Here is a 68,057-nt window from a genome sequence, read left to right on the forward strand (position 1 = left end):
TAGGACACCATTAGAAAAAAGGCAAGCAACTGAATAGAAAAATGGGCGAGAGGGGGTGACAAGCAGCTGGCAGAGAAGAGAACCTGAATGGTCAGCGCACTCAAGAAAGGGGAAACCAAATTAGAACTGCAAAGTGGATGAACAAAATATAAACATCAGTCTGGAGAAGGAAAAGTTCATTTTTGCAGAACACCAGCTAAGTGGAGGTGAAATGATAGCATTAAGAATGCACCATTTTGCAACCATTGATGGATCGTTGATTGAGACAAGGATTATCACTGGACGCCCAAGTCGCAGGTGAAAGTTAACATGGGCCAGAATGTTCAGTTTAGAAGAACCACTTGATTGATTACTTATAAAGTTAAAAAAGGGTGTCTTGAAAATAGAGAACCCCAGCCAGGCATGGTGGCTCACGCCTGTAATCCCAACACTTTGGAAGGCCGAGGTGGCTGGATCACTTGTTCAGGAGTTCGAGACCAGCCTGGCCAACATGGTGAAACTCTGTCTCTACTAAAACTACAAAACTTAGCTGGACGTGGTGGCGGGTGCCTATAATCCCAGCTACTCGGGAGGCTGTGGGAGGAGAACCCCTTGAACCCAGGAGGCAGAGGTTGCAGTGAGCCAAAATCACACCACTGCACTCCAGCCTGGGTAACAGAACGAGACTCCGTCTCAAAACAAAAAAACACCACAATGGCGCCCAATGACATCTTGGCCAGCATGCAGGGTGCGTCTCTCAGTCCGGCATTTGCATTGCTGGGTACAGATTGCTGTTGGTCACTGCAAAGAATCAGAAAACCTCCACACATTCACCAAGAGGAGAATGGGCAGGTACACCATGGTGTATTCATAGATGGGTTCCACAGGATTAAAACTGACCTGCGGCTGTGAGCCACCAATGGTGAAGTCCTGGACACAGCAACCACATTGGGGTGGGGGTGAAAGTGTTGCAAAAGGAAAAATCATGCTACTTACATGAAATTTAAACAACAGTTTTATATTTTAAAATATCACATGCACCTGGATATACAGAACACACACTTATGATGCAACGTCCCTGCCAGCAGAGCAGAGGATTCCACCGCAAAGGAGCTGCACAGAGCACTCAACTCAGATGAAGCCATCATGTTGTATTTCTTCTTCATCTTCTTTTTTTTTTTTTAGATAGAGTCTCGCTGTGTTGCCCAGGCTGGAGTGCAGTGACACCACCACGGCTGACTGCAGCCTCAACCTCCCAGGCTCAGGTGATCCTCCCATCTTAGCCTCCTGAGTAGCTGGAAATACAGGTGCACACCGCCATGCTGGCTAACTTTTGTTTTTGTTTTTGTTTTTGAGATGGAGTCTCGTTCTGTCGCCAAGCTGGAGTGCAGTGGTGATCTTGGCTCACTGCAACCTCCGACTCCCAGGTTCAAACGATTCTTCTGCCTCAGTCTCCCAAGTAGCTGGGATTACAGGCGCATGCCACCACGCCCAGCTAATTTTTGTATTTTTAGTAGAGATGGGGTTTCACCGTGTTGGCCACGATGGTCTCGATCTCCTGACCTCGTGATCCGCCCACCTTGGCCTTCCAAAGTGCCGGGATTACAGGTGTAAGCCACCGCGCCCGGCCCCAACTTTTGTATTTTTTGCAGAGACTCATTATGTTGCCTAGGCTAGTCTCAAACTCCTGGACTCAAGCCTCCCAAAGTGCTGGGATTACAGGCGTGAGCCACCGTACCCAGGCCCAACTTTTTTATTTTTTGTAGAGACTCACTGTGTTGCCCAGGCTAGTCTCAAACTCCTGGACTCAAGCCTCCTAAAGTGCTGGGATTACAGGCTTGAGCTACCATGCCCAGCCATGTTGTTTTTCTTAAGCTAAGTGGGGGCTGGGTAGATGGGGGTTCTTCCTAACTTTATTTATGCCTACTGGCATAGTTTAAACAGTTCCTAATTGTTAACTATAGGGGGAAGGGCATTTGCTAAAAGTCAATTCTTGTTTCTGAAAGCAAAACAACACGAAAGCTCAAGAAACTATAGAAAACTATAAATAAGCACTTCCTTTATCTCCCCTTGCTGGGGGAACACTAAGGCGTTCCAATCCAAGACAGGAACCAAAGAAGGATGCCTGCTTTTACCATTACTGTTCGACCCTGGTCTGGAAATGAAGGACAATGCCAACGATGTGAGGCGGAAATGAGACGTATAACTTCTGGAAAGGAGGAGCCAAAACAGCACATTCCTAGGAGCCCCCAGAGAGTCGGCGGAAGAGTTTTCAGAAAGAATGAGAGAATTCAGGAACGTGGCCAGATGCAAAATACATATTTTAAATCAGTTTTTAAAATTATCTTCCAACAACCACCAGCTAGAAGATAAAGTAGAATTTGAACATTTTTTACTATAAAAAAACCCAAACAAGAGTATAAAGTACTTAGCGATGGTCCTCTTGAAAAGTGTTTGGAGTCTGTAGCAAGAAAATGACAAACTTGAATGACAAATGTAAGAAAAAAACTTTTGAAAAAAAAAAGAAAAAAAACAGGTAGGGAGTTTGACTCTTACAAAAAATCATTTCTTTCCAAATCAATGTGTAGGCTTATCAGATTTTCAACCAACATTCTAGTGAGTTTATTTGGGGATGGGGGTGGGCGGGGGTGGGGAGATACTTGGCAAAAAGAAGCTGAAATTCATACAGGAGAAACACGGAGGAACGGCCAAGAACATTTGGAACATCAGAGCCGAATTCAAAAGTGAAGGTGATGTAGCAGATTCATATTCAGAGCTCCCCGCAGACCAGCAGTCGGACAAAGCGTCTTTGGCCCTGGCCCCGTAACTCTCACAGCAGGATGAGGACGTAGATGCTCTTATCCTTGGAGTCTTCCCAGAGAGCAAACCGAAGCTCAGAGGGGGTTGAACAAAATCTTGAAGGTCACACAGCTACGAGGCAGTGCAGTCAACTCTGAGACCGTGACTCCTGACTTCACAGCCACATCTTCTGTAGGTTGTAACACTGATCCTCATTCCACAATACCTATCCCGCAATGTTATGTATGCACAGGAACCTGGGGGTGGCAGGGTTGAGGAAGTCTGGCGGGGATATTTCATAAAAGAGGTCGAGAAAATCAGGTCTGCACTGGGGAGGAAAAAAAGGCAGTGAGATTTGCTCTCCACATCAAATGTCAAAATCCATTCCAGGTGAATTACAGAGGCCATGACATGTGAAAAAAAATGGTTAAAAATAAAGCTAGAGGCCGGGCGCGGTGGCTCACGCTTGTTATCCCAGCACTTTGGGAGGCCGGGGCGGTTGGATCACCTGAGGTTAGGAGTTCGAGACATGCCTGGCCAACATGGCAAAACCCTATCTCTACTAAAAATATAAAAAAATAAGCCGGGCATGGTGGCGGGCGTCTGTAATCCCAACTACTGGGGAGGCTGAGGCAGGAGAATCGCTTGAACCCTGGAGGCCGAGGTTGCAGTGAGCCAAGATCGCGCCACTGCACTCCAGCCTGGACAACAGAGCGAGACTCCATCTCGAATAAATAGATAAATAAGCTAGAGAGATGTGTTGTGCACACTCATCTGCTTTCACGCTGGGGAACAATGTTTCCAGCTTTAGAACAGTGGAAACATGATGGAAGAAAAGGGCAGCTCAGTCCATTTCACCACTTCACCATTTCAAGTTTCTGTCTATCCAAACATGTCCACCAAAATTAAAAGGCAGATTTCCACTCCTGGCTGAGATGGGGTAGCAGGGACTGGATTTATCTTCCTGCCTAAAACAACCAAACAGCAACACAGAACAGACAAAATACACAAGACAGTGAAACAACCAAACAGCAACACAGAACAGACAAAATACACAACACAATGAAACAACCAAACAGCAAAACAGAACAGACAAAATACACAACACAATGAAACAACCAAACGGCAAAACAGAACAGACAAAATACACAACACAATGGCTCTCAAGACCCCACACGTGGGCCGTGCACAACAGTGCTTCCCGGGCTGGGAATTGGCCTCAGGGGCCTCTCGCTGCCCGTGCGCTTTCTGGTGGGTTTCCAGGCCTCAGTGCAGGAAGCAGGAGTTGAGGTGGAGCCCACAGAGTCCCTGAGCTGATGAGACAGAGCTGGGGGTCTCCAGGCAGCTGAAGTTCGTGAAGCTCAGAGAGCTGCCCAGAGAGAGAAGCTGAGACCCGAGAGTCCCCCTGGAGTATTAGGGACTGAGCCATCAGCACATCCCGGGGGAAACGTCCCAAGGCAGGAAAGCACTATCCGAAAGGACTAGAGAGACCAGGGCCGGGCGCTCACATGGACCTAGGAATTGTGTCTGCTCCCACCAGCCACCGCAGAAAACCCTATCACGCACAGCAGTGGTGGGCTTAGAAACAGCTTGCCTCCATAGTGGGGAATAGTTAGCCCACACTATTCCAGACCTCCCTTACAAATGGTAACAGTAATACTTAAAAGGATCAAACTGCTTGCAGATAAACAGCTGCATTCCAGAACAAAGCTCAGGAATATTTGTGGAAATATAAAAGTACCTAGCTCCCACCCGAGTTAAAGTTTACAATGTCTGCATTCCAATAAAAAATTATCAAAAAGACAAAGAAGCAGGAAAGGGTGACCCATAAAAAAGAGGAAATATCAGTCACTCAGAGCCAACTGTGGGACGTTAAAGCTAACAACTAGAAACCCTAAGTCAACCCCTAAAATAACAAAACAAAGAGTTACAGCGAAAAAGCCAGCAAACAAGATGATGTAACGAATAAAACTTCTCATGAACGCAAAAGGAGGCAGAAAAAGAGTAAAGGGGAGAAAAGAACAGATGTGACAAATAGAAAGCAAATAACAAGGTGACAGACCCTAACCTAACCATACCAGTAAGCACATTAAATATCAATGGGCTAAACTCCCCACTTAAGAAGCAGAGGGGCCATGCACGGTGGCTCACTCCTGTAATCCCAGCACTTTTAGAGGCTGGTAGAGGAGGATCCCTTGACTCCAGGAATTCAAGACCAGCCTGGGCAACAGAGGGAGAACTCATCTCTCCAAAAAAAAATTTAGCTGGGCGTGGTGGCATGTGCCTGTAGTCACAGCTACTTGGGAGACTGAGGCAGGAGGATCCCTTGAGCCCTGGAGGTCAAGGCTGCCATGAGCTGTGATCGCACCAATACACTCAAGCCTGGGCGACAGTGAGACTCTGTCCCCGCCACCAAAAAAAAGCAGAGGTTGTCTGATTGATAAAAAAGCAAAGCCCAACTATGTGCTGCCCGTAAGAAATACAGTTTAACTGGCCAGGTGTGGTGGCTCACGCCTGTAATCCCAGCACTTTGGGAGCCTGAGGCAGACGGATCACCTGAGGTCAGGAGTTCGAGAGTACCCTGGCCAACATGGCGAAAACCTGGTTCTACTAAAAATTCAAAAATTAGCTAGGTGTGGTGGCGTGTGCCTGTAATCCCAGCTACTCGGGAGACTGAGTCAGGGAGAATTACTTGAACCTGGGAGACAGACGTTGCAGTGAGCCGAGATCGCGCCACTGCACTCCAGCCTGGGCGACAGAGCAAGACTCGGTCCCCCCCCCCAAAAAAAAAGAAGTCTCAAGCAATGACCTTGCTCTCAGCTGAAGGAAAATAGAAAAAGAAAAGCAAATTAAACCCAAAGTGGGCAGAAGAAAGGAAACAGTAAACATCAAGTGGAAGCTGATAAAACAGAAAACAATAAATAATAGAACAAAATTGAGAAACCCAAAACTTGGTTCTTTAAGAATATCAATAATCCTGATAAACCTTTAGCCAACTTGATGGGGAAGGGCCCAGGGAAAGGAGGAGAAGGATAGAAATTACCAATATCAGGAACAAGAGAGGCAGCGTGAATACAGATTCTGCAGAGATTAAAAGAATAAAGAGGCCGGGAGTGGTGGCTCACGCCTGTAATCCCAGCACTTTGGGAGGCCGAGGTGGGTGGATCACCTGAGGTCAGGAGTTCGAGACTAGCCTGCCCAACATAGTGAGACCTCCGTCTGTACTAAAAATACAAAAATTAGCTGGGCGTGGTGGCACGCTGGTCTCTAATTCCTGGCCTCAAGTGATCCACCCGCCTCAGCCTCCCAAAGTGCTGAGATTACAGGTGTACAGGTGTAAGCCATTGCGCCTGGCCTTAAATTTTCTTCTTCTTTTTTTTTTTTTTTTTTTTGAGATAGAGTCTTGCTCTGTCGCCCAGGCTGGAGTGCAGTGGTGCCACCTCTGCTCACTGCAACCTCTGCCTCCCAGGTTCAAGCAATTCTCCTGCTTCAGTCTCTGGAGTAGCTGGGATTACAGGCATGCACCACCATGCCCGGCTAATTTTTTGTATTTTAGTAGAGACGGGGTTTCACCGTGTTGCCCAGGCTGGTTTTGAACTCCTGAGCTCAGGCAATCCACCCGCCTCGGCCTCCCAAAGTGCTGGGATTACAGGCATGAGCCACTGCGCCCGGCCGTTTTCTCTTTAAACGGATGGCATCAGAAGTGGATCTGGCGTAGAGCTTCCAGCGGCCCCCAGGAGCTCTGACTGACCAATGGAGGACCCACAGGGCCCACTGTGCCCTCTGCTCTCTCAGAGCAGCTGGAGATCGTGGGAAGTTCTCTCTTGGATTCCAAAGCTCCATGGATGTGTGTTTTGAGCCATCTGAGTTTCCTTGAGCAAATTTTTTATCTAAACTGGGTTCAGAAGTCGTGACAGAAACTGGACTGGGTCCAGGATGGAATCTGATTTGATCATTCACTGGCTTGGATCCAGTTAGAGGCCTTGTGTGTCTTGACTGGGTCAGGCGGAAACTGGCTGTAAATGGCAGGACTGCAGGAGGTGCACACTCCAGCTTTTGGACATTCACAAGGATGTTCGTGTTCTACTCTCTTGGTTTCTTTTTCTTGCACACTAAGGTAGGGAAAAATCATTGCTAAGTTGATCACGAGGATCTAAGAGCCAAAGCCAAGATTTAATGTAAAATGGGATCCTTCATCTCTGAAAAACCAAGCACCTTCTGGCTCGTATGTCCATATGTGTTAGGTCCTGGACCCGGCAAATGTTTACAGAAATGGTGGCATCTTATTAAAGGTGAATGAAAATTACCACGGTGGGATGTTCCAGGTGAACACCACTGCACTTTAAGAAGTGCACCTAAAAACAAGGGCTCCTAATTAGTCTCATCAGGGATGCCAATTGATGTGAAAAGCTTCTAAAATGATTTCAGTATTTTTACTCCCTCTTTTAAAAGTGTCTGCACAAAAGGCAAATGAGGCCTGGCGAGGTGGTCCATGCCTGTAATTCCAGCACTTTGAGAGGCCAAGGTGGGAAGATCACTTGAGCCCAGGAGTTTGAGACCAGCCTGGGCAATACAGTGAGTCACCCGCCACCCACCCCCCGCCCCACCGCTCCCCGCCATCTCTACAGAAGAAAAAAAAAAAAAATTAGCCGGGCACAGTAGCACTCACCTGTAGTCCCAGCTGCTTAGGAGGCTGAGGCAGGAGGCAGAGGCTGTGTCTGAGGCGTGTGAACCAGGGTGACTCCATCTTGAACAGGAGCTGGGTAAAATGAGGCTGAGACCTACTGGGCTGCATTCCCACATGGTCAGGCATTCTAAGTCACTGGATGAGACAGGAGGTCGGCACAAGATACAGGTGATAAAAACCTTGCTGATAAAACAGGTTGCAGTAAAGAAGCCAGCTAAAATCCACCAAAACCAAGATGGTGACGAGAGTGACCTCTGGTCGTCCTCACTGCTACACTCCCACCAGTGCCATGACAGTTTACAGATGCCATGGCAACGTCAGGAAGTTACCCCATATGGCCTAAAAAGGGGTGGGGGGGACACGAATAATCCACCCCTAGTTTAGCATATCATCAAGAAATAACCAAAAAATGAGCAACCAGCAGCTCTCGGGGCTGCTTGGTCTATGGAGTAGCCATTCTTTATTCCTTTACTTTCTTAATAAACTTGTTTTTGCTTTGCGCTGTGGACTCGCCCTGAATTCTTTCCTGCACAGGATCCAAATCCAAGAACCCTCTCTTGGGGTCTGGATCAGGACCCCTCTCCTGTAACAATTGCAGTGAGCTATGATGGCACCACTGCACTCCAGCCTGGGTGACAGAGCAACACCCTGTCAAATAAGATAAAGACAAAATAAGATCATAAATATAAATTAATTAAGACAAATAAAAAGCTTAAGTGACCAACTGATAAGAAGAAATGAATCTGCTGAGCTTTTGGCCTGGTTACTATCCCGGACAGAAAGCTATCCTAGATGAAGTGTTTCCAAAAGGCCTCTCAGATCCAGCAGGCTTTACTTCAGATCCACCCACGCTGAGCCCAGGCAGAGCGAAGGCTTTCATTGCCTTATTCCTTAATGGGCCCCACCCTGTACTCAGTAATTTTAGCTAAGAAACAGTAGCTACGTTAGAAGGACCACCTATCCATAAGTTGGTGTGAAAGTAATTGTGGTTTTTCCAGTTACTTTTCAACCAGCCTAATAACTAAAATGCACCTTCCTGACATTCAACTGCTATCTTGAAACCATTCTGTGAAAGAAATTTACATCTCCACAAGACATTTCCATTTGCAATGTCTGCGGGGGACATCCCTTTGTTTTAAATTTACATAACAAGACTTACCTTTGTTTAACGTGTTTTTCCTGGCCATCTTGTCTTCATTGGGCCTTGCTTTTTTCTTGGTTGAGCAAATGATGATGGTACAGTATTTAAGCTGAAAGTCTCAGCTCTGTACTTTTCAGATATACATTTTCTGCCTTGTTTCACCTAAGAGTTATCTTTTTTGAAGGCAAATTGTTCCCTAGCTAACGATTGCTTAGGATGATAAAACAAGTAATTAGAAGATTGATAGTCTAAAGGGGGAAAAGAAAACTATTTGAAAGCTGGCAAATGAAAATTCTTACTGAAATCTGTAAGATCTGTTTCTATCTGTGTCTGTTATGACTATATGTCTCTATATTACACGTATCTGATAATATTTAGGAAAAAGCTGAAACCACCTTTGCATTGTCTCTTTGACTGAGACGGTGAAAGACATCTAACTTAATTGACTCCATCTTGCCCTCTTTTTTTTTTTTAGAGATGGTGTTTTGCTCTTGTCGCCTAGGCTAGAGTGCAATGGCGTAAACTTGGCTCACCACAACCTCTGCCTCCTGGGTTCAAGCGATTCTCCTGCCTCAGCCTCCCAAGTAACTGGGATTCAGGCATCTGCCACCATGCCCGACTAATTTTGTATTTTTTTTTTAGTAGAGACGAGGTTTCACCATATTAGCCAGGCTGGTCTTGAACTCCTGACCTTGTGATCCGCCCACCTTGGCCTCCCAAAGTGCTGGGATTACAGGTATGAGCCACCGCGCCTGGCCCCTCCATCTTGCTTCTAACCTCCAAGCTGTCCTTGCTCATTCCTGGGAGTAGGCTGAACTGACTTTGGGAGAAACTTAGTTTATAGTTTAAAACAAAGACGATAACAGCCTTTCCCAGTGGAGAGAGCTACTAAGGGCCCCTATAGTATCCAAAAAAGAGAGAGACAGAAGTATTTGATAAATTAAATTACATGGGAAGCACTGCCAAATAAGAAATGATGTTTAACCTTATTTGAGATATTGTTTGTGAATACGTCATTAATATATGCTCCAAAACTGTATGGGGTTCCTAAAATTCTGACACATCTGGGTATATACTGTCACTCATACTTACAGTTAAGTTATTGTAGGCCACAGAAATAACCAAAATTCCTTGTCAGTTCTTCTTTAACCATGACCATTTTACGTCATTTCCAGAGTTAATTGCTTTTTTCTGACGTTTCTGAAAACTCCTCACAAGCACGCACAATCCTACAATATTGAGTCTTCCAGGAGGTTCGTGAAAGGAGAGAAAGGACCCTGATAAGCACTCTTGAATAGGCTTCTGATAACTTTAGTGTAATGTCATTTGGACTGGGTAAAAATTCCCGGATCTCTAATGAAAAGATTGACTGGTTTATAAAATTGCTAACTTGGGCAGGACAAAAATTAATCGAATACCAAGAAAACACTTTGCCAGCTTTTCATGCTAAATCAGCCAGTACCGACATTGTTTAGATACCTAATTTGAATAAAATCCATAGTCCGAGTCAAATTACCTATGATAGCCCTCCTAATAAACAGTGCTATGCACCTGAACTGGAGAAACCAAATTGGTATTTAAGAAGATATAACTCCAGTGTCAAGCATGGACACATGGACAGCCTAGATGGTCACCTGGTCCTTCCTGTGTCCTTAAAGCTTCCACTATTAAATGCTCTGCATTCCATGATTCATCATGCAAGAGACAAAATAATCCAAATTATGTATATATATTATATACATATATATATTTGACATGGTGACTGTTGTAAGTTGTTAAAATGGTTTACGACCAATGTTTGGTCTGCCAAACCCATAATCCTGGGAGGACAATCAAAACTTCCATTACACTTCTGCTACTTGATGGGCCATTTAAACATTGCTGGAGGTATTTCCTTCAATTGTCATTTTCAATGCGTGTTTTCTGGTTATATAGAAGCTTTCCCAGGCAAGAGCACTGATGTTATAGCAGTAGCTAAAAGATTATTAGAAAATTGTTTTTCTCATGGGACGTTCCTTGAGAAATCTCCAGTGATAGACGTACTTGTTTCACTGCTCAAGTGGTAAAACTGTTAATAAGTTGTTACAGATACAATAATATTAAGCAAGGGAACTGAATGAACTGGGCTGCCTTGGTCAAGGGTGTTGCAGATGGATGGCCATCGGGTCCATTTCCAGTGGAAAACATAAGTTGGCGCCTTATGAAATAGTCCCTGGAAGGCCTAAATAGAACCTCATGTATCTTTCACTCCTCGACTCCGATATGACTAAAGGCTCCTAGGCCTTAATGCATTATGCCTAAGTATATTTTCACCAGGTACAGAAAGCTTTTCATGGTCCCCTGAGGACCCTATCAAACGCTTCACAATCTAGAACCCAGACATTTGGTTTTATGAGAATATCACAGAAAGACTGCCCTTGCCACCCACACTGCAGTGAAATTTTAGGACTTTGAACCCTGGGTTCATTATCTCACCGCTCAAGAGGGCACCACCAGACTGTAGGAACTGCAGCCCCATTGGAGATTTTAAGGTAAAGCTAATCAGGGAAGTTTCTCCCTAGAAGCAGATAGCATCCCAGATATGGACAGCTTTTTCCCAAGAACTTATCTTGAGACTCTCATGCCTCTGAACAACAGAACTAAAAAGGGATCTCTTATGTGCACTCGTGTGGTATACTTTTATTTGTGGAGGATTTTGCAGCCAGTCCTATAGGTGGACAGCCTTTTGCCTTGACAGTTGGAAGACGAAGGGCCAATGTAGGTGAAAAAAAAAATTAGCTCACTCCAAGTCTCACTCTGTTGCCCAAGCTGGAATGCAGTGGTGTGATCTCAGCTCACAGCAACCTTTGCCTCCCGGGTTCAAGCGATTCTCCTGCCTCAGCCTCCCAAGTAGCTGGGATTACAGGAACCTACCACCACGCCCAGCTAATTTTTGTATTTTTAGTAGAGACAGGGTTTCACCATGTTGACCAGGCTGGTCTCGAACTCCTGACCTCAAGTGTCCACCTCGGCCTCCCAAAGTGTTGGGATTACAGGCGTGAGCCCCTGTGCCCGGTCTGGGTGAAAAATGTTGAGGGTGCCTTTGTTGCTTCCTAATCAATCACAAACAACATCACAGCTTAAAGAGAACTTTGGCAGGAGCTTCACTCTTCTAGATGGGCATTGTTTGTGAGGCCTCTTTTTCCATGGTTTGGAGTAAATGAGGCAAAGATTTAAAATGTATCCCTCTGCTGGGCGTGGTGGCTCATGCCTGTAATCCCAGCACTTTGGGAGGCCGAGGTGGGTGGATCACAACGTCAAGAGATCAAGACCATCCTGGTCAACATGGCAAAACCCTATCTCTACCAAAAATATTAAAAATAAGTTGGGTATGATGGCGGGTGCCTGTAATCTCAACTAATCGGGAGGCTGAGGCAGGAGAATCACTTGAACCCAGGAGGTGGAGGATGCAGTGAGCTGAGATGGCTGGCACCACCGCACTCCAGCCAACGGAGCGAGACTCCGTCTCAAAAAAAAAAAAAAAAAAATAGTATCCCTCATAATTGGCTCTGGAACAGATTCTACTCCAAAGGCTATGGTTACACAACAGTCTTTAAATTCTCTTGCTAAAGGTGTGTGAGATGATAGACTGGCTCTGGATTCCTTACTAGCTAAACAGAGGAGTGTCTGTGCCATTGCCGACACGTCTTGTGGCACATGGAGGAATGTATCAGGTATTAGAAAGGTTCGGTTGTAGGGGATTAACAAACAGCCTGCTTGTTTGAAATGAGTAGACTCTTTATCTAGCTCACTCTCTGATCTATTCGATTTTCGTTGGTTTGGTTCATGGGACCCCCCTAAGGAGCATGCTTCACGTTCTTGGTATTAAATATGATTTTCCTGATGGTCATAATACTCGTCTCCCTGGTGCTCTCAGAAGTTTTAAATGTTTGCATGCAGCCATCTGTAGGATGTTAAATGGTGTCTCTTTGACTGGAGCAACAAGAACGCAAAGAAACACAAGGCCATGAGGACGTCGTAACCTAGGTACGAGTGACATTCTGTGATCGGAAACCTGAAGTGGCGGTGACTGAGGGTGGTGCCAAGGCCCTAAGGCTTGGCTACACTTTCCACTAAATGAGAACCTGACCAAAGGCAGGGAATTTTTAAATAAAATTATAAGAGGCCACTGTTTTGGACTGAGCTCCTGCAAGAGGCCCCAACAGACCAGACCAAACCCAGATGGAGTCACGCAAGCTAAACGCAACACCATCAAACCGAAGCTTTACGGAAGCAGATAGGTCCTAAGGCAGACCAGGGTTTGTTTTTCTGAGCACATGAAATTCCAGCACAAGGAGGTTCCTCTCTATCCCTTACAAAAAAATATAACCCGAGGTCCTCGTTCCCACTTACGAAACCCATTGTTCTGCTATTTCCCAGTGGGGCTTGGGACCAAACAAGTACATTTACAATGGCGACAGGGACATCAACATCTAAAGGGGGAAATCGTTAAATTAAGCTTGGCGTAAAGCTGCCTCCTGACATATTTTATGTTCCGCCTTCTCCATCCACTGTGAACTGAAACCTAACTGGAGACGTAAACAGACTGAAACCTTCCCTTGTGCCACTCACCAGGTTTCCGCTCATCAAGGGTGCCGGCCATTCAAACCGTGTTCAGATAAGGCAAGCGTGGAGCTGCAGCCCCTCTGGCGGTTTCTGTGCTTTGCTTCCGTTTTCTGTACCTCCTTTCCTTTTTCTGTCCACCAATCTTCAGCCACACAGCAGCACCAGAGCCTCTCTGAACCTATTTTGGTTTGGGGGCTGCCCCGTTAGCGGGTGGTTCTTTGCTTAATTAAACGCTATTAAATTTAATTTGTCTAAGGTTTTTCTTTTAACAGTACAGAAAAAGCATTTGAAAAATCCAACATCGGTTCCTGATTTGTTTAAAAAACATCACTCAGTAAATTAGGAATAGAGGGAACTTCCCTAACCGAATACAGGATATCTATGAAAACCCCACAACCGATGGTGGAAGACTGAACATTTTCTCACTAAGAACAGAAACGAGGCTGCGATGTCTGCCCTCATCACCTCCGTCCAACATTGACCTAGAGGTTCCTGCTCGTGCAATTAGGCCCCCAAAAAGAAATAAAAACCATACAGGCGAGAAAGGAAAAAGAAAACAATCTTATCTACAGATAACGTGACCATCTAACCCGATGGAATCAACAACAAAAGAAAAAGCTGCAAGAACTACTCAGTGAGATTAACAAGGTTGTGGAATAACAAGACTGATATACAAAGTCCATTGTGTTCTATAAAATGGTAATCAACTATCAGATATTGACATTAAAAATACCACTTCCTAACTGTATAAAAATAGACAATACTTACAGGTCAATCTGACAAAAGATGTGAAAGACCTCCAAATTGAAAGAGTAAAAAAATCCTTGAAAGAAGTGGAAGAAGACCTGAATAAATAGGGACATCCAAGGTTCGTGGATTAGTAAGTTCAATACTGTTAAGATGTCAACTCTCCCTACATTTATAGAAATTAACAGGTCCATTCGAAAATGCGTATGGAAAAGCAGAGGAGGTAGAAGAGCTAAAACAATCCTGAAAAAGAACACAATTGAAGAGCTAACATTCTAAGAATTCATATAAGACCAGCGTAAGCAAAACTTGAGTGATGCTGGTATAAAAATATGCAAGTAGATCCAAAAGAAAATGGTCCAGAAATCAGCTTACACACACAGACTGATGACTTTTTTTCAGGCAGGGTCTCACTCTGTTGCCCAGGCTGGAGTGCAGTGGTGCAATCTCTGCTCGCTGCAGCCTCAAATTCCCAGGCTCTAGGGATCCTCCCACCTCAGCCTCCCAAGTAGCTGGGACTCCAGGCACCCACCACCATGCGCGGTTCAGACTTTTGACAAAGGTGCAAAGGCGACTCGGTGCACAATTGTAGCTTCTTCAAGAAACCATGCTGCAGCAATTTCATATTCTGGAACAACTGGATCTCCATATGCAAAAAGAAAAAGAAGAATAATTTGCATTCATACCTCACACTATACACAAACATGAACACAAACATTAACTCAAAAAGGATCATGGGTCTAAATGTAAAGCTGGAGCCATAAAAACACAGGAGAAAATCTTTATGACTCTGGATAAGGCAAAGATTTCTCAGACATGATACCAAAAGCACAATTCCTAAAAGAACAAATTGACAAACTGAAATTCATCAAAAATGTTTAAAATTTGCTCTTCAGATGGTTAACGGTGACAGGACAAGCCACCAACCAGGAGAAAAATCTTTGCAAATCTATTTCAACAAGGACCAATTCAGAATATATACAAAGAACTCTCACGGTGGTTCACGCCTGTAATCCCAGCACTTTGGGAGGCTGAGGCAGGCGGATCACTTGAGGTCAGGAATTCGAGACCAGCCTGACCGACATGGTGAAACCCCGTCTCTACTAAAAATACAAAAATTAGCCCGCCGTGGTGGCAAATGCCTGTAGTCCCAGCTACTCGGGAGGCTGAGGCAGGAGAATCGCTTGAACCCAGGAGACAGAGGTTGCAGTGGGCCAAGATGGCGCCACTGCACTCCAGCCTGGGCAACAAGAGCAAAACTCCATCTCAAAAAAAAAAAAAGAAAGAACTCTCAGACTCAACAGTAGGAAAACAAATAACCCAATTTTACAGCAACGGGCAAAATATCTGAACAGATGCTTCCCCCAACAAGACGTATCGGTGGCGAAGTAGCACGTGCAAAGCTGCACTGCACGGTTGGTCCTGGGAGACACGCGAGCCAAAATCACAGACCGCACCCTACACGTCTAGGAAGGGCCAAAGTCAGCAAGACGAACCATTCCAACTGCAACATGAAATGAGAGCTAGGCCGTTTCTGAACAAGTTTCACACACACCTCCCACAGCATCTAGTTGTTTTATTTCTAGGTCTCTCCCCAAGAGCAAAGGAAATGTATGTCCTTCTGAAAACCTGCGTGTGAATGTAAATGGCCACATTACTTTCCATCATTCCAAACTGGAAACCACCCTGATGTCCACCAAGAGATGAACAGATGAGCGGGTCGGGGTGTACCCATGCTGTGGCAATAAAAACGAGTGTTTACAACAGACACAGCAGCAAGCGTGGATCTCAGAATAGTTACGCTACGTGACAGAAGTCAGACAAGGAGTGCGTGTGTGCTGCAGGATGTCATTTATGTAACACTGTAAAAAAGCACAAACCCTTGGGTGCAGGGCTCATGTCTGTAATCCCAGCACTCTGGGAGGTGGAGGTAGGAGGGTCCCGTGAGCCCAGGAGTTCAAAGCCAGCCTGGGCAACATAGCAGGACCTCGTCTCTACAAAAAAAATCAAAAACTTAGCCAGGTGTGGTGGTGGGCACCTGCGGTCCCAGCTACTCGGGAGGCTGAAGCAGGAGGATCCATTGAGCCCAGCAGGTTGAGGCTGCAAGGAGCTCTCATTGTGCCACTGCACTCCCAGCCTGGGAAACAGATTGAGGCTCTGACACACACACACACACACACACACACACACACACACACACTCTCCCACACTCCCAGCCTGGGAAACAGAGTGAGACCCTGTCTCTCACACACACACACACTCCCACACTCCCAGCCTGGGAAACAGAGTGAGGCCCTGTCACACACACACACACACACACTCCCACACTCCAGCCTGGGAAACAGAGTGAGGCCCTGTCACACACACACACACACACTCCCACACTCCAGCCTGGGAAACAGAGTGAGGGCCTGTCACACACATACACACACTCTCTCTCTCTCCCCCACACTCCAGCCTAGGAAACAGAGTGAGGCCCTGTCACACACACACACACTCCCACACACACACACTCCCACACTCCAGCCTGGGAAACAGAGGTCCTGTCACTCACACACACACACAGACACACACAGACTCCCACACTCCAGCCTGGGAAACAGAGTGAGGACCTGTCTCAAACACACACACACACACACTCCAGCCTGGGAAACAGAGTGAGGCCCTGTCTCAAACACACACACACACTCCCACACTCCAGCCTGGGAAACAGAGTGAGGCCCTGTCTCACACACACACACACACACACACACACACTCCCACACTCCAGCCTGGGAAACAGAGGGAGGCCCTGTCTCTCTCACACACACACACACACACTCCCACACTCCAGCCTGGGAAACAGAGTGAGGGCCTGTCACACACACACACACACTCTCTCTCTCCCACACTCCAGCCTAGGAAACAGAGTGAGGCCCTGTCACACACACACAGACTCCCACACTCCAGCCTGGGAAACAGAGTGAGGCCCTGTCACTCACACACACACACACACACAGACTCCCACACTCCAGCCTGGGAAACAGAGTGAGGACCTGTCTCAAACACACACACACACACACACACACTCCAGCCTGGGAAACAGAGTGAGGCCCTGTCTCAAACACACACACACACTCCCACACTCCAGCCTGGGAAACAGAGTGAGGGCCTGTCTCACACACACACACACACACTCCCACACTCCAGCCTGGGAAACAGAGGGAGGCCCTGTCACACACACACACACACACACTCCCACACTCCAGCCTGGGAAACAGAGGGAGGCCCTGTCACACACACACACACACACACACACTCTCTCTCTCTCTCTCCCCCACACTCCAGCCTGGGAAACAGGGTGAGGGCCTGTCACACACACACACACTCCCACACACACACACTCCCACACTCCAGCCTGGGAAACAGAGTGAGGCCCTGTCACTCACACACACACACACACACACAGACTCCCACACTCCAGCCTGGGAAACAGAGCGAGGACCTGTCTCAAACACACACACACACACACACACACACACACACACACACATAATCTCCAGCCTGGGAAACAGAGTGAGGCCCTGTCTCAAACACACACACACACACTCCCACACTCCAGCCTGGGAAACAGAGTGAGGCCCTGTCACACACACACACACACACACACTCCCACACTCCAGCCTGGGAAACAGAGTGAGGCCCTGTCTCACACACACACACACACACTCCCACACTCCAGCCTGGGAAACAGAGGGAGGCCCTGTCTCTCTCACACACACACACACACACACACTCCCACACTCCAGCCTGGGAAACAGAGTGAGACCCTGTCTCAAACACACACACGCAGAAACTAACCAGAGTGAGACACTGTCACACACACACACACACAAAAGCAGAAACCAGAGACCCTGTCTCAAACACACACACACACACGTGCACCCACATTCCAGCCTGGGAAACAGAGTGAGACCCTGTCTCAAACACACACACACACACACACACACACACACACGCAGAAACTAACCAGAGTGAGACCCTGTCTCAAACACGCACACACAAGTAGAAACCAACCAGAGTGAGACCCTGTCTCAAACACACACACACACACGCAGAAACTAACCAGAGAGAGACCCTGTCTCAAACACACACACACACACATAGAAACCAGAGTGAGACCCTGTCTCACATACACACACACACACACACACAAAAGCAGAAACCAACCAGGGCATTGGTTTCTTGGGACTGGGAGGTCCAGGGTGGGATGGGGAGCCACACAGGGCACGAGGACAATTTTGGGGCAATGAGCGTGTTTGTCTCCTGATGGGGCTGGCTTCATGGTTGCCTATGTAGATTAAGACAGATGGAGTCGTAGAGTTTAAACATGGCAATGGCTGCGTGTCAATGACACCCCCAACGAAGGTGTTTTTAAAAAGTAAAAGGCAAATGACAAAACTGGGAAAATATTTTGAATCAAGTATGACAGAGAAGGAGTAATGTCATTCATACATTAAAGGCACTTGGAAAAACACGTAAGGAAAACATTCCTGCCCTAAGTAATTTGCTCAGGCTGCCATAACAAAGCACCAAGTCTGGGCAGCTTAAATGACAGACATTTATTCTCTCACAGTCCTGGAGGCTGGAGTCCGAGATCAAGGTGCTGCAGAGCTGGTTCCTCCTGAGGCCTCTCTCCGGGGCTTGCAGATGCCACCATCTCCCTGTGTCCCCAATGGGGCTATCCCTCTCTGCATGTCTGTGTCCTCATCTCCTCTTCTTATAAGGACACCAGTCCTATTGGATTAAGACCCACCCATATGACTCCATTTTAATTTAATTATGTCTTTAAAGACTCCATCTGCAAAAACAGTCACATTCTGAAGTATTAGCAACTAAGGCTTCAACATATGATTTTTTTTTTTTTTTTTTTTTGAGACGGATTTCACTCTGTCACCCAGGCTGGAGTGCAGTAGCACGATCTCGGCTCACTACAACCTCCACCTCCCAGGTTCAAGCGATTCTCCTGCCTCAGCCTCCCTCGTAGCTGGGACTACAGGTACGCACCACCACACCCGGCTAATTTTTGTATTTTTAGTAGAGACAGGGTTTCACCCTGTTGGCCAGGCTGATCAACTCCTGACCTCAGGTGATCCGCCCGCCTCGGCCTCTCAAAGTGCTGGGGTTACAGGCATGAGCCACCGCGCCCGGCCACAAGGTAACAATTTTAAGGGGAACACAATTCAGCCTGCAGAAAAAATGAGCAACAGACAGAAGCAGCCAAACCATGGAATCAGAAATATGAGCAACTGATACACGCACACCACTACACCTGGCTCACTTGTCTACTTTTTGTAGAGACAGGGTCTCACCATGTTGCCCAGGCTGGACTTAAACTCCTGGGCTCAATGATCCACCCGCCTCGGCCTCCTAAAGTGTGGGGATTACAGGTGTGAGCCACCGTGCCTGGCCGAGGCTGCAGTTTTCAATGAGGTGGTGAATGAGGCCTCCGTGGGAAGAGGGTGTGGCAAGTGTGTGGGGTCAGCACGTGCCCAGACCCTGCGGCCCCGGAAGCCCACGTGCTACAGGGGCACAAGAAGGCCCACGTGGACCCTCAGAGGCCCCGACCACGCCATGTGAGAGGCTGACTACCTCTGCCACCCACTCTTTGTGGCACCCGAGAGCAGGGTTCCTAGGAGGGCAAGAATGGTGGGGGGAACTGGGATTAAGATGGGACTCCTAGAATGGAGGCACTGTTGAGCCCTGGGCCACCAGGAGCAGGTGCTGGGAGGGGGCTCTGCTACTGCAGCAAAGGGGCCAGGTTGGCTGGGAAGGTGGGAGGGAGGGGGGGAGGAAGGTGGGAGGGAGGGGGGAGGGAGCGGGAGGGACCGATGGGGAGACAAGAAGTGTCTAATGGCAGCTGATTCTGAAGGGCTTCATCAGGGCAGCACCAACACACCCCCGCCTGCTGTCCTGGTCCTGTCCAAACGCAGCCTCCCATGTGGGTGGGGGGGCCTTCTCTTCTGGTTGGGAGAAACATCAGGTGGCCACGTGTGTGGCTGGTGATCACAGGCTGGCGCTGCAAGGAGCTTTGAGGCTGCAAGGAGCTCTTGCTGTGCCACTGCACTTCCATACTCCAGCCTGGGAAACAGAGTGAGACCCTGTCTCAAAACACACACACACACACACATACACACACACACACACACAAAAGCAGAAACCGACCAGGACATTGCTTGCTTGGGACTGGGAGGTCCAGGATGGGATGGGGAGCCACACAGGGCACGAGAACAATTTTGGGGCAATGGGTGTGTCTATTACAGCTCTGGGGAGGGCCGCAGGCTGTTTGTGGGGGCGGTGTCTTCTGGGTTCTATCCTGGTGTAATGCACAATGGCTTTGTGGATGTGAGCAAGCCACATTCCCAGAGCCATGGTCACCCAGCTGGTACACAGGGTCTGAGGATGCTGGATGCAGGCAAGGAGGGTTCGTGGTCCACGCTGTGGCCTGCGGGATGGGCAAGGGCTGACGACAACCCTTCTGAGCTGCCTGTGCCTCTCCTGTGAGTCCTGCCTGCTCTGCCCCAGGGCTCCTGGTGCCTGGGTCTGGCCTCCCCCGGGCTCTCTGGTTCCTGGATGGTGAGAGGCGGTGATCTGCAGCCAGGGCCTGGCACAAGTAGGTGCTGGGTAAAACAAGGGGGTTGCCATTTCTTCCTAACCTTTGAAAACCTGCATTTGAACATGCTGGCTCATTGGTTTGCGCTTACAGTGATTTCGCTACAGTGTTTGCACCTTTTTGTGAGTTTATTGGTGGGATGAATGAATGAGTCTATGAATGAATGAGTGAGTGTATGTGTGAATGGCCCCTTCCCCACCCTCTGTATGAATGAATGAATGAATGTATGTGTGAACGGCCCCTCCCCCCACCCTCTGTATGAATGAATGAGTGTATGTGTGAACGGCCCCTCCCCCCACCCTCTGTATGAATGAATGAGTGAGTGTATGTGTGAACGGCCCCTCCCCCCACCCTCTGTATGAATGAATGAATGAGTGTATGTGTGAACGGCCCCTCCCCCCACCCTCTGTATGAATGAATGAGTGAGTGTATGTGTGAACGGCCCCTCCCCCCACCCTCTGTATGAATGAATGAATGAGTGAGTGTATGTGTGAACGGCCCCTCCCCCCACCCTCTGTATGAATGAATGAATGAGTGAGTGTATGTGTGAACGGCCCCTCCCCCCCATGACCTGATTCTCATCTGCAGGCTGAAAGTGCTTTCCCAGCTGAACTCGTACGTTCCCTTAAAACTCTTCAGGGACCCTCACTGTAAAAATGCCCCAGCTCCCCCAGCCTGACTCACAAAGCTCAGTCTAGGTGCTGCCCTTGCAGCGGGGCTCCTGGCTCAGGTCAAGCAGGTGGAAACAGAAGAGCATGTCCCGACACACCTATGAGAAGTTGGTGAGGACGTGGAGCAGCAGGAAGCACCACCATTGCAGTGGGAACGCCAAACAGTGCATCCGCTTTGGAAGACGGCGGGGCAGTTTCTTACAAAACCAAACGTCCTCCTACCATACAACCAGCAATGGCCCTCCTGGGTGTTTCTGCAAATGAATTGAAAACTAGTGTCCACCCTAAAACCTGCACACACGTTTACAGAGGCTTTATTCATTACTGCCGAGACTTGGAAGTAAACAAGAAGTCCTTCCGTAGGCAAAGGGATAAACCGAGGTACATCCAGACAATGGAACAGTATCCGGCCCGAAAAGAATGCACTATGAAACCACAAAAAAACCCAGAGGAGCCCTAACTGCATCTCACTCATGGAAAGAAGCCAATCTCGAAAGGCTACGTGCTGTATGATTCCAATGATACCACAGTCTGGAGAGGGCACAGCCAAAGCGGCAGTGGAAAGAGCCAGGGTTGCCAGGGCTGGGGGGTGAGGAAGGAAAGCACAGGCAGGGCAGAGGCAGCTTTTCAGGCAGTGACGCTTCTGTGTGACACCATAATGGTGGCTAAAGGACATTTTGCAAGGATGAACCCTGGGGGTAAACTCTGGACTTAATAGTAATGCATCAATATTGGTTTATCAATTGGAACAGATCACACCACACGATGTAAGATGTTAATAATGGAGGGGGACTCAGGGAGAGGAGGTCTGTGGGAACTCTGTATACTCCCTGAGCAATTGTTCTGTAAGCTCAAAGTTGCTCTAAAAGATAAGGTCTACTTAAAAAGGACCAATTATTGGGCCAGGAGCAGTGGCTCATGCCTGTAATCCCAGCACTCTGGGAGGCCGAGGCAGGCGGATCACCTGCGGTCAGGAGTTCGAGAACAGCCTGGCCAACATGGTGAAACCCCATCCTCATTAAAAATAAAAAATCAATTGGGCGTGGGGCCTGCACCTGTAATCCCAGCTACTTGGGAGGCCGAGTCAGGGGAATTGCTTGAACCTAGGAGGTGGAGGCTGCAGTGAGCCGAGACTGTGCCATTGCACTCCAGCCTGGGCTACACAGTGACTCTGTTTCAAAAAATAAAAAATAAAATACAATAAAATAAAATAAGGGCCAGGCACAGTGGCTCAAGCCTATAATCCCAGCACTTTGGGAGGCCGAAGTGGGCGGATCACGAGGTCAGGAGATCGAGACCATCCTGGCTAACATGGTGAAACCCCGTCTCTATTAAAAATACAAAAATTAGCCGGGTGTGGTGGTGCACGCCTGTAATCCCAGCTACGCAGGAGGCTGAGGCAGGAGAATTGCTTGAACCCGGGAGGCAGAGATTGCAGTGAGCCGAGATCGCGCCACTGCACTCCAGCCTGGCGACAGTGAGAGTGAGACTCTGTCTCAAATAAATAAACAAATAAAAATAAAATGACAATTTATTAGTTGTTTATCTGAACTTCAGATTTAACTGGGCATGTATTCATTTGGCAGCCTCAACCCCGTGCAGACCATTGATCTCAGGAGGGGCAGGCAGAGCAGAAGCCGCACTGGCATTTGTGTTCAATGGCAGGTGGGAAGGAGGACGAGGAGGTCCCCACTGGCTCCCCAGGCATCTCAGAGACCCCCCCCATACTCAGCATGCCTTCCGGAGGATCCCATTAGCAGATTATCAGAGAAGCAGGGATGGAAGGAGTGGTGAGAGGTCTGCTCCATTGAGACCCCATCCCTGCCTTGCCCTGAGGAAGGACCTCAGCTCCCAGCTCAACCCCTGCCCTCCAGCAGCCCCAGTGAACTGAGCAGCACCCACCCCTGACACACAGCTCGGCCTCCAATCACCCTCCTCTCCACATCAGCCACCCACAACTTTGAACCCAACTTCCAGCAGCCACATATCTCTAAGCACACTGCACGGTGTGGCTGCCGAGAGAGGCAGCATTGCATGAATAGAAAAGGAAGCCTGAGGACCCCGGGCCCCAGGACCCCCCTTCTCCATCTCCATCCCTGTCCTGCGGTCTGCTCCTTGGGCCTGGCCAAGGGCACCTGCTGCTGGGCAAAGGCCTGTCTGGTCACCAGCCTCCTGGGACCCTGCCACTGGCAGCCTGGAGCTTCTCCACCCCACGCAGGCCTGGACAACAGTGGGGACAGCTGCCACCACCTTCCCCGCCCACTCTGTCCCACTTCTCACTCCATCCTGCTTCAATGCCTTCATGCTAGATAGACCCCCTGGAGTCATTTCCACTCAAACCCACCCATCAGGAGGAACTCCAGCCCTACCCGGCCCAGGCCCTCGGAGGGGCACAGTGCCCTCTCCTCCTCCTGAATTTCCATCAACCCCAGTGCCCTCCCACAGCCCTGTTCCCACCTGCAGACCTGGGCCCCCTGCCCCAGCAGCAACCAGGACCCATGGCCCCGCTTCTTGCTCTGAAGCATGACACCCCTGCCTCTTGCTCTGAAGAACCACTTAGGGTGCTGTTGGGTGCGGGAACAAGCCAGGCTTGGGGGTGGGGGGGGCACAGGCAGTTAGAGACAGATTGAGAAGTGGCCTGAATGCAGCCACCAGGCAGAGGAAACCAGGGGAGGAGGGAGAGGCCTGGGGGCAGGGGAAGGAGGCTGCCGCCCTCTACTCCCGAAAGGTCCCAGCAGCCCTCCTGGCCAGCACTACCCAAGGAAAGGAGTGAGGACTGGGCCTTGGACGGGGGTCCCTGCAGAGACGGCCTTGCCAGAGGCTGGAGGGGGCTGGCCAGAAGGGTGGAGAGGGGGTGAGCAAACGGCAAGGCCTGGAGAGGCCAGTGGCCCTCTTGGAGGAGGCGTGGTGGGAGCACTGCGGATGGAGCGCGTGGCTGGTGTGGCCAGTGTGGGGGCTGCCAACCGGGCTGGCCAGAAGGGCGAGGGGAGGAGCCCTGGGGTTCTGGGCTCCCGGGGGAAAACAGCCAGATGGAGAGAGGGGCTTCAGACCCCAGACCCGGGGACCCGCCCTCCCCAGCACTACAGCCCCGGGTCTCCACTTCCAGCTCCCAGCAGCTGCAAGCGCAGCGGTGCGGGGCCAGGCTGTGGCCTGGAGCTGCCAAAGGGCAGGGGCACGGGTGTGGGGGGCGTGCAGGCCGGGGTCCTGGGAGGCAGAGCAGACAGGCCCGAAAGAGTGCGACTGCGGCGGGAGGCCTCTGGGGCTGGGAGGGGTGCGGGCGTGGGCGGGGCGCGAGCAGCAGGGGCGCGGGCCCGGTTTTCAGGCTGTGGGGCCGGGAGTGCGGGGCGGGACTGCTGCGGCCCCGCGTCCTGTGGAGTCTGCGGCGCGGGGAGTGGGGGTCGGGGCGGGGAGGAACGTGGAGTGCGGGACAGGAGGGGGCAGGGAGGGAGGAGAAGGCGGCGCGGGGTGGGGCGGGGCGGGCGCGGGGCTGGGGACGGCGCGGGCGCGGGGCTGGGGACGACACGGGCGGGCAGCGCGGGCGCGGGCGCGTGCGGGGCGGGCGGCGCGGCCTCCGGAAGCGAGGGGGCGCTGTGCCAGGCGGCGGCCGTGCGGGGCGGGCGCGCTGCTCCTTCCGCCTCGCGGGCCCCGGAAGCGCGCGTGGCCGCCATGGCGCGGAATGTGGTGTGAGTAGGGGTCGTCACCCCCCCGCCGCGGGGCGCCCCTTAGTGTCACAAGCAGACGGACCCCACAGGGCGCGCGGACTCAGGGGAGCGGGGTGGGCGTCCCTGGGCCCCCTCCTGGCCCGGGCGAGGCAGGGTTCTCCGGGACCCCCTGTCATGGCTTGGGACACGCGAGGTGGGTGGCGGAGGAGCCCCCCGCCAGGTTTAGAGCAACCCCGGGGGCGGGCGTGGCCGGGCTGGGGACAGAGGATCCGAGCCAAACCCATGGAGGCCACGGTGCCCCCGCGTGGGGATTGGGAGGGCGGCCCGGGGTCGGTCTCGGGGCTGGTCCCGCAGCCAGGATCGAGGGCGCTGTTTGGAGACTTTTCTGGTCGTCACGGGGCGGCGGCCACGTCGGCTGTTGGGTCCAGGCGGGGAGGCCCGGGCGGCCCCCACCGCAGCGCGGGCGCGGCCTGAGGCAGAGGAGCTGGGAATCCAGATTGGGTTTGAGTGGGAAAGGGCAGCTGACCGCAGCCCTCAGGGCTTTGGGGCAGGCGGGGCGGGAGGCCCGGTTCTGCTCAGCCCAGACCCCCCACGCCCACTCTGCATGTTCTCTGGATTCCCAGGGGGCCATCGGGGCGCTGTCCTGCACCACTTCATCCTCCCCAAATTGAAGCAGGAAACCCTGCATATTTCTTGGTGAACGGATGACTCAGGCGTAATCAGTAGATGTGGGCTCCCGGGTGGGTTTTGGAGAACAGTAATCAGTGTTTCTGGAGAGGGACGGTCAAGGGGCCAGGGTGTGGCTTTGGAGGCCCCTGCACATAGCTGCGGAGAGAGGGGAGGGTGGCAGGTGGGACCCCAATGGAGGAGGCTTCCTTCAGCAGACATCTGGGACCTGTGCTGCACGTGGCCCTGACCTTGGGGAGCACCCAGCCCCAAGGAAGAAAGGGTCTTAGTGAGGCCAACACTGCCCTGAGCCTCACGTGAATTCCACGCTGGCCCTTTGCCTGTCCCTGGAGAATGAGGAGGAAGTGAGGGTCAGAGGACCTGGGTGGGGTGTTCCTGAAGGGCCAAGGGTGGTGGGCTCCTGGAAACGGATCAGGTGTGATTGCCTTGGAGGCAGCGGGGCCCGCTCGCCCAGCAGTGCACACACTCCTGTTGCCAGGGAGCCTTTGCAGGGAGCGCTGACTGGACTTGCTGTGGACTGGATGCAGCTGGGGCGGGGGTGCCGAGAGGGTGGGATCCTGGGTGAGTCACTTGTGGGGCCGTGGGGAGGCAGGCTGGTGGCAGTGAGCCAGGTTTTTGTGTTTTGAGGAAGAAGTTAGTGCACAGTTCTACTTGAGATAGGTTACTGTGGAGGTGCTTGTGAAATACCATGCGGAGTGCTTGGGGTGCTCCCCGGGGAGAGTGGGACTGAGGGAACTGAGGGCTGGTGGGCCTACAAGGGTTCGAGTCCAAAAGAGAGGTCTTAGAGCCCTTTCCTGGGTCCCTGGGTGTCGACAGTGCAGATTGTTCCAGATCTGCATGCTCCATGCACAGACAGCTGGCGCTCCAGCCTGGAGAGGCTCTGCCTGTGGGAACAAGGACAGTGAATAGTCCTGTCCCAACCCCTGCCAGCCTCTCACCTCAAGCCCACACATGGCCCTTCAGACCCTTAGCAAAGTGTGCCCTTCAGGCCCCAAGCCTGGAGACTCGAAAATTAATGGCCTGGGAGCTGTTGAACCCTCTTTTCTGCTGTTTACTGGGAGTCCCCAAACTTTGTCTCCCCTCCTGCAGTCCCACAGCTGGTCACCAGAGGGAAGTGTGAGCCCCTCGGGTGGCCATGGCTAGCCTGAACCTGTGGGTAAAACAAGTCAGGCCCCTCCACCTCCAGAGCCCACCCTTTCTTCTCGGCCTCTCACTGGGGCCCACCCCTGAAGGCTGCACTCTGAGGCTTGGAAAGGCCAAGGCTGTGCCCAAGAGGAGGCTCTGCTGGGGTTGGGTGAGTGAAGACTCAGCCCCACCGGCCCGGCCACCAGGCTGCCATGTGTCAGTGTGGCCATCAGGAGGCCCAGGGTGGACATTATTAGTGACTGGGCTTTGTTACAGGCGCCTTGCCTCTGAGAGCTCCCGGAAGCTCCTGGCCCCTGCCAGGCCCTCAGGTCCAGAGGCTCAGCGCTGCCTACCACTGTTGGCCCTTCAGGAACACCCCACCCAAGGCCTCTGACCCTCACTTCCTCCTCATCTTCCCTAGACAGGCAGAGGCCAGCGTGAAATTCATGTGAAGCTTGGGGCAGCGTTGGTCTCATGGAGCCCCTCTTAACTTGGTGCTGGGTGCTCCCCAAGGTCAGGGCCATGTGCAGTGCCTCAGGTCACCAGAGACCCCTAAAGAGCCCCTGTGCTCCCCCTCCACCAAGACCTGCACCTGGGCTCTCAGACCCCACATCCCCCGAGACCCAGCAGACCTGAGTTTCTCCTGTACCCCTCCTCCGCCCAGCTCTGAGGCCCAGATAGAGCCGGGGTGTGCTGGCAGTGGCGGGAGACGGGAACCGGGAGTGGGGGACGGTAGGACAGTGCTGCCTGTCCACCCAGCTGAACACGGGAGAGTGCACGAAACCAACTGGCTAGAGATTCTGCACGATTGTCACCTGGCTCACCAGCCCAGGCAGAGTGCCAGTCTAGTTTGCGGTGGCCACTTGGCACCTCTGCAACTGCCTCTGCTGGCTTTTAGTGGGGTGCTGGGGTGTGGTGCAGTCAACTCATATTTAGTGTACTGAATCAGAGTCTGATGGCAGCACCATCTTCCAGGAGCCTAAGCCTGGTTAGCCTGTGTTCTCCATATCGAGGAGCTAGGCCCTGCTGCCACCAGGAGAGTGTGGAGCTGGCCTTTCTGTCCCATGGTGTGTGGTTCTCTGCAGCTGCACTTCACCTGAGCAGCAGGAGAGTGGGCTGGCCGTGTGGGGTCTGCTCTCCCAGGGGTATCAGTTCCCCAACACACGTCTTTGAGCCTTGCCATCAACTTATTGGGGGAATGCTGTCTGCGGGGTTCTGATTTTTGTCCATTGGCCCTTTCTAAAGTCTGACATTGGGGGTCAACAGCCCATGCTCCTTAAGTCGATGCTAGGGACTGGCCATCCACCTTGGCAGGCCCGTGTGAGAAAGGGGCTGTGGGGACCTCTGTGTCCTTGGGTGGTGACCTGCTGATAGCTACCCTCTTTCCTGCTCACCCCTGTTGTGAGTGGACACGTGGGGGTCTTCAGGGTTAGCTACCCCGTTTCCTGCCCACTCTGTTGTGAGTGGACACTCAGGGATCCGCAGTGTCCTTTTCTGCCCACCCTGTTGTGAGTGGACACTCGGAGGTCTGCAGGGTTGGCGTGTCGGGCTGCCTTGGCCTAAGTGTGTGACGTGGACCCAATCTCTTCTGTACAGGTACCCCCTGTACCAGTTGGGTGGCCCACAACTTCGGGTGTTCCGAACCAACTTCTTCATTCAGCTGGTGCGGCCTGGTGTGGCCCAGCCTGAGGACACCGTGCAGTTCCGGATCCCCATGGAGTGAGTCCAGGAGGATTCTAGCTGGGGTGGGGGAGCATGGGATTCCCTCGGGGGGATCCCCATGGAGTGAGCCCAGAAGTTTTCCCGCTGAGTTGGGAGAGTGCCCTCGGGGGTCCTGGGTCCTGAGTTAAACAACTCAGCTCACATGCTGTCCTCTTCCTGCTGGGAAGGCACCTCAGGCAGCCCTGCCCAGCAAGTATTGATGGAGTGCCCGTAGGTGTGGATCCCGGCAGGCAGGCTGCACGCTGCCCTCCACCTGGGGAGGGCTTCACTGGAAACCTTAAAATTTGGACCTCTGTGCTCGCGTCTTCTGTTGAGTTCTTGCAACTTCTTTTTAGGAGAGGCGCCCTGGGAGGCTGGGTTGGGAGCAGGCTGTGATGTGCAGAACCGCTCAGAAGAGCCTCCTTGACCTTCAGAGAAATGCACAGTCCCTGCGAGCAAAACTGGAGTGCTGCTCTGCAGTGTTTAACTTCACAGGTCCCCAGCTCAGGGTTGATGCGAGCCAGGTGGGGCAGCAGCGTGAGCTCTCCTGGGGGCGGAGGTCAGGCCTGTGCAGCCTGCAGGGGCCCAGAAGCTGAGTTGACAGTGACCATGAGGTTCTACAGTAGAGGGGACTTGCAGTTAATGCACCGAATGCCAGGCAGGCCTTTCCAGAAGGTACTTCCTAGAACCGCAGAGCACCATCAGCCGCAGAGCAGGCCTAACCCTGATGCTGCCACTGGGCCCCGGGGCAGACGAGGTGGGGCACCTGCCAGCCAGGAGTGTGCAGAGACTGTCACCTCCTCTCACAGGCACTTGCCCGGAGCAGGGAGCCATGTGGGGCTGTAGAGCAGGCCAGGGGTTGGTTGGGCAGTGCTCCCACTCCCTGGGGTCTGTGCCACTGCCACCCCATGCTGGTGTGCCCAGAGTAGGGAGCCTTGCAGCCAGCAGCACTCGTGTTGCTGGGGCTGCCTGGCCCCACTAGTGCCGCTGATGTACCCAGCCCTCCTCCCTGCCCCCTGTGGGTCTTTGTCTGTCAGCCTCTCAGTCTCGGGTGCTTGTGTGTCTGGGACAGTATTTTTGGCTTTTAGCCTGGTTAAGATGCCATTTTCTTTCTCCTTCGCCTCCAGAATGACAAGGGTGGACCTCAGGAATTACCTCGAGAGCATCTATAACGTGCCCGTGGCTGCTGTGCGGACACGGGTGCAGCATGGTGAGTGCCCACGGGAGGTTCTCCTGTTGGTGTCGTGCCCCATGCCCACCTCGCCGAGCCACAGCCTCAGCTACTGCATGGGGGTCTTGGTCTGACTTGGCTCATGGGAAACTGAGGCACAGGGTGACTTGTCAGGGTCACACGGTGCTTACGTGCCAGAGCAGGGATCGGAATTCAACTGGGCTGGCCTGGGGTCCATTCTGAGCCCTGACTCCTGCCGTCAGCCCCTGAGGTGGGACTGCAGTGGCTGAGGCTGGGCAGCAAAGCGCTCTCTATTCCATAAGCCCCTGTCGTGTGCCCTGGCTGGTGCCGCGTCAGCTCCTTTGTTGAGAACCTGCTGGCCTCTGTTCAGAGATGGGAGGAGCCTGCGAGCCTGCTGTGCTGGCTCGTTTGATTACAGTGCCCATTTACCTGAGAAATCGCCTTTTTGAGGTTTTAAAAACATATTTGCATTTTTAAGAGAGCAGAGATTGGTTTTAGTGGCACTGGCCTCTGAGGATGTAATTTTTTAAAGTTCTGATTTTTTTTTTTTCACTCCCTTCCGGCAGGCTCTAACAGAAGAAGAGATCACAGAAACGTCAGGATCAAGAAGCCGGACTACAAGGTCGCCTACGTGCAGCTGGTGCGTGTGAGTTGGCCAGCCCCAGCGGGGCCTCCAAGGGGCTCCTCGCAACTGTGTCCTTGGGGATGTTTGTGCCGGAGACGCTGCGCTGGGGCCCAGGGAGCCCCCGTGAGGCCGGATCTCAGGGCCTCAGCGCAGAGGCAGGCTCCACATAAGGTCACGCTCCGTCACGGCCTTGGGGGTGTCAATGGTGGCGCTGGGAGCACGTGAGCACTGGGGCACATGGGGCACGTCTCAGCATCCAGCCATTTTGTGATTTTGAAGTTTGAATTCTCTGTGGGCAAAGGCAGCCATCACAGGCCTAGTGGGTTTCAACTCCAATGCACACCAGGGTGTCTGAGCATGGGAGGCCCCGGCCTCTGAAGAGCCTGTCCTTGGCTGGGTTTCAGACTTGGAGGCAGAGTCTGAGGCCCCCGAGGGCAAAGGTCTTTGGTGCCCAGGCAGGTCTGGCTGGCCAGGGTGTTGGCTGAGGCCCATGCCCTGCATTGCAGGGTAGCAGGTCCCACACACTTGTTAGGGCTCAGCAGGCTGGTTCTGAGCAGGTGCTTTCTTATGTATCCTGGGGGGATCTGAGGAAGAAGAACCCTCACCCCACATTGGGCCTTCAGTTTCTGAAACCCAGACTTGTTAGGAGTTGAGACCCACAGTGTCAAAGCCTTTCTTCGGGCTCTTCATTTTGAGTCCCATGCAAACCCAGAGGCACTTTCTCTCTGGGCCAAGATATCTACAGCCCGCCCCGGCCGCCTCCTGGGCCTCCCCACTCTGCCCTTGGGGCTGGCCTTACTGGGTGGGGATGGAGCTGTCTTCCGGTGTAAACGGTCCCTGGAGGCCGAGCCAGCGGCCCCTGCCACTAGATGGCAGTAACACTATTGTGAAAACCGCCTCCGGGGCCAGCCGGCCTATTTTGGGGCTAAGGAGGCAAGTTGTTAAAAAGGCCAAGTTAGCATGGCAGCTTTTCTGAAAAACAGTCACATTTGTTGTTCTAAACAGGGGCCCCCAGAATAATTTGGCCTAATATTTGCTGTGCATGAAATCAGCCAATCCAGGTGGGGAGAGCAGCCGTTGGCCTCATAAAGGCCTCTGTGTGCTCAGTGTCTATCGGGCCCATCTGTCTTTGTCATGGCATGTGGGTGGACATCCCGTGTGCCGGCACCGCCACGGGCACTTCAGAGGCAGCTACGGTTACAAGTGGCATTCAAGTCATCCGAACCCTTGCGTTTTTCCTCTGGGCCCCACCTCCCATGAAAACTGAACCCAGCAGCTCCGGGATCCGGTGTCTGCAGCTGCTGCCCGCGTGTCGTTCTCCCTCTGTGAAGTCCGGGCTGCCAGAGACAGGGCAGGGCAACTGGGAGCCTGAAGGGTCCCAGTTGGGCATGGGTCCTCCTGTTCCAGAATTAAAATTTGTAACGGGTCCTCACCCCCCTTCCTGAACTCCAGCAGATCTTTGCACAACCTAGAAATGGGCCGTGGCCGTTGGTCCCTGTCCCCCCGCAAAGGGGACTCTCAAGGCCCTTTCCTGTCTTGTGTCTGCTGAGACCTTGCTCAGCGTGTCCCCCTGGGCCCTGTGCCAGGGCTTAGAATCACTGCTAATTGCAAAGCCCAGGGAGGGAGCATTAGAAAGATAAAATTATCCACTTTATTTGGCGTTGGCCGCTGTGGAAAGGCCCTGTCCCACATGGTGGGAGTCCCACATTTTTTTCTCCGACAACCTGATAAGCATCTCCTTGGCCCAAAGTCCTGGGAGCTGTAAGCAGCGCCTCAGTGACCCACACAACAAAAAGACCATTGACCGCCCGCTGCCCCGAGGCTTATGTGGACGCTGAGCGGCGCAGGAATGAAGGGCGCGCGACATGAGAGGCAACTCCAGAACAAGCCGCTGCCGCCAGCTGGGCCGAGCTCCGTGCTCGGGGCTCCGGCCTCCAGGTCCAGGCAGGCAGCAGCCCCCAGGGCACCCTGGGATTCCTGAAGGCAGGGCTGCCTTGTTTACTTGTCATTAGGACATTTTTCTCCACTCCTGTTCTTTACCCCATCAGCTGTCTCTCTCCTTTTTGGAAGGATCAAGGGCTTTTTTTTTTAGGTACAAGGTGAACGCTTCTAGAAAGGGGAACCCCCTGGGGAAACCATGCTTGGCATCCCCAAACGGTGTTTGTCTCCTGTAAGAAACGGATTTTCTCTCACCACCTTTCCCCATTTCTTCCTGAAGCTATGACAAATGGCCATGTTTGTGTTTTAAACTGTCATTTTGGGTTCCCCTTGCCTCAGAAAACTAGCCGAGTCACCTCCATATAGTAAAAGTAAATCTCCCATTCTGGCCAGTCAGCCTCACATGTAAACGATTGCCCCTTGGTATTTTAAAAGATGCAAAGTTTAGAGCTGTGTAAGCCAATCCTCCTGCAGGCCGGCTACGGCGCACGCAGTGCCACTCTCCCCACCAGCCCCTGCGCTCTGCGCCAGGGATCAGGGTGCATACACCTCCCTCGCAGGGTGGAATCTGGGCCTCTTGCAGATCATACTTGGCTGCCTGCCCACATCCAAATTTATTTACACAACAAGGGTCTGCAAGAGCCAAGTGTACTTGACTGATTTTACTCACTAAAGGTTTCCAGATTTGGGTGCCATCCTCACTCCTTCTCCACCTGTCTGGAAACAGGAGGGCGGCTGGCCCCTGACATGTGCCGGCCCGCTCCTCCCTCTTCTTTTCCCTCTCCTCTGGTCTGCTCTTTCTGCCTCTCGCCCCTTAGCTTTGGAGCTACTTAGTAATCATTAGCAAGTTAAAATGGCTCCTCATACTTGCTTAGGTCCCCAAGGAGCAGTATCCCCTCCTTCTCGTGAACCCGAGCCACATGCTGTGGCCTGGGCTGGGGCTTGGCTGACACGGACATATTCTGAACTCTCAGCAGAAGATGTAAGACCAGTTAATTGGCAGAGCCGGTGCTGATTTATCAGCTGCCGCACGTGCATGTTTCTTTGTACGTGATGTTCATTTTAATTGCCAGGCTCTGGGCTGGGAGGAGGGGGAGCTTTAATGTGAGTAGAGCCTGAGGCATTTTGGATGGACAGGTTCAGCGTGGTACCAGACGTGATTTGTGTCATGTTTTTCCATGCCTTGTTCCTGCTCCCCCCCCACAACCAGGTGGCCCCGTGCTAGTAAATGGGTACACCCAGGGTGGGGGCAGACACCAGGCCCTGAAGAGACAATGGTGGGGAAAGCGGCCCTGTCCTAGAGCTGTGGCCTCTGCTGCAGCGTGACAGCCGGGGGCCGGTGGCTGTGGGGGTGCTTGCATTCCAGGCAGGGACGCTGCCCCAAGAGGCCCAGGGAGGTACCTCTGAGCAGTTGAATCCGGCGCCAGCAGAAAGGGGCTGCCAGAAAGCATGAGGCTCCCCCACAGACCCCTCTGCCGAGGAGTCTCTGCAGCTCTGGCTGGAGCCTTTGTTCTCCCCCTTAGGCCCACGGACAGACCTTCACGTTCCCAGATCTGTTTCCCGAGAAAGACGAGAGCCCTGAAGGCAGCGCTGCCGACGATCTCTATAGCATGCTCGAGGAGGAGCGGCAGCAGAGGCAGAGCAGCGACCCGCGGCGGGGCGGCATCCCCAGCTGGTTTGGGCTGTGACGGGGCGGCCAGCAGGGACGTGCCCTAGGTGGGCAGCTGTGGCAGAGCAGTCCCAACACCTAAATAAAAGTCCTGCGGCAGGAGAAAGAGCCGGAAGCTCTGCTTCCTTCTTCTCTTGGGTCTCTGGGTGCCAGACACGCAGCAGCCACCCCCCAGCTCTGAGCGCCACGTGGCCTGGCTCTGCTTTCCCAGGGTCTGGGCAGTGGGCGCGGCTGGGGTCTGGTCTCTGAGTTGACGGGGAACTGAGGGTAGGCAGACTTGAGACATGGTGGCCCCATGCTGGGGAGGCGGGTTGGCCAGAGAGAGGACCACACACAGGCTCGGAGCTGCATGCCAGGTGGGGAATGAGACACGCAGGTGAAAAGACCCAGAAGATAGTTCTGAGTGCCCGCATTCAAAGCCTGAGCCCAGAGGCGTCGGGAGGAATGGAGGGGTCAGCGTGAGCACAGGGCGGCGCCGGGTGAGAGAACGGCCTGGCCTGGACAGAAGTTCTGGGGAGGGGCTGCCAGGTCAGCAGCCCTCAGGGGGCCTGGTGGGGGAACTCCGGCCCGCCTGTGGGTTTCGGTTTGGCACTGTTGGCAGCAAGAACCCGAGAAGGGCCGGGAAGGGATCCGAGGGCAGCAGTGTCTCAGGACAGCCATGGCGGAGAGCTGCTGTCGGGCACGGGCCCGGGGCTGGGCCTAGGGGACAGGGAGGACCCAGCCTGGAAAGGTGGTTAGGGCAGGGGGCAAGGTATGGCCAGCAACCACTGCAAAACAGTTCTGTGGGCTTCTCGGCCCTGGGGGTGGACAGGTCGAGAGAGGAGAGGGTGGGCTTGAGCATCCTGTTGGAGGTGCCCAGTGGCCTCGCAGCATCTGGGTGAATGCCTGGGTCTAGACCCTTGTTCTGTTGGCCCAGGGCAGGTCAGGACGCACAGCCCCTGCCTCTGATTCTTGTCTAAAGGGTTCTCGTGGAAGCCTGTGGCTCTGCCAGAGGCTCTGTGCTGCCTCTCCTAGCCTGGCCTGGCTGGTGGGAGCAAAAGGGGGTTGCCCGGCCGCCGTTTTTGGGGCCTGAACCTGGCAGACTGGCCTGGGTTCCCGTTCCAGCAAAGCTGGACAGGCCGGCCGGGGCAGCCTCCAGGGGGCCCTGAGCTGGATACAGAATTGATTTTTGGTGTTAATGATGTCTTATTCAGAATCTTCCAAGGAGTCCGGAAGGTTTCCAGCCCCTCTTCCCAGAACCCCTGCATCTGGTGAGGCCCAGGGCCTCCAGAGCCCCTTCTGGCCCCGTCTCCATGCGGCAGCTGGTGTGTCCTCAGGACGGGTTGCAGAGGCCCGGGGGCTCCTCTGTTTTTCTTAGCCTGTCCTTGGTTCCAGTGCTTCCTTAGAAAACCCAACATGGAGGCCAGAGCAAGGCCCCCTCCCTGCTGTGTGCAGGCAGCTCCGGCTTTGGGGTTGGGAATCAAAACCAGGGCCCATGTGTACGTCGGGAGCCATCTGCGCTCCACCCTGACCAGGACGGAGCTGCAGTCGGGCATCTGGGGGAAAGCCCACGGCGCGGCCTTCCTGCACAAAGTTGGGTTTGCTGTGTAAGCCTCCCCATCCGAATGCTCAGAAGAACACAGGTGTCACGTGGCCTCGGGACCAGCCCCGATCTGCAGCGTGGGCCTGTTGTGGTCTGAGTGAGGGTCCTGACTTTTCCTTCTGCTTGGGCAGCCTCCGAGGGTCTTGCAAGAGGAGATGGCGTGGCAGCTGGCTCAGCCTCCCCTCCCCCAGCCCAGAGTGCAGGCAGGAGGGGATGTGGCGGGGGAAGCGCTCGGCTAGGGGGTGAAGGCCCGGGCAAGCTCACCCTTCAGTGTTGATTTAAAGGGATGGGGAAGGTCAGGAAGTGGAGCCGGAGAAATGGAGTCAACTGTGTTTTCCTTAGAGAAATAATTCATGGGGCCTAGAGCTCTGAGGACCCTAACTCACGGCAGGGGAAGAGGAATCCCATCCTTCATCCACGGCACATCCAGCCCCGCACACAGGGGCCGTTAGCAGCCCTGCTGGCGGCCAGCGCACCAGGCACACTCCATCACGGCCGCCACCCCCAGACGCAGCCCTGACTCCGGCTCCAGCCGCCCCGGCCTCCAGATCCTCCTCCCGCCCTGTCTCACCCCGGCCTGTGCTGTCCCGTCGCAGCCCCCATGTCTCCCACAGGCCTCCCTGCCAGGGAGGAGAAAGGGGCTGGGGAGCTACTGCACCCCCATCTCCACAGCACGCTGGGGGCTCCCTCACTCCCCAGTCGTCACTGGGCATCCTTCTGCATGGCAGCCCACTGACCCCGGAAAGGGGCTGGCTGAGGGCAGGGCCTTAGGGGAGATAATAGCCTCAGAGGCCTGCCAAGTGCGTGGCCTGGACCCAGTCCCAGGGAGTGCCCAGGTGGAGGCAAGACCAAAATGCGGGGATGAGCGCGGGGCGAGGCTGGACGCATTTCTTGAAGAATGGAGGATAGGGACGGGCGTGTGGCTGTCCAGTGTGAGAAACAGGGCTGCCAGTCCTCGGTGGGGGTGGGTGATTCACACAAGACCCCGCTTTCTGGGTGGTTCACTTGACCAGTGGTTTCTGGTCTGAGCCAGGTGTCGGAACTGAAGCCCCAGATATCTGTCCCAGCCGCGCGTGGCGTGACCTAGCCACGTCACTGGATAGTCTTCCCCAAAGCATCCACACCCACCTCACATGCCTGCTGCAGAGGAGCGCGGAGCAGGCCGGGGTGGGCAGGCAGCCCCACTCAGGGTCTGGAAGGCTCGGCCTCTCTCCAAGAGCCCTGCGTGCCGCACCCATGGAGCTAAGCTTGGGGTAGCCAACCAGGGCCGTGTGGGGAGGGCCCACAGGAAGGGCCCTGGGTGGAGTGGGATGCTCAGGGGTTCAGCCGGGGGTCTGCTCCCACCACCCCAGGCGCACATACAGCCCAGAGAAGGGGCTGGCTGGACGCGCCAGCTCCCATGACCCGCTTCTGCCTGGAGGCTCAGGGAGGGAGGGACCAGCACCGGGGCAGGTCTGTCTTTTCCCCAGTACAAGGGCCCCACTGTAGTGGCTCATGTGCTAACACAGGCTCTTTCATGCATGGGGACCAGAGAGGGTCTCACAGGGCCCCTCTGGCCTGGGCGTCAACCTCACTACCCCCACACCTGGGCAAGACCCCCGTCCAACCCAAACAGGCTGTTCCTGCAGAAGGAACTCGCCCGGAAAGATTAATCTCCCAAGGCTGACAAGACCACTCCCACCTGTGTCTGGACATCCTCAGCGTGGCGGGAGTGGGAGAGGGACCCTGACCCAAGAGATAGCAAGTGGGCCCGCGGCCTTGCCTCGGTCGCCCCCAACATGACAGCCCTTCCCCTCATGGACATCTTCAGCTGGGAGCAGGGTCGGGGGCAGCCAGAGATGAAGGCAACAGGACGAGGGAGAGAGCCGACAGTGCTGCTCCGTGTCCCCATTTATGTTCATTTATTGCCGTGCAGGGGTGATGCAAGGCCCAGGCAGTGCCACGCTGTGTGCATGGGAAGGGGTGGAGGGGCCCTCGGGACTGCACCGGGCTGTGCTCAGAGCTGGACGGCCCCACTTCTCTGTGCTGATGAGTTATAGCCACGATGGGCCCAGCTCTACGGCCCACAGGAGCCCATGCACCGGCAGCTCCAGGTAAGAGCCAAGATGCCGGAATGGAGCAGAAACCCCTCTGTCCTCTGTTCTCCTCCTCCCCAGGTGCCGCACCCTCGGTCCCCTCCTCTCTCTCTCTCCAGCACTGCTCACAGCTCTGCACCCCCAGAATTCCCTGCATTGTCGCCCCTGCGTCTTGGGGCCCTGGGAGCAAGCACGATGCCTGCAGTGCCCTGTGCGTGGTGGCCTGGGCCTGGGCTGCGGTGTACGTGAGTGCCCGTCTCATCTCCGTAGCCGGCTAAGAGTCCTTTCAAGGCCAAGAATTCTTCTCTTTGGCCCTATTTCCACCCCTCCGCCTGCCCTAGGACGCTCCGTAGTGCACGCTGCACTTTGCCGTGGCATGCTGGGTGGACAGGACTGCTGGGGCCCCCGTGTTCCAGCCTCTCCTGCTCCTCCAGATACGGCTGCTTCCTGGGTCTGGGTGTCTGAGGGGACGTCCCTCAAGGTTCCCACCCAGCTCAGCCTGGCAGGAGCCGCACCCTGCGAGGCCTCAGACCACACCACGCCGGGTGGGGACACGCGGGCCCTGAGTGACCTGTTGGGCGTCTGCGTTCACCACCCCACCCTGTCTGAGATCATCCCCAGCACCAGTCCCCCCAAATCGCTTCATTATTTCTTTGTAAATAGGGCTTTTTCTAGTCAAAATAGTCAGCTTTTCTTGTTTCTCCGACATCTGGCTTTGATTGGCCCTGGCCTCCGTGGATGCTGGGGCCCTGATGCTGTGTCCAATGGGGAGGGCCGGCCAGGCCTGCATTCTCCCTGCACAAGGCTAGCTCTGCGAGAGGGTGGGAGACCCCCCACCGTCCTCCCCCTCACATCTGCACTCCTTGCCTTGGCCTGGGCCCAGCTCTGCAAAGCTGAGACCCTAGGGGGCTCACCCCATGGCTAGAGTGACCCCTGCTCTGGGGCGCCTATGGCGGGAGGCTGGGGGCACTGGCCTTCAGAGACGTCCCTCAGGCCCAGGACAGAGCCGCTACCCCATCTTTCCCTCTGACATTCTTTGCCATCCTCCCTCACTGAGAGACATGAGACAGAAGATTCCAGAAATCCCATGGAATTCTACATGGAATTCATAGAAGCTCAGATGTGCAGGGTCTGCAGCCTGTCCCGGGAGGGTGCAGCCCTGGGGCCTGCAGCAAACACTTCCCGCAGAGACAGGGGTCCACAGGTCCAGGCCCTGTCACCCCAGGGAAGTTGGGGGCTGGAAAGGGATGGGCCCGTCGGGTCCGACAGTAACGCCTCTTCCTGCTTCTCCACTCCTTCCCGCCTGGCATCTGCACGGCAGAGGCCCTCCACGCGGCATCAGGGACTCGAAGCCCACCTTTGCACAGTCCTCTGAGTTCCCCTGAGGGCACCCCTGAGGCAGAGGCCTGGTTCAGGGCGCTCAGTGGGTGCAGAGGCCAGGCAATGAGTGAGTAGCCTCCCCTCCAGATTGAGGAGCCCATGGTCCGGCTCTGCAGAGCCCCCTGAGCCAGGCCAGCCCCGGTCACGCGATGCTGCTCGCCTCCTTCCCACAGGTTCACTGGGAGGGCTTCGTGTCCGTGCGTCTCATATTCTCAGCGCGGTTGCTCAGCACTCTGCGTGATGACAGTGTCATGGGTTTTAGCACTGATCACAGAAGGAAGGGTGCCATTGTCTGTCAGTATGAGATGACACTGGTATTTGGATAATTATGGAAGTGCTCAAATATCCCAGGATAGAAACCTGGACTCATCCCTCAGGTTGATGGATTGGCGTGTGCCTCCCCCTGCACCCTCCTCGCCAATGGGTACCCATGAGCAGCTTCCTGGGGTGTGCCTGGGGTGCCCTGGGCCACCCACATGGCCGTCCCTCCTCCGGCAGTGGTGACATTGAGCACATCTGCACTCCCCGCCTTGGCCTGGGCCCACTGAAGGGAAGTAGCAGGGAAGTAGCCAGAGGACAGCCTGAGCCCGTGACCCGGCCCAGTTAGCAGCAGGCTCGGCTGGCGGAACTGACCAGTCACAGATGCCGAGTGAGGCCCATTCCAGGCCGGGACACCGCCGTGCTCCCAGCGTGTAGGCACTGAGCATGGTCCCGGCCTACGGGAGTTTGCCGCAGACCCCAAGAGGAGCGAGCCCGGCCCAGGATGGAGCACAGGAGACCACCAGGAGCGGCTCGGGCCCTGTGTCTGGGGTTGACAGCAGGACCCTGGGCAGTGCTTCGGGGTTGGGAGAAGATGCTAGTGGGGCCAACCCTTCAACTCACTCCCTCTCAGCTTCTCAGCCTGGAGCCAGGGCCGCCCAGGCAGGCCCCAGCTTTCACAGCTGCAGGCGGCCCCCTCCTCCTGGCCTGGGGGAGGTGTTCCCGGCAGCCCTCGCGGGCCCAGGGCAGGGGTGAAGCAGCCTGTTAAACAGAACAAGGTGCTCGCGGCTCATACCTTAGCTTTACGAAGTGTTTGGAATTCCGACGGCCCCAGCAGCTGGGTGCGCCCTGCCCCATTCTCCCTGGGACTTTACTGGCGGCCGGGGCCTTAAATAATTCTTACAAAAACCATGTCAGCCCCAAACTGCGTGATATCTGATTTGTAGCACTCATAAAACCCCATGCTGCTGCCAGAGAGGGGGGAGGGCCGAGCCCAGCCTCGCAGGTCTCATTTCCCGTCTGCGCGTGCGTGGGCGCGAGTGAGGGGTGCCCTGGGGGAAGGGTGGCCCCAAAGAGCTGGACCCGTGCAGTCCCCCCTGGGGCTCCCGCCTTGCCCTGCGGCCCTTGCCTCCCCGTCAGCAGGGAGAGCGTGGGTCCCCCCGTAGACACATTGGAGACACAGCCTGTTGCGCCCCCCACTTTGTTAACTACGGGAGGAGAGCCGGCCTTGGTAGTCAGGGTGTCCCCAGTGGCAGGAACAGCAGCAGCGGTCTCCTCAGGGCCAGCGGAGGGCACGGCTCCTGCCAGCAGAAGAGTATGGACGGCACACCCGCCGGACACTGCGGGCCGAGTGTTGGGGCTTGGAGACCCCGCGGGGAGAGGGCCCTGGCCCACCCAGGATGGAGCTCGGGAGGAGGGCCCCCCCAAGCAGAGTGGGGGACCGACCGTGTGAAGCACAAGCTGCTCCCGTGCCCTGAGTCAGAGCTGAGGCCATGTCTTGTCTTCTTTCCGTGTTCTGAGCAGACCCCCCGGTTCCCGAAGGTGGGAGCCAGCACAGCTCGGCCACTCCCTCCCCCATCATGGGCCAGGAGATGCCCAGATGACCCCAGGGCAGCTGGGCCTGGCCGTGGGCATCGAGGCATTGAGGAGGAGCTGGGCTCGTCCCACCTGGAATGCCACCGAGAACATCCTGGTGACCCCGGGCGGGAGTGGGAGCCCTCAGCCTCAGGGCTGCCGGTCAGGGGGCCTGGATAAGCCCGGCTTTGGTTGTGCGCACACTGGGGAGGGGGCGAGCCCATTGATCGGCGGCTCCTCGGTAGGGGATGGTCATTAAAGCCCCAGATCAAAGGGCTCTGGAAACACACGCTCATTAGGCAGGCCAGGGGCGTAGACAGGGGTCTGCTGTTCATTCACCACCACCGGGGTCAGAAAACCCAGCTCCCCAACCCCCCACCCCGAGCCACAGGCTGGAGCCACAGAACGCCCATGGGCCTGGACCGTGGTGGGTGAGATTTTTTGGGTAGCTCCCAAGGCCCCCACTCTTCTGGCCTTCAGTGGCCATCCTGCGGTTAGTGAGAGGACCGATGGCTGGCCACTGGGACCTGGGACTCCAGGGCCCTGCCCACGGGTGTAGAAGGGACACATGGGCTGCCCAGGGGCTGGGGCATGGCACTTCCCCCCGCTGGTTCCTCATGGCTGGCAGACAATGGCCACCGCCTGGACGGGAGCACAGGAAGCTGGGGCCCAGGAGCAGGCCTGGTGGCGGCTTCTGGGAGGGAGGCCTGGCTGTGGGTGTGCGGCCTGGGTGAGGGGCCAGGAGTCTGGGTTTCCACTTTGAGCTGCTGCCTTGCAACCCTGAGGCCCTTGGCTGCCACCTTGTCTTGATTTGTCTAAAATGTGGAGACGAGGCCAGACGCAGTGGCTCATGCCTGTAATCCCAGCACTTTGGGAGGCTGAGGTGGGTGGATCACTTGAGTCCAAGAGTTTGAGACCAGCCTGGCCAACATGGAGAAACCCCATCTCTACTAAAAATACAAAAAGTAGCCAGGTGTGGTGGCGGGCGCCTGTAATCCCAGCTACTCGGGAGGCTGAGGTAGGAGAATTCACTTGAACCTGGAAGGTGGAGGTTGCACCACTGCACCACTGTACTCCACCCTGGGTGACAGAGCAAGACTCTGTCTCAATAAATAAATAAATAATAATATAATAAAATAAAATGTGGAGATGATAATGCTCGCCCAGGAGACACAGGCCTCCAGAAGAAGCCTGCCTAACATCAAGCTTCGCCCTGAGGGTCCCTGCCCCCGATACCCAGCCCCTCCTCCCCCGGTGCCTTCTGGCACGTGGCAAGCCCGCCACCTCCCTGCCAGGTGGGACTCTGTCCCACGCTGTCTGTCCCTCATGCGGCCACGGTGTGGCAGAGCATGCCAGGCAAGGGCACCGGAGGCTCAGGCCTCATGGCTCGGACCATTTTTCAGAGATGGCATTGCCACTGTTGGCCTGGGATGGGACCTCCCTCTGTGCTGCCCCTAGACAGCCAGCCATGCACTGATAGGAGCCAGCTCAGCTCCTCCGCAGCCCCCACCCTGGTCAGGACCTAGCTCTGCCCCCCAGGGGTGTCTCACTCCCTTAAGGAGCGTTCCACGTCCTAGCATTCCTCGGGACTGTGTCCCCGACCCCCAGGGCTGCCTCCTGCCGACAGGCTGGTCCCAGTGAGGAGGTGCTGGGGGGCTGCAGGGCCGCCGGGTCGTGTGTCCTGGTCATACTCTGTCGGGATGCCTGACCCTGCTCCCCAGAGGGCTGGCTGGGGCTCCTCTGTGGTTTTGGGGCCCTGCCCAGGCACCCTGCCTGTCTTCAGGAGGTCAGCTGCCCCGGGGCTCTGTGCTGCTGCTGCTGTTTTTCTTTCGGTTTAACAAAACAAACCCCACCGGCCGGCAATGGACTGCTCCTAATACGCATCCCTCCTCACCCTCCAGAGGCCCCGCTGCTGGGCACAGAGGTCTTCAGAGCCTGGGATCATGGACCCTCTCCTCCCAACAGCTCTTCAGGGCAGCCCATGGGGTGCTCGTGGCTTGAGTGAATGGTTGGTTCCCATCCTGCTGGAGGAGGGGGCGCCCGCCAGGCCCGGGCCTCAGCTCTGAAGTCTGGGAAAAGCCCTCTGGCATCCTGCTAGGGTGCAGGTGTGGCTGAGAACACTGCGGGGCAAACATGCTCAGAACATCAGCCCCCAAGCGTTCCCGGGAACCCAGAGTCCCGGAGCTGGACAGCCGGCTGAAGGATCCCCTAGGTCCTGGGCGACCCCACGCGTGCCCGCAGGATGAGGCAGCTTACGCTCTAGAAGGTGCCTCCCAAAATAAAACCCAGGCTCGGGGCCCTGAGGGGGCCCTGTGGGGCTTAGGACCAGCTGCTCTTCCCATCTCAGCCATGTCCTCCCTACCAGAACATCCCCTGCTCGCCTGGGCCCCTGGGCCTCACCCCAGCTAAATCCACCCGGGCCCCTCAGCTGGTACATAACAGGGAAACTATGTGTTCTGAGCCTCCCTCGGGGCTCAGAGAGGACGTGCCCACTTGTGCAGGGTGAGGGGCCAGCAGCTGCCCGGGGAGCGTGATGAAGGCCTCCAGGAATGCCCTTTATCTGAGGGTATCTGGTTGCCCGCCGGGATGCCGGGAAGCCGGAGTTCCAGCCCTCCCCTGACTCCTGCGAAAACAGAAATAGCTCAGGGAGATGGGACACAGTTGTCCACATCAGTCAAGAGGACCCAGCCAGCACGGCCGTTTCTGAACTCTTCTGACCTCAGGCTTTTCCAAGAGTCGCCGCCTGGAGGCCCCTCAGCCCCCAGCCAGGGAAGCTGCTAGGCCCTCCGGACCCCCCAGGACGGGGCTAAGAAGGGGCCGCACTGGTCATGCAGAGACCATTTCTGCCACCTCCAAGTTGTTGAGGTCCGAGCCTCTCCTGGCAGCATGGGGCGGGGGGCACGTGGGCAGCAGCTTCCGCAGGGGCCACCTTCTCCGCAGGCTTCCTCATATTTGCCTGGGGTCCCCCGCTGCAGGCTCAGCTGCAGGCAGCAGATAGGACCCTGGGTTGGCTGGGGGACCCTGGGGCGTGGAGGGGCTGTGTGGGGCTGCGGGTGCGGGAAGAGAAGCGCTCCTCGTCAGGGTGCAGGGACACAGCAGAAACCCAGGGCGCTTCTCCCACCCAGCAGCCTGGACCTGAGATGGCTGGGGGGCCCCCGAGGACAGACAGGGTGGCCGGGCGGGGTGCTGTGGGGATGCAGGGGCAGGCGCCGGAGCAGCGGGCTGGGCCTCACACGCTGGACCTCGTGCCTGTCCATCAAGCTCATGGAACATTCTCGACAAGGCCTGGGAGCCGGGGGCCAGGGCGTGGGCATCCTGAGGGGTGCCGTCTGTGGTGGACACGTAGGACTCTTGGTCCGCCTGAGGTATGACCCCTCCCAGCCATGCCTGGTGTCATCACCACGGCAACACCGGGAGAGGCAGGCAAACACAGGACAACAGACCAGTCTGGCTCCCCATGTCCCCTGGAGGGGGCAGGACGGTTGGGGAGAAACCCTCTCGGCAGCCTCAAGCCAGCCCTGCCCCGCCCGCTGGGCTCGGACCACGCAAAGCACATGTGGGGGCTGGTAGGGGGCTTGGGCAGACATGGCCAAGTCCCCAGGCCTGGGTTCAGGGTCACCCAGGATCTTGGGGTTTGGGGAGAAAGCAGTTTGGCCTCTCCCACACCCACATTCTGGGAGCTTCCAGGCGATTAGCACCTTAGGCAAGCGTCCGGCCCCTTTAGGAGGCCTCTGTCTCCTTCCGCTACAGAGGAGCCCCCTGCCTCTCAGGACACGGGGGTCTCAGGCTCATTCAGGAGTGCTGGACTGGGCCACCAGGTCCCGGTCTCCAGGGACGCCGGCCTTGGCCTGCCTGGTGGGGGCAGCAGAGCAGTGCGGTCGGTCGGTCGGTCGGACGCCTCCCTCTCCCCGCTTGGGGGGCCTCCTGCCCCCAGCCCAGCCGGTTTGCTCCACATGGCGCCTTCCCACCACCCCCTCCCCCGGAATGCAGTCCCAGAACACAGGTCTGGAGCGCACACCCAGCCCCCGGGCAGCCCCACCCTCCTTCCGGGCAGCCTGCCCTCCCGGCCCTGGGCAGGGGGGGCTCGGGCGTTGTCTGATGTCTGAGGTGGAGGCCGTTTTCAGGGTGGGGGCTGTTGGAAACAGCTTGGAGAAGTTATGTCTGTCACCCACAGAGAAATCGAGTCAAGAGGCGGGTGTGTGGCAGTGCTGTTCCCCTCTCCCTGAGGCCAGGACCTGGCGGGCCTGGCAGCTCAGAGTCCAAGACCCCCACACCCAGGCTTGACCTCAGGAACTGTGTGTGCAGGACGCCCCCACCACCCAACCCAGGGCGGCGCTGCTGGTCAGAAAGGCCATGGGCGGTGGTGGCCACGTTGTCCTTCCCCAGCTTAGCTGTACACAACCTGAGCCCTCTGCGAGGCCTAAATTTGGGTCTGAGTGAGAGGGCCAGGGGCCTCAGGCGTCATGGAAACCTGAGCCTTGGCAGCAGCGGCACCCACTCCAAGTTCTGGGGAGCGGGGTGCACGCGGGAGAGCGGCAGGATGTGCTTCCCGAAGGCCCAAAGCCTGCAGGCTGCACTAGGACGGCCCCTCCTGCCGGACCCCTCGCCCCAGCCCTGCAGCTCCATCCCTGCAGGGCCTCTCTCAGTCACCCCCTCCCAGCCCCGGGTGGGAGGGAGGGAGCGCGAGCCTGAGCCTCCCCCAGCGAGGCCGCCAGGCCCCTGCCTTCCCAGCCTGGCGTCTGCTTTCTGTGTTAGAGGGATCGAGTTCGCCCCTCCTCGAGGGGCTGGGTCTTATCTCTGGGAAAGAGATTACAGAGTTTCTGACATTAAATTTTCATGCTGAAGTTTTCAGCATGTAGTTTGAAAAGTATTTTTTTCAAATAACACCTGGAGAGGAGGGACGCCGGAGGAAGTCAAGCCTGCTCGCCATAAAACTTTGAACTTGGGGGTGGAGGGACACCCCGTCCGGCACCCCCTCCCTGCTCCGCCACAAACGTCTCCCGCCCTCCCCCAGTGTGAGTTATTGATTCCGGCCGTGAGAGCCTCCTCCAGCTCCCACCCCCACCCCGGGTCTGCTCCAGCCCAGCCCCCTGCAGCTGCCCTCGGCCTGGCAGTGGGCGCCATGCCGCTGCACCCCTCCACCCACCCGCCCGTGGTCCGCTCAGCCCAGGCCCTGCTCGCCGCATTTTGTTCTTTGTTCTGTGTGGGGCTCTGGAAAGCCCTGCACGCGTTTGCTGGAGCCCTGCAGGCCAGCCGTGGAATCCCCGGGAGAGGCCAGTCTCCTGGGCCCAGCCGCTCTGTGCCCAAGGTGGTCCTGGGGTCTGGGGCCCGTGTTGCCATCTGCGGGCCGCAGACTCAGAAGGGCCTGCTCTTTGTGTCCTTTGGTACTTGAAGGGGCCCTCTTGGAAAATTCATCCTTGAGCTTGTCAATTGGGTCATTTTGGGGATTTGCAAACACTGGGGCACGAGAAGTCACCTTCCTGAGCCAGGGTGCTGTGGCACCTGATGGAGCTCGGGAGTCCTGGTGGGCAGAGGGAGCTGAGGGTGGCAGGGGTGGGGCAGCCAGCCAGGCTCCCCCACTGCCTTCCTCCGAGCATCCCCAGCCTCCTGAGCATCCCCATCCGGGCCAAGTCCTGGACTTCGCTCCTCTGCACCCTCACGTCCACCACTTGTCCCTGTCCTCCCGGGGCCCTGGCCTGGCCACAGCCCTGCTTCCTGTCCAGCCCTCCCATCTGTCTTTCCCCAATGCTGTGGCCTCCAGCCCATACTTCTCGCCATGCGTGGGTTCAGGAGCCAGCCCCTGCAAGGCTGCCTTAGCCCAAGCCGCCAGCCCGATGCCAGCCCTTCCACTCAGCGCCCCTCCACCTTCCAGCCGCACAGAGGGCCCCCCAGTGCGCCCCTGGAACTCCTCTCTCTTCCACACCATCCACCTCCTGACACTGCCTGGGCTCTGGTCCGGCCCAGAAGAACACAGTGCCACTTTCTGGCTGCCCCAGGCCCTGGCTCGGCTGCCCTGTGCCCTCCAGCGTCCTGCTCTGCAGCTGGGGCCTCTCTGGCCCTGCCCTCCACCACCTCACAACACTTTCCTTGGGGGATATTGCACTCCATCTGCCTGCCCACCCCCCGTGATCTCGCTGGGGCCCGCTCCACGAGGGATGTTCACAAACTGGGTAAAGGGACAGAGGATTCAGGACAGAATGCCCCCAGGGCCAGCCCTCTGCCTTGCACCAGCCACCCAACCTGCCTTGGGCCCAGGTCCACTCCCAGTTCCTTCCCCTCACCTGGGATCCCCAACAGACCCCACACCCAGCCTGGCCAGGCCATCCCAACTCTATGGCTCCCGGACATTGCCCGGTCCCTCCTTGGCCCGTGACCCTTAGCGGGTGACACGTCAGGACAGAGAGGGCTGCTGAAGGCGCAATCCCAGATCTTCCTGCTGCCCACCAGCCCTCCTCTTTCAGGGAAGACCCTCGGGGTCTGCCTCTGGGTTCCTCCCCACCTCCTCAGGGCCCGTTCTCTGCAGTCTTGGACCAAGGCTGGCAGGCACGTGGGGCCCCCCAGGTGAGCCCTCTCCTCCTTTGCAGTGAGAACCGGGGGCAGAGGAAGGGGGAACAAAGCGGCGACCACACTCAGGTCAGGAGGTCGGGTGCCTCCGTCCACTTTCTTTCTCCCCCTGCTCAGAGTCTTGGAGGAGGTAGGGGAGGTAACAGCCACCTGGGCAGGGCACCGGACGAGGGAGGATGCTAACCTCCAGTGACAGGGCAGTAAGTATCCGGGGCGTGCCCGTCCCCGGATGCCCTGGAAACGGGAGATGGGCCGGCCGTGCCCCGGGCTGGGCAGTGAGTGAAGGCCCCATGCTCCTTCCTGTCCCTCGGGCCTGGCTTGGCCTGTGGGGCTTGGCGGGGCAGCGCTTTCTGCAGACTCCAAACACAGCAAGCTCAGCTGGCTAGCTAGTGCCGGACCCACTGCCGGGAGAGGCAGCCAGGGCTCCAGGGCTGCCCCGCACCCCACCTCGTGCCGGGCACCGCCATGTTCCCCTCCCGCACACTGCGCCACACTGCTGGCCCGCCCTCTCTCCCCTCCTTTGAGACTCCTTCCCCCTTCTCTCAGGTCTCTCACCTCTCCCTGCCCTTCTTCCTCCCCTCGCAGCCCTCCCAGACACCCAGCAAGGAGCAAAATGGCCAGGGCAGCACCCTCTGTTTCCGGAGCAGCTGCAGCAAGGGGTGGACAACCTGGGGGACCAGGGACCCCAGACTCGCTTGGAGCCCTGTGAGTGGCCGCAGCCCCAGGAAGGCTGGATCCAGAGGACCAGCCAACAGGATCGCTCAGGATGGAAGTCTTCTACTCAAGTAAGACCTTGGCAGCCTTGGTGTCGGCTCCATAGTCCACCTACGCTGCCATGTGGGAAGATTCCCATGCGCCAGCTGCAGACCCAAAGTCCAGGCAAGTTGGGGCTTTGAGGGGCACAGAGGGAACCCCTGGTCATACAGTGAAGAGAGCAGCAATGGACGGCCATGCAGTACTGCAACATGGTGGGCTCCAGGGCAGACGCCAGGAGCCCAGGACCCGGGATGGGGCCACTCGCCCGGCTTGGCCACACAGCAGCCCCCCCAGCTCTAAAAGCAAGACCTTCAGGGGCTCCAGGCGAGCTCTGGCCATCCCTGGATGCGGTGTTTCCTCCAGCCCTTCCCATGGCAAGATGCCCTGCTCCCCACCTGGGCCGCCTGCCCTCCCACCTCCCACACCTCCCCCGGCCATCATCTCCGTGGCCCAGAGCTCCTCCCAGCCTGGTCTCACCTTCCGACCAGCTTGCTGCAGTTTGAGATGGGACCAGGAAGGAAAGAGAAGGTTCTGGGAGGAGGAGGAGGCTGCCAAGTGGCTGGTGCCAGGGCCGGCCTGGCAGGCAGGAGACTAGGAGAATGGAGATGGGTGGGGGACGAGGTAAACATGTGGAGAAATAGAATGGGTTTTGGGAGATGGCAGAGACCAGGAGACAGAGAAGAGCCTGGAGGAAAGGGCCCCACCCCGAGGGAGGAAGGGAGGGCTTGGGGGAAACAGCGCCCGCCCGGTGCACCCCGGAGGCCCAGGAAGGGCGATCCTGATGGAGAGAAGGGGCCGCCCTCGGGAAGAGGCATGGGCCCAGGAAGGGCGATCCTGATGGAGAGAAGGGGCCGCCCTCGGGAAGAGGATGCAGGGAGAGAAAAGGAGAGCTGCACTGCAGAGGGGGCTGTGGGGAGAGGGGCTCTGCCATCCCCTCAGCCAGATGGGTGTCGTCTTCCTGAACATAGAAGGGAACTGGGATGCCATGTTCTAACGCCCGTGTGTCTCCACGCATGGCCAGGAGTTTGGGCAGGGCTGGGCTGTGAGCAGGCAGGACTGCCCTCCCGAAGCAGGCGCAGAACGAGCATTTGGGGAAGGAGAAGACACGTGTCCGCACCCTGCAGCTGGTGGGGTGGGAGGGTGAGCTGCATGCAGGGTGATGGGGGGCAGCCCGGGGGGGCTCCTGAGGATGCACGACTCCCTCCCAAGGTCAGGGCTCTGGGCACTGGGGTCCAGGGGAGAGTTTTGCTCTGCCCATGGCCAAGAGGTAGGTGCCCAGATGCTGTTCTATGGTGGAGTGAGGGGACCTTATCCCCTGGGGCCCAGAGGATGCCCAGCTCTGCCAAGGGGCCTTGAATGACTCCATCAGAAGAGGTCCGGAGCCCCAGGGCCATTCCCTGATTCCTGTCATTTTCCCAGGACGCCCTTCCTCACTGGGTAGGCTCTCAGCTCCCCTTGGAGTGAGGAGGGCCGGACCCCACTGAGTCCATTGCAGACCCCAGCTGGCCGGGCCCATGGCTCCCCGTCACCTCTCTGGGCTTTTGGTCCTCTTGTGTGAGGGGTCACGGCCCAGGCACCCATCTCCTCTGGGTTGAGGCTGGAGGGTGTCTGGGGGAAGCCCCTACGACTGCAAAGCCTTGCTGTTGATCTCAAGACCCCAGGCGGAGGTGGGAGGAGGAGGGTGAAGGAACAAAGACCAGATTCCTGGCGGGCGATTCTGTTGAACCTTCAATTCCCTGGACTGATTATTTGCTTAAGTCAGAACTCCCAGCCTGATGGGGCTGGGGCTGGGAGATCAGGGAGAGGGCTCTTTCCTGGACAGGTCTGCTTATCCCAAGGGCCAATTAGCAGCAGCAGAGCCTCGGCAGGGGCTTGCTTGTCCTGGGAGCAGGGGTGAGCTTATCTGCTCGGAGGGGTGCCCTGCTGGGCCTCGGGGCCTTGGGGAGGGGCCGGCTCTGTTCTCCGTCTCCTGGAAGGCCGAGGTGGGAGGTAGCATCTGGAATTAGGTGCGGTTGAGGATGCTTCTCGATTGGGAGGGGGTTTGCTCCTCCCTGGGACCACAGCAGGACGTTTGAAGCATGAGGATCCCAGCGGGGGCCAGTGGGGAGGGATAGCCATTTCTAAATGAGGCTCTGGGTACCTGGTGGCCCATGGAGCGGAGCTCTGGGAATTGCCTCCTGCGAGCGACCATTGGAGGGGGAGGTATTACCCCCACCGGTGTCCTCAGCCGGTCCCTCCTGGAGTCCTCAGAGCCCTCCACAGACTCTCACCTGGCCCTCCGCTGCCAGGGCTGGACCAGAGGCTCTTCAGGAGCTTGTGCTCTTCCGCCCCCAGAGCTCCAGCCCGGACGCCTTGGAACTGACCTGTCCTGAGCTGGACAGCCAAGACGCGATGGTGGCTGTGCTGGGCTCCAGCCCATGGTGGCCTCCAGGTTGGTGCTGGGGCCTCAGGGGAAAGGGTTGCTTTCCATGGCTGGCTGAGGGGATGGCAGAGCTGTCCTCCGTTCCGCCTCCTTTACCCATGGATGCGGCCGCACGCGGGTCTCCATCATTGTCCCATCCTTGACCATCTCGCTAAGACTCAGGGACCCACAGCGGCTGCTCCCCCACTGGCTGGCTGGGAAAAGGCCCACATTGCCGGGCACACACCAGGGCGACCAGGGATTGGTCACTGCCTGAATGTCCCCGGACGGACGCCTGTGTGCCCTTGGGCAGCCTTCCCCTCGGACAGGCTGTCCAGGCTGGGAAACCCTGAGCCAGAGGGATTAAGAAGAAAGGACAGAGTCGACTGTCCCCTTGGCTAATTTGTGCTTCATTTAGTATATATTTGCTCGGTGGTCAAAACATAGAGGTGATAACACCGAGGGTCCAGACATGTCCCATCTCCAGGGCCAACCTCCTGCAGATCCCCAGCCCCGCCCAGCCCTGCCTGCTGCGCCCTGGGCCTGCCTCTCCCCTCACAGCCATCCTGCACATTCCTGTGTCTCAGCAGCGGGGGATGGGGGGTGGGGGAAGGGTCCCCAATACACCAGGGGGTGCAGGGACCCTCAGCACGGGTGCCCAGGCAGCTCTCTATGGAAATGCAGGATTGGGTCAGGACCGCAGAGCCGTGCAGGGCCCTCTGCCCCCAGCCCGAGTCCTGAGTCCCTCTTGCCAGCCTCTGCTGCTCCACGTGTGGTAGGAGCTACCAGCCTGGGGTCCAGGCTGGGCACACTCATGATGCCTGCCTGGGGTCTGAGCTTGTCCTCCCCACGGGGTCTGAGCAAATCCTCCCCACGGGGTCTGAGCACGTCCTCCCCACGGGGTCTGAGCACGTCCTCCCCACGGGGTCTGAGCACGTCCTCCCCACGGGGTCTGAGCAAGGCCTCCCCACGGGGTCTGAGCAAGTCCTCCCCACGGGGTCTGAGCATGTCCTCCCCACGGGGTCTGAGCAAGTCCTCCCCACGGGGTCTGAGCATGTCCTCCCCACGGGGTCTGAGCAAGTCCTCCCCACGGGGTCTGAGCAAATCCTCCCCATGGGGTCTGAGCAAATCCTTCCTATGCCATCTGAGCACATCCTCCCCAAGCTGTGACCGAGTGTCCCTCCTGCAGGTGGAGGATGTTGCTAGGATGCACCTTGAAGGCACCCTAGCCTCGCCGGAGCTCCCCCTCCTCGTAGCCTGGGGTGTGGCTGGATGGTCTGGGGTCCTGGGTGCCTTGTGATGCTGGCCCCAGAGTCCACTCAGCACCGTCCTGGCGTCGTCATCAGCTGCAGGCTTCCCGGGGCCTGTGCTGGGGGTGGAGAGCAGGGAGAGGCAGCAGGGTTCTCCCCAGGGTGGGGTTGCTGGGAAGCACCGTCCCACCTGTCAGACTGGCCTTGACTGTAGACACCCCAGGTGACCTTCTGGAAGGACAGACGGACCCCAGGTGATGAGAAAGGACCAGAGTCTGACCTCTCACCCCTCCTAAGCTCTGAACTCCCGTTGGCTTGCCTGACCTCCAAGTCCTCCTGGGGCTGAACCCTCTACAGATGCCCCTCCTGGGCCCTGGGGTGGGCCCGGTTCAGCTCTCCGTTGTGGATGAAGCCCCCGGGGCTTCAGTGCTGGCTTGAAGAGGGGGTGGGGCTCCCCAGGCCTGGGGATTGGCAGTTTTTTCTCCCCTCTTCCCAAACTTTCAGACTGGACCACTTAAGAATAATGAGGTCCAGGTGGTTCCACGTGAGCCTGGATCCTCACTGGCAGTGGGACTGAGCTTCCCCTGCTGGTCCCACCTCCCACCGGGAGCAGCTAATGACAGCCAGAGGCTGGAAGGTGAAGCTCCCCTCGGCTGTCAGGCGGGCCACAGGGCAGGGGCTGGGCAGGCCAAGGGCGCCACTCTCCTGCCCAGGCCAGGGCACCTGATCACTGCACCACACCCCTTGTGGCCATCTGTCCAGCCAGGGCCCTGCTGCAGGTGCTTCCCGTGGGACTGTTGGGAGAACAGTTAAGACTTCTGCCTCCTTGGTCGAGCAGGGCTGCCTCCTTATCTCATCTACTGGCGAGGAGGCTGGGCACCTTCAGGGAGCTTCAGTTTGGGAAGAGGGAGGAGTTCTGAGGTGGGTGGTGGCAATGGCCATGCAGCAGTGAGAATGCACTGAGTGCCACTGATGTGTGTGCTTAGTGGTTCAGTGGCTCAGTGGGTGAGTGGCTCAATGGCTATAATGGCTAGTTTTGTTATGTATTTTCACCATAATAAAACAAAACATGTCCAAGGTGCTACAAGGAGGGAGGAGCCCCTGGAGCAGCCGCCTGCCGTCTCCCATCCATCCGCCAGGCAACATCCCTCCACTGGCTCTCTGGGAGGGGTTCAAGGCCTCCAGCCTCCCTGTGGCCCCCATCTGCCTCCAGGAGATTTGTTCCCTCTCTCCTGCCCCGAAACCCTCCAGGCAGCCCTGACCTTGGTCCCTGCAGAGGAAGTGGCCCAGGCTTGGCCCAGGCCAGCTGTGGCCTCCAGAGGCAAGATGTGGGGACTCACAGTTTTCAAAGGTCACACCCCTCTGAGCACATGGGCTCCAGAGCCTCTGAGGCACAGAGCAGGCAGCACCATGCGCACACCAGTGGGAGACACAGCGCAGCCACCAGGGCAGCCCCCAGGCAGACGGCAGGCCTAGAGAGGGCGGGATGACACAAGAAAGGTTCTCCTTTGGAGACGGCGAGGTCAGGCAGGTGGGAGAGGGTTCACGGTGCTTGAGGTGCAGGGAGAGGATGGTGGAATGGAAAACGTAGGGTGACTTGTCGGGGACAGGCCCAGGGCCACAACTCGGGCAAGCCCATTGGCTACCTGGTTTTGGGTCCCATCCTGGCAGGCAGAGGAGAGAATTCTGAATTTTTTAATGAAACGGATAGTTGAGGGCGGGAAAAAAGAAAAAGAAAAGAAAAGAAGTCCGGGCGCGGTGTCTCATGCCTGTAATCTCAGCATTTTGGGAGGCTGAGGTCGGTGGATCACCGGAGGTCAGGAGTTCAAGACCAGCTTGACCAACGTGGTGAAACCCCGTCTCTACTAAAAATACAAAATTAGCTGGGCGTGGTGGCGCATGTCTGTAATCCCAGCTACTCAGAGGCTGAGGCAGGAGAATCACCTGAACCCAGGAGGCGGAGGTTGCGGTGAGCTGAAATCGAGCCATTGCACTCCAGCCTGGGCAACCAGAGCGAAACTCTGTCTCAAAAAAAAAAAAAAAGAAAGAAAAGGGTATTGAAACTGGGTGCCAGATAGCTGCATGTCAGGGCCCTGAGGAGGAAGGGGTCAAAGTGGAGGGGGAGAAAGAGCAGGCTGGCCAGGTTGTGGGAGGCTGAGGGCGGGCAGGCGGCCGGTGGAGGAACAAAGGCAGGGCCTGGCGATGACGGCCTGAGGGCTAATTGCACAGCTTACCGCTCACCCATGCGGGAAGGCTGTGGCCCTGGGGCCCCGCATGTCCTCCAGATCTTCACAACCAGCGATAAAGTGCTGCTTGCGTAATCACTGACTGATTGAGACCTGCACAGGCGAGGAGATGATGGCCGTCCCTGGAGAGGAGAGGCCTGGGGCCTGCCATCCGGTCTTGCCTCATCACTCCCCACCAGGTGGAGAAGGCCCCGTTATCAGCAGCGAGCCTGCCTGCTGTTCCTAGTCCTCTGGAGCCTGGAGATCATCACTCCTCCTGGACCCAGAGACAGGCGGGGGAGAGAGCGTCACAGCCACCACTGCGCGCACCTGGCCAGGGCTGCCCTCGGGCTTTGCCCATCTGTCCTCTCCTGCGTCAGAGCCACCACCTGGCAAACGGCCCCACTGTAGCCCCTTCCGGGAGGGCACGGAGCCCTGGGCCGCACCCCTCCCTCCCGGCAGGCTGGTCTGTGGGACGTGCAGGACGTGCTGCAGCCCAGGGGCTCTGTGGCACTGGCTCGGCCCTGTGCTGGTGCTCTGATGGGTAGGAATCTGGGCCGATACCTTGGTGCCCACACTCCAAGCCAGGTGGCCACAGCATGGCCCAGTGGGCATCCTCAGCACAGCCGGTGGCAGTGGGACTCAAATGACTGCTGCTGGGGGTCCCATCTGATTCTCTCCAGGGCCAGAGATCGGGGAGGATGTGGAGCCGGGCTGTGGTGGGGGCCCTGGGTGGCCTCCCCTCGCCGCTTTCCCATGACATCCCTGTAATCGGGGCTCTTACCCCTGGGTCCCCGGTACCTCACAGCTGCCTGGACTCAGCCCCACCCGTGCAGAGGCCTGTGGGGAGGCCGCAGCAGTCCTTTCCCATGGCTGGGAGGGGGCCACGGGTGGGGGACAAGGAATTTGAGGAGGAAACAGCAGTGGCCTGAGAATTTAGAAAATGCATCCAACTGCTTGGACTCTTGGGAAGAAGCTGGCAGGAGGATTAGGAGAAGTGGAGGATGATTGCATGGTCCTGGGTGGGCCGTGACTGATGAGGCAGCCGGGGTCTCCAGCATGGGGAGGGGAGCCTTGTCTGTGCCGGGTGAGCAGCTGTCCCCATCCCTCAGCCTGTGTCCCGCTCGCCTCCTCTGCTAACCAGAGACCTCTGACCCCCGGCTGGAGGTGGGAGCCAGATTCTGGCCCTAGAGCCCCCCACCTTGCCTGGTGACAGAGACATGGGCCCCTGTGCTGAGCCTATCATCCTCATCTGCAAAATGGGGTTTGGGAACATGTGTTGAGTGGGTGGGGGACCTTGGAAGCCATCAGTTGCTCCTGGAATCCAAGGGCCACCTCTTGCATCTCAGACCAGCTCCACCTCCTCTGCCCGCCACCCACCTCTGGGGTCCCAAGTCTCTCCATCCAGTGAAGAAAAGGGCTGAGAGCAGGGGCGTACGTGTCACGAGGGTGTCCACCTGAGAGGGACAGTGCGGCCCCGGGAGCCCTCTGGAGCACAGCTGCCCTGCCTCGGGGCTGGAGCTGGCTGTTAGGTCTGCACAGGCCCCTGGGCCAAGCCTCCCGACTGATCCTGGGGGTAGTCACACAGTTCATCACGGGCATGGGCCTGGGTGAGATGAGCAGCTGTTCCCCACACAGCCCCTCAGTCATGCCCTGCCCAACGGTGGGCAGCTTTGCCCCACTTGGCCAGACTGGCCCCTTCTGGCCTTAACTCCTTAACTCTCCCGTGCTTTTCTACCCCTGTCCTGGGGTCCCTGGGCCTAGAGAGATGGCCACCCCTCCCCGTGGACCTAGGAGAGCCCCCAGGGCTCCACTGGCGTTAGGTAAATGGAGTCGTGTCCTGGCAGTGCTGTCCCTACCCCAGTGCCCAGTGGAGGCGTAACTGGGGATAATGCGATTACAGCTGCTCCCACCAGGGTGATCTGCAGCAGAAGCAGAAAATCACTCCGGCCATGCTCCAGTGGGGACAGGAAGGCTCACCAAGCCCCTGTCCCCCTGGGAAGCTGGGCACTGTGGGTGCAGCTGCTCCACTGGGTAGGGCTGCTGGGCCCCCGGGGGCAAATTGTGAGTTGGATTTCAACTAGGAAAGCAGGTCTGGTGGGGCAGGCAGAGGGGGTGTGGAGTGGCCCCACGGATGTCGTTGCCTCGACCCTTGGCTCCTGGCGTTTGCTCAGCTAACTTTGCAGACGAGACACTGTGTGCAGAGAGACACAGGCGATAAGGATGGGGTCGTTGGCTTCAGGGCACCCCCCCACCCGTGGCCTTCACTGGCCTCATCCCTGTGCTTCCACTGGCCCGGGCCCCGCTCCCTCCATGCCATTGTTTCACTCCTTCTGGAACCTTCTGTGCCTGTGAGATGTGGCCATGCCCTTGTTTTTCCACCATTTAAGAGCTTTCTACACCCACCGAGGAGAGGGGCAGGCATGCCTGTGGTGGGCTTGGGGCTCCCGCAGCTGCCTCCACCCCTCAGCCTCCTCTGTAGGGTGTAGAAGAGTTCTCTCACAGGTCCTCAGCCCGGGCAGCCCTTGAAGTGCTGGGCCTTCAGGCACAGGGGAGGGCGGCTCAGGGGCCAGTGGCAGATGTTGGTGCCTGCCCCTGCAGCGGGGTGCCCCATGCTGAGACAGCACGCACGGGGGACACGCCGGGCCTCGGTCCACCCTCCATGTGGCAAATGAGGTGCTCTGCAGGGCTTCTTAACTCTTCAACCTGGCCTCCCACGGGTCCCTCTGGACAAGGGATGGCAGGGGCGCAGGAGAAGCTGATTCCCAGCCCCACCCCAGCCCGTAGCAGAGTGGTCGTAAGTGTGGGAAATGCCAGCTACATGCCTCTGCTCCACTATGCTTAACTCAACACAAGGAGCTTCCTGGGCCTTTGATGTCCCAGGACCCACAGCCTTTAGTGCTTTGTGGGCTGGGAGACACGAAGCCGGAGCTCTGGGGCTGAGCTGCAGCCTCTCTCCCTCTGCAGCGCATCCTTGCTCTGAGGGTGGCAGCGGCAGGTCTAGGCCTTGGGGACCTGGGGCCAGGGCCCCCGAGGGGAAGGGAAGGGACCCGTGGGGAGGCCAGGGTGAAGAGTTAAGAAGCCCCACCGAGCACCTCATTTGCCACATGGAGGGTGGACTGAGGCCCGGAGTGTCCCCTGTGTGCGCTGTCTCAGCATGGGGCACCCCGCTGCAGGGGTAGGCACCAACGTCTGCTGCTGGCCCCTGAGCCGCCCTCCCCTGTGCCTGAAGGGGCGGAGCACCTGCACAGAGAATTCTTCTGATATCCCGCCCATGGGGAGCTGGTGATGGGACCCCCAGGAGAGGGACTGGGGGGTGTCCCTGCACCTTTGGGTGGTCAGTGCTTGTGAAGTCCGGTACCCAACAGTGAGCAAAGGAGAGGCCCTTTCCAGGAAGCCCCAAGGGCATTCCAGGGTCAGGGGAAGGGGCCACCGGGGTCTGGCAAAAGCATGAGGCAAGATTTGGAAACCAGGCTCCAGGGCAGGGTCAGGGCCAGGGCCAGGGCCAGGGTCAGGGGCAGCCCTAGGATGGCTCTGCTGCCGCCCAATCAGAGTCTCCTGCCCAGCTCCTGGGCTGTGGGCGGGGGTCGCACAAAGGACCATGGGCAGCCAGGCAGGAACAAGGGTCACCAGGCACGTGGCAGGGGACGGGCCTCCGGGAAATCATCCAGGCCAGTGGCCATGGAGCCGGCTTTCCCCCGAGCCCCAGGGATCTCTGCCTTCTGCCTGAAGGGTCTGGGGGATCTGGGGGCTGAGGACCCTCCACACAGGCCGGGTGGGTCAAGGGCTCGGGCTGGCCCTGCTGAGCTTGGGTGGCTGGAGTCCTCAAGGAGGGCTCCCTGGAGGCAGGGGCACGGAGAGAGCTGGGGCAGGCCAAGGCAGCCAGCAGGCCAAGGCAGCCAGCAGCCCACAGCAGGCAGGGGGCCTGACAGGAGCAGCGGCGTGAGGGCTGGCCTGGGGCGCAGCGTGCGCACGGGAGCGCGTGTCTGCTGGACTCCAGCGAGGTGCTGTAGCCAGCTAGCCAAGACAAGCTGTCCCTGCGGGTGTCTGACCGGCGGGGCCCAGGCTGGGGGGGTGGTGGCGGCACCCCACTGGGGACACAGTGAGGCCCGGAACAGAGCCCAGAGCCTGGCTGCTGTGCTCCAACCGCGATGGCCGGTGCCTCCCCAGGCTGTGCCTCTGGGCCCTGCTCCCACCAGGGCCCTGCCCCCACCAGGGGCTGTGCAGGGTCTGGGAAGGGCACAGCTGTTTGCCTCCCCACATTCCAGACACAGGGTCAAGCAGTGTGGGAGGCTGTTTTTCTTTACAAATGTCATCTGAAAACAAACACTTACTGGCTCTGCCCGGCTGCCCCGACCCCTTGGAGAGTGGGGGCAGGGACCAGGCCTGGCTACCCCCGTCCAGGTGGCTGGGGACTCTTCCAGGCCAAAGTGGCCTTTGACCCTCCTTCGTTGCCCCTGCCACACCAGCCAGGCCAGTGTCTTCCCTAGCCAGAAGGCTCTGGCCCCACCCCATTTGCCACCTAGAACTGGGGAAAGACCCACCTGGCCCGGCCAGTGGCCCCTGAAACCGTCTTTCCCCCATGGGCCGTCCCTGTCTCGACCCTGTGCCCAGGGCAGGGTCAGGCCTAGTGGGTCTCTCTGTGGAGGGAGAGGCTGCCTGGGGTATCTGGGGGTGGTGAGGGGGTGTCCCAGCCCCAACCCTTCCCCAGGCCTCATGTGGGCACCACCCCTCCGTTATGAGCTCTGGGAGTGGGTGGGGCCCCTCCTTCTCCTGAGCTGTAAGGTTTTTCTTCCAGTGGGGTTTGCACAAGGGTCCACGCCCACAGCCTCGGCCTGGAACCTGAAGACTCTAAGGCTTCCTAGGGGGTTGTGCGGCCTTGCACTGTGGGTCCTCCCAGCTCGGCAGCCCTCTGCTGAGGCAATGTGGCACTTTGTTCTCTTGGAGCAAAAAACAGCCCCCGCACCGTTCCTCCCAGGGTCCATCTGAGCCCAGGCCCCAGGACACCATGCCCAGGGGTCCAAGGCGGGTGGAGACCGCCCTCCTGACGAAGCTTCTTTGCACCCTGCTCACTCTTCTCAGCCCCCAGGCACCGGGGGATCCTGCAGGAAGCCTGCAGGCTGGGACTGGGGGGTGTGTTTGGGGCAGTGGTGTCTAGATCCTGGCCTGCCTGAGGGCCAGGAGCTTGGACTTCAGGCTTCAGGAGTCAGGAGAGGGCCACCACACTCCCTTCCCCTCGCCACAGTGGTCCCAGGCGGGAGGGAGCAGACAGGGGCTTTGCCGCACACACTGGCCCTGGTTCTTTGGCTGAGCTAGGGTCGCCTGGAGCTGGTGCCTGTGATATCCGCCTCCACGCAGGAGTGGGCACCGTTTTCTGGATGCTCCCTTAGTTTCTCAGCGCTGTGTGGAGGGGGAATGCCCCATGCTTCCCACCCTGTCTTCGCCGGCCCCCACCCCAAGCTCCACTGGGTGGGGAGGAGAGGGGCACCTCCATAGGACTCAGCTATCCCCCCAACTCCCACAGGAACCCCAGGCCCAGAGTCCCCAGGAGGGAGCAGCCGGCAACACGGTTTCCACCGTGGAGACCGGGCATCCTGGCTTGAGTTCACTCCACTCCAGGAGGAGCCGCCGCCGTGAGACCAACGCCAGGCCCACCTTGGGCCCCAGGACTCCGAGGCACTTCCTTGGGTTGGTGTGCTGGATGGAAGTAGGGCTGTATTTCCTAAGACCTGCGGGGCAGATCTGGCCTCTGGAGGTGAGAATTTGCTGGGGCCCTTCATGGGTGAAAGAGGAAAACCAGCCTTGGGGGGGCATCTCACAGTCCCCTCTGTCCCTCAGGTAGGATGCGTGGGGCGTGGTGGAGCCACGGGGTAGGGGAACGGGGACCCCCTCAGGTGCGTGGGGGCTGGGAGGTGGGTGCAAGTTCCCCCCGTCTCACCGAGAAGGGACTTGGAGAGTTAGATGGTGTGTCTGAGTTAGGATGGCAGGCTCAGCTGACCTTGTCTCAGAGGCACCCAGCAAGGGCCAGGGACGGCATCCCCACCAGGCACATGGCAGTTCATCCTCAGAGACACTGTGTGGGAGGGAGGAGAAGCCCACACCTCTCTGAGGCAAACTTCAGGATGGCCAGGGGCCCCTGAGCACCCCGCCCACCTTTCCCCCGACGCCTATGTGGGGCGATGCTGTCTGCCCTCCTTTGAGCTCTGCAGTATCCTGTGACTTTGGGCCGTCTGTCCTGCTTGCTCTGTCTGTGCTGGGGAGTGGGCAGGAGTGGACAGACAGAGATCTGCCCTTCTCCAAGAGTCCCAGCCGTGGGAGGCTTCACCTTCTAGAAGGTTCCTCCTGTTTCTCTGTGCCTACTAAGAGGCTCATCCTCACACCTGAGGACTGTCTCCCTGCTGGTAGGCTCACCACATGGAGGAAAGGGGGCCTCTGGTCACCTTCCCCGCAAGCACAGACACACACAGTGTCACAGGGCAGTTGAGACTGTGTTACCAAGCCCAGCGGGCGGCCTGGGAACACATCCTTGTGTGTCACCTTACTGGCTGCAGGAGCTCAGGGACAGCCGTATTCACCCTGTGCCTCAGTTTCCTCATCTGTAGAATGGGACCAGTTTGCATGAGGCTCCCGGGCAGAGCCTGGAACCCGTGAACCCAAGAGCAGTCGTCATCAGGCCAACGTGCACTCGAGCAGAGATGTCTCCCCAAGTCCAGCTTGCTGTCATATCCCCTGCAGTTCTGGTGGTGGGAACCCAGAAGTCAGAGCACAGCTACCTCCTGGCAGCTGGAGGCCACAGCGCCCCGAGTTTGGGACACACCCCTCTCTGCGTGTCCCTGCCACTTCCTCAAGGCTATCGGCCAGCCCCTCCCACCCAAGGCACCCCATGGAGCCTCCCAGGAGATCTTCAGACCCAGGGCAGGTGGGGGCTGGATCTGCCCTTCCTTGGGTGCCCCAGGTCTGTTATGGGCACGGGCTGTGAGCTGGTGCCAAGAAGGACAGAGGCATCAGGCCAGGCCAAACTGCCGCACACAGCTGGCCGCAGGGCCACTCACTGATCGCAGATGGTCAGGCTTCAGGCTGTCTGACACGGGCCGTCTGCTCCTCCTTGGACAGTTGGAGCACTCAAATGTTAAAACAATTTTTTAAAATAAATTTTTCTACTTTTTTTTTTTTGAGACAGGGTGTCACTCTCTGGCCCAGGCTGGAGTGCAGTGGTGTGATCATGGCTTGCTGTAGCCTCATCCTCCTGGGCTCACGCGATCCTCTCACCTCAGTCTCCCACATAGCTGGGAATACAGGTGCGTGCCGCCGCACCTGGCTGATATTTAGTAGAGATGGGGTCTCACTATGTCGCCCAGGCTGGTCTCCAACTCCTGGACTCAAGCAATCTGCCCACCTTGGCCTTCTACAATACTGAGATTACAGGTGTGAGCCACCACACCTGGCCCCAAATAAAACAATTTAAAAAGGAAAAAAGTGTGTGTGTGGCAGGAAGAGGAGGGCGAGGCCCGGAAGGAACTGAAGGAAACAAACTCAAGGAGAACAGCTGGTCCCCACGCCAGCGTCGACGCTCCAAGTCCTTCACCTCGGAGCCGAGCAGGGGCTGGGGGCACGGGGAGCTTCTGGCCTTTCTGGTGAAGTGACTCTTTTCCGGAACTTTCCAAACACCCTCCCCGCCCCCCACAATGCCCCCCACCGCCTTTCCTTCCTTCTTTCTCACCCCCTTCCTTATTCCTTAGTGTTCATCACAGAGTTCCTGGGTAGGAGTGCGGGCAGCTGCCGTTTGGGACCCATGGGGGCCTCCCGCCATTGGGCAGCCCCTCTCCCTGGCTTGTGGGGAGGCTGAGGTGAGCCCAGGTCTCCCTCTCCCACTGCATGGGAGTGCAGGATCCACAGGCCGACGGCTGTTTGCCAAAGGATGGGGACATTGGGGCACAGCACAGGGACACTTACTCAGCAGACAGCGCCCCGACTGGCAAGATTGAAGAGCTCCCCTTCCTTGCTAAGACTCCCATGAAACACACAGGGGGCTGCTCAGGGGGTGCAGGCGGCAGGAGCGGGGACAGCTCAGAGGTGGGTGTGGCACAGGGTTCATGGCATAAGAGGGGTGGACTCGGGAGCCGGGGCAGGGGCAGCCTGGAGCCAACAGCCCTGAGGCCACACACATCCACAGCATGCTGGTGGTGACAGCCCCGATGGGTGGCAGGGGAGCAGGCTCTGGGCTTGTCTGACCCGTGAGCACGCAGTGGCCTGGTGGCCTCAGCCCTCCTTGCCAGCCTCTTTCTAAGGTCAAGCCTGTGCTCTCCAGCCAGAGAAGGCATGCTGGGCTGGGCTGGGCTGGGATGGGGTGGGCAGGGCTGAGCTGGGCAGAACAAGGCTGGGATGGGCTGGGCAGACCTGGGCAGGGCAGGGCAGGGAAGGGCTGGGCTGGGTAGACCTGGGCAGGGCAGGGCTGGGCTGGGCTGGGCAGACCTGGGCAGGGCAGGGCAGGGCAGGGCTGGGCAGGTCTGGGCTGGGCTGGGCTGGGCTGGGCAGGGCTGGACTGGGCAGGGCAGGGCAGGGCTGGGCTGGGCTGGGCTGGGCTGGGCAGGGCAGGTCAGGGCAGGGCTGGGCTGGGCAGGGCTGGGCGAGGCTGGGCAGGGCAGGGCAGGGCTGGGTGAGGCTGGGCAGGGCAGGGCAGGGCTGGGTTGGGTAGGGCAGGGATGAGCTGGGCTGGGAAGGGCTGGGAAGGGCAGGGCTGGGCTGGACTGGACTGGGCTGGACTGGGCAGGGCTGGGCAGGGCTGGGTGGAGTGGGCGATGGTGTCCATCCCGCTTAGTGGCTTCCTCCCACAGGAAGTCTGGGTAGCTTTTTCTGACCACCCTTCAATGCTGGGGGTCTAGGCTGGGCAGGTGGAGGTGGGGGTCCATTTCTAGGCTCTAGACCCAAGGCCTTCCTGCTGCTCAGAGGTTCCTAGGCTCAGCAGAGAGGGCGGGGGCAGAAGGTCTGAAATTCCATGTCCTTGGGATCCCATCTGCCCGTCCTTCCCGCTCGGCCCAGCCCGATCTGTCTGCTCCCCAGCATCCCACGCCCCCCATTGGCGTGCATGAGTGACATGAGTGTCCTGCACACCCTCGGTCCTGTTGTCCATCTCCCCCATCGCCCGCACACCCTCGGTCCTGTTGTCCATCTCCCCCATCGCCCGCACACTCTCGGTCCTGTTGTCCATCTCCCCCATCGCCCGCACACCCTCGGTCCTGTTGTCCATCTCCCCCATTGCCCGCAACCCACGCAGTCCCCACTGCCTTAGGCTGGCAGCCCCTTTGGGCAGGGGCTTTGTCTACCCAAGTCACAGGACACATGAAATTAAGTTGTTGGGTGATGGAGTCCCAGATGTGCGAGGCTCAGCCAGACCCTCTTGGGCTGCCCACCAGGAGAGCGACTGGGGCTGAAAGCCTCACCTTGGGGCCACTGTGCAGCTGCCGCCTCCCGCCTCCCGCCTCCCGCAAAGGCCTGGGAGTGGGGCCCAAGGCAGCTGCAGCCCCACAGCCTGGCCTTGACCCTGGGCTGCCCCACAGCCCCCCTGCTGGCTCCGTGCCCACTGGGAAAACAAGCTCCTTATCTTGAATGCTTCCTGTGAACTGCAAACAGCCACGTGTCCCTTGGGAGCCACTCTTGGTGAACATGCCCTCTGTCCCACGACCCAGGGTGAGGCCGTTCACCCTCGGGCGGGGGGCCACCGGGGCTGGAGGCTCTAGGCCTAGAATGAAGGGAAGGGACCCGCGGCAGGGCAGAGCCAGGCTGGAGACCACTGCATGAGGAGGGTGAGGAGGGAGAGGAGGGGACAGGAGGGTTTGGGTCCAAGGCCTGGTTGCACAGGACAGCTGGGGATGGGGGAGAGGGGCACAGGCCAGAAAGACTGGGGCTGCGGGGGCTAGCTAAGAGGTGAGGGTTCTGGGTGGCAGCAGCAGGCAGGGACCTTCCCGGCAGCCCCAGTGGCTCCCTCCCTCCCAGACCCCTTTCTCCCTCCTTGGGCCTAGAGCTTCCTCCACGTACTTTTCCCCGCCCCCGCCTTTCCCCTCTCTCTCACCCCGCTCAAACATGCTGTGACCTTTCCAGGGCCCCTGGACATCACTCACTGGGTGACAGAGGTTGACAGGCAAGGAGCTAAGGAATGGGAGGCAGGGCGGGGGCGGCCAAGCCTCTCCAGCCGCTCCCTTCCAGCTTGCCCCACAGACGGGCCTCCCTGGATGGTCCTGGGTCAGCACACACGCTCCCAGGCGCTTCCTTCCCCAGGAGACAGTCCCCAGCCCCTGGCGGCCCAGATCCTCCTGCTCAGGACAACGCATCCCACCTGGGCCCCAGAAACCTCTTTGGAAAGGGACAGTCACCTCAGAGTGGCAAGCACTTAAAAGAGACCCCCAACAGGCCGATGTGTCGTGGTGGCAGGCAGGGTGTGTCTGGAGAGAAGGGGGACGTGTCCCCAGCTGGGCCTGGGGGCGGCTCCGTGGGAAAGTCCCACCTGGTCCCAGCCCCGGGTCTCTAGCCTTCAGACTCCTTGGGGTCTCTGAGGCCTGGCAGAGGTCGGTGGCCCCTCAGTGGAGGCGAGGCCCCTCCTGGGTCACCACCGCACACCGGCCTGCTGGGAAGCTGGGGTTCTGGGCCACAGCCTGCCCTGGACGTGGAGGGGGGCATCAGGCCAGAGCCCCCAGGGGCTTGCAGGGCTCTGGGAGGCCGTGGCAACCCCAGGGTGCCCCCAAGCCCTCAGAAAGGTTGTCCCTACTCGGAGGGGACCACACAGCCAGGTGGGCAGGAACAGGCAGCATGGTGGCCCTTCCCTGTCCACCCGCTCACCAGTGGCCCGCAGTGCAGTCCAGGAAGCACCGGACGGAGCACGGGGCAGGGAGGGGAGGCCCGTACTGGCTTCACAGAGGTCTGGGAGGGGTTAGCCCCTGTGCAGACAGACCCCTGAAGCCTAGAGCCGCCAGCCCAGCTGAGGTCCTTCCCAGAGGCCATTCTGGGACCCCCGACCCCATGCCCCTGTGTCACAGGGCTATGAGCGCCCCTGGCCCCAGGGCCTCCAAGTTTCTCTCTAGAGGGAAGAGGAGGAGGACAGCAGGCCTGCCGGCCCCACACTTTCTGGTTGGGGACGCTCAGAGAGGGCAGCCGCCATGCCGGGAAGTTGGGGTGGGCAGAGGAGCAGCGGTGCCAGGACCCCCAGGCCATGCCGCCACCCCGGACCCTGAACAGTGGGCTAGTGTGTGGGCCTGGGGAGTGAGGGCCCAGGCCGGGCTGGGTCTCGCTCCATAAACCTTGGCTGGCCGGAGCTGCAGACATCACTGTTGACACAGGGGTGACGTCACTGCCGGCCAATGGGGAGCCCCTTGGGGGCCCTGAGTGTGCCTCTCTGTGCTCCCAGGGCCCCCGCCACGCACGCCGCCTGCTCTGAATGCTGCCTGCATAAACCGGTTTTTCTAAATGTCTTTGGGGCCCTGCTCGCCCCCTGGGCCCCATCTCCTGCTCATCCCACCCCACCTTTGGGCCCAGCCTGTGAGCCAAATGGGAGTGGGGAGTGGCGGAGAGCCCTGGGCCTGCCCACTCCCACAGGCACGTGGGCCCCAGAGCCCTGACCGCTGCACCTTCACCTCGCCAGCCTCTCTCCCATCTGCCAGGACCCCGGCTGCCACCGTGGCTCCCCACAGTCACCCCTGGGCCATCTCTTCCTCCTGTTGGGAGAATGTTCCTCCTGGGAGAGCCTGAGGCCCCCTCTCTGCTCCTTGCTCCCCTGTCTGTCTGCCCTGCCCTGGGTCCCTGTGCTCAGAGCTGGCTACATACCCTGTGGCTGCCCATGACACGTAGCTCCCCCAGGCAGGGCCAGACCCCGGGCACCTCTTTGCCCCCAGGGCCGGCCCCACTCTGTTGGAGGTCAGCCGGTTCCGAGGCCTCCAAGCCGCCTTTCTACTTCTCGATTCCAGGGCCTTGGTCTCTACTCCCCCTGGGCTTTGGGGTGCATGCTGCTGTGCGGCCTCCCCGCGCCCCGGCCTCTATGCACCCTACTCCTGCGGCCTCAGAGCCTTGGCATCTCCCCCAACTTCCAGCCAGGCAGCCGGGTTTCTGCAATGTGGGGCCCACGGTCAGCGTCCCCCACAGCCCTGCCAGCCCTTCTCCCTGGGGGTCCGCCCTGCACCCCCTTCCCAGGAGCTTGCTCTGCACCCACTGCTGGGCCTCCTGGCCTAGGGGCTTGGCACGTGCCTGTTAGCAGAGGCACTGGGCAGGAGGAGGAGGAGGAGCCTGCAGTGCCTGGCGCCCGTGTGTGTTTACTGGTCCGGCCCCAGCCCCGCGCCGCTCCCCGTGGACCCGGCCTCCCGCCTGTGTCCAGCCAGGTGTTGGGTGATGGAGCGGGGCTCCCTAAGGACAAGGAGCACAGTGTCTGCTTTCTTTGCAAGCACAGTGCTGACAAGGAACAGAATACCCACAGCGACTGCTTCCAGGAAACGGCTGCAGGGCGGGCGGGAGCCTCCGCGAGAGCAGCCCCTTCCCAGCAAGCCGGCCTGCAGGTGGGCTTCCAGGAAGGGGCCCCCGCTGGCTTCCCTCAGCCCTGGAAAGGGGCCAATGGTGTCACCAGGAGCAGGCTGGGGAGCGGGGTAGAGGGGGGAGAAGGAGAAAGGAGAGGCGCGGAGGAGGGAAGGAGGGACGGGGCTCAGGCCTGTGCTATGCCTAGTGTGGTTACCGCAGCCTTAAGGGAGAGCAAGGCTGACCACAGCTCCTTCTCGAACCTTCCAATCCCCCTTTTGGGAAGTCACAAGATCTCCACTCAGGTCTTTGGCTCTCTGGGGCTTGTCAGGCATCACACACACACACACACACCCCCATGCACACCCATCTGAAAACACGAGCAAGCTGGGCCACTGGGGGAGGCCATTCCCCGAGACCCAGCCAGAGTCCAGGTTGAGGGGCTGACCTCCTGGCCCCCATGTTGGGAGGGCCGAGGAGGGCCCCCGCCCGGGCCCACTGCGCCCTTAGCTCAGTGCTCAGATCCCACCCCCATCTCTAGAGAGGAGGAAATCATTTATCTTCTTGGGAGCTCGAGGTTGGGGAGAGGGGGCTACCCTCCTTGGGGCCCCGTCTGTTTTGTTTGAGACTTCCCAGGGTGCATCGTAGTCAGACCCCAAACATCGCTTTATCCCTGTTGAAGGGACTTCACTTCCTTCGTAGAGTTGGGATTTTCTGTCTTCATTCAGTGGTATACCAAGTGCCCTGCCTGCATCCCACACCCAGCTGCCCCTAATCCCTGCCTGAAAACCTGCTCCTGGGTCACGGAATTCATGCTGAGACACGAACCACACACAGCCAGGCTCAGGGGTCCACCCTCCAGGAAACATCACCCCGCTACAGGGCCACGATCACACACACGCCCCACGGAGCATCTCCGGGCCGGACAGGACCCACGCCCTCCACAGATAGGAAGGGCAGGTTAACTGGTCAGCACGCAGAGACCCACCAAGTGGAGGCCCCGCTCCCAGGCACAGACGCACAGCTGTGGATGCACGTGCTTGGTGACAAGATAGCTGAGGTCACGTGCCCCAGGTGTGTATGGCTGCACAGGTCATCCGGCGGCCCGCAGGGCCACAGGGGACTCGCCAGGAGATGCGTGCACCGAGGGTCCAGCGTGGCCGCAGCAGCAGCACATGCCTCAAGTCCTCTTCTCTAACTGGATGACTTGGTCTTCACTCAACCTAAACATGTCACAGAAACTTGGGTGGGTAGAGGGTCTGGGTGTGAAGACCTCGGCGCCTAACAGGGTCCGGGACGTGGCCAGAAGCCTGGGCACCCTCAGGGTCTCCCTGAACGGTGGAAGTTCCTCCCTCCCCAGATTTTCCTGGCACCTTTGCAGGCAGCCACAACCCTCACCCCGGCCCCGCCACCCCCATGTTGGGGTTCGGGAGTGAAATTCCAGCCCGTTTGCTTCTCCGCACTGAAGTCAGTGCAGGGGCGTTTTCAAAGTGCCTTTGGGTGTTGGGGTGCCCGGAGCCTGTCTAACAACCCTCTCTAAGCCCCTTTTCTAAAAAGCAGGAAATCGGGTTGGGCCAAAGATAAACACACATTCCAACCTGGCAGGTCGCTCAGAGCTA

At 57.7% G+C, this 68,057-nt stretch overlaps 2 protein-coding genes and 1 long non-coding RNA gene across 14 annotated transcripts; 2 read left to right on the top strand and 1 right to left on the bottom strand.

Moving 5' to 3' along the window:
- Positions 1 to 1,044: 1,044 nt before the first annotated feature.
- On the bottom strand, positions 1,045 to 13,296 carry LOC129008929 (uncharacterized). Of its 3 annotated transcripts, none has more exons than XR_008492597.1 (4): positions 13,218 to 13,296; positions 9,699 to 9,849; positions 7,448 to 8,679; positions 1,045 to 3,106 (listed from the first exon to the last, which is right to left on the bottom strand). It is a non-coding gene; the product is annotated as an uncharacterized LOC129008929 (long non-coding RNA). The 3 variants fall into 3 exon arrangements; XR_008492596.2 differs by having other exon boundaries at positions 7,448 to 7,600; positions 8,625 to 9,849; XR_008492595.2 differs by having other exon boundaries at positions 7,448 to 9,849.
- Positions 13,297 to 24,832: 11,536 nt separating this feature from the next.
- MRPL23 (mitochondrial ribosomal protein L23) lies at positions 24,833 to 33,995 on the top strand. 5 transcript variants are annotated; one of them, XM_054438923.2, is made up of 5 exons: positions 24,833 to 24,964; positions 28,352 to 28,474; positions 29,584 to 29,666; positions 30,215 to 30,294; positions 33,735 to 33,995. In XM_054438923.2, exons 1-5 carry the CDS (start codon positions 24,948 to 24,950, stop codon positions 33,897 to 33,899), a joined length of 468 nt encoding a protein of 155 aa, XP_054294898.1. In that variant the 5' UTR covers positions 24,833 to 24,947; the 3' UTR covers positions 33,900 to 33,995. The 5 variants fall into 5 exon arrangements, with proteins under 5 accessions (XP_054294898.1, XP_054294899.1, XP_063526753.1 ...); XM_054438924.2 differs by having other exon boundaries at positions 30,215 to 30,288; XM_063670683.1 differs by lacking the exon at positions 24,833 to 24,964 and adding an exon at positions 25,251 to 25,639 and having other exon boundaries at positions 30,215 to 30,288.
- Positions 33,996 to 47,904: 13,909 nt separating this feature from the next.
- Positions 47,905 to 61,571, top strand: LOC129007717 (uncharacterized). 6 transcript variants are annotated; one of them, XR_008492388.2, is made up of 5 exons: positions 47,905 to 49,210; positions 50,405 to 50,501; positions 59,471 to 59,701; positions 60,534 to 60,865; positions 61,127 to 61,571. XR_008492388.2 is itself a non-coding variant. In XM_054438922.2 (3 exons), the coding sequence occupies exons 1-3, from the start codon at positions 48,416 to 48,418 to the stop codon at positions 59,581 to 59,583; spliced, it is 1,005 nt and encodes a 334-aa protein (XP_054294897.2). In that variant the 5' UTR covers positions 47,905 to 48,415; the 3' UTR covers positions 59,584 to 61,571. The 6 variants fall into 6 exon arrangements, 3 of the variants coding, with proteins under 3 accessions (XP_054294897.2, XP_054294896.1, XP_054294895.1); XR_008492387.2 differs by lacking the exon at positions 50,405 to 50,501; XM_054438922.2 differs by having other exon boundaries at positions 59,471 to 61,571.
- The last annotated feature ends 6,486 nt before the right edge of the window (positions 61,572 to 68,057 follow it).

This window comes from Pongo pygmaeus, chromosome 9, assembly GCF_028885625.2.
Source record: "Pongo pygmaeus isolate AG05252 chromosome 9, NHGRI_mPonPyg2-v2.0_pri, whole genome shotgun sequence".
In the NCBI taxonomy this organism is placed as follows: domain Eukaryota; kingdom Metazoa; phylum Chordata; class Mammalia; order Primates; family Hominidae; genus Pongo; species Pongo pygmaeus.

Excerpts from the sequence above, each read along its gene's own strand:
- LOC129007717 (XM_054438920.2), top strand. The coding sequence starts at position 48,416 with ATGCGGTGTTTCCTCCAGCCCTTCCCATGGCAAGATGCCCTGCTCCCC. Across the intron at positions 49,211-59,470 it reads GCAGCTGGTGGGGTGGGAGG|GAACCCCAGGCCCAGAGTCC; the intron begins GTGAGCTGCATG and ends CAACTCCCACAG. Across the intron at positions 59,702-61,126 it reads GGCAGATCTGGCCTCTGGAG|GGTGTCACTCTCTGGCCCAG; the intron begins GTGAGAATTTGC and ends TTTTTGAGACAG.
- MRPL23 (XM_063670683.1), top strand. The coding sequence starts at position 25,548 with ATGTTCTCTGGATTCCCAGGGGGCCATCGGGGCGCTGTCCTGCACCAC. Across the intron at positions 28,475-29,583 it reads CAGTTCCGGATCCCCATGGA|AATGACAAGGGTGGACCTCA; the intron begins GTGAGTCCAGGA and ends CTTCGCCTCCAG. Across the intron at positions 30,289-33,734 it reads AGGTCGCCTACGTGCAGCTG|GCCCACGGACAGACCTTCAC; the intron begins GTGCGTGTGAGT and ends TCTCCCCCTTAG.